Raw genomic sequence first — 71,670 nt, 5'->3', positions numbered from 1 at the left:
AGCAAGCTTGCTCTAGGCTCGCCAGGCTCAGCAGGGCCGCACTTTGAGCGGGTGTAAATCAGCTAATGTACACTGACAGCAAAAATTTATGCTAGCTCATAGGCTGTGCCTGGACCTGCAATGATTATTCTTGCAAGCAGCTTTACTGCTGTTTTCATCATCCCATGAAAGCAGGTGAAGTTAATGCTAAATGCTTAACATGGCAGTTTATCATAATCAAGAGTTGATTTTGGTCACTAGTATTAGCCAGGGTTGTCTGTGCTTCCTCTTACCATTCTAGAAAACTAAATATATTTTATTTTTACATTCAGACAGTCTCAGGAAGGTCTCTGTAATTAGGGCTTTTTTCACTGAGGATATCATAAATCCTTCATGAATGCAAGTGAAATTTTTAATAGTCCCAAACAAGTCTCTCAGACTTGGGTTGCTCAAACACCTCTTGTGAAAATAACCCATGATGTTTGCAGTAGAGAGGCAGCTCAGAGAGACAGGCAGGGCTGGCTAACACCACCACAGCTCTCCCCCAGCCCCCTTTCCAGGTGTACCTAGCTCCAAAAGCTTCTTGACGCAGTCTGTCCTCTGGTACATGCAAGCCACATAGAGCGGGGTCCCGTGCTGCGGGTCTTCTTGGTCAATGTCAACCTCATGGGCCAGAAGGATCTCCATGCACTCCCTGTGACCTGTGGAGAGCAGACCCATCACTGGCGCGCTGCAGAGCAGAATACACTCAGATACACCCAATGAGGCACAACAGCTGGGAATCAGCCAAGCCTATTTATCCCTACTGGTATGGACAAGGGTTTTTTTGAAAAATATCTTAACATTAATAAAAGATGTATTCCCCACTTAGGTATTGTTAGCTTTGCTCACAGCCTGAATGTTACCTCTCTTGACCACTTCATGAATGGGTGAAGCAAGGTTGTTCCTGAGCTGCGGCTTGGCTCCGAATTCGAGCAGCATGTTGACACAGGCCACACTGCCACTGCAGCAGGCATTAAACAGAGGAGTGATCCCATCGATGGTGACTGCGTTGACCTGGAACAGCAAGACACACTCAGGATAATCTGATTTTAAAAGAACATCCTTACAGCATGCCTCATATGCACACCAGAAATGCACCAGGAAAAGATGCTCGCCTTGTTTAATTGCAGAATTGATTTTGTTAACAACTTTCAGAGTCATATGTTGTGGCACAACATATATAACATTCTCCTTTGAGGTCTGCCCTTTTTCCTGGATAGCTAGTACCATAAGGCAGTGACAGTGCCTGCTATGAATGCTCCTTCTAAAGTTGCTCAGAAAATGCAGAACTTGATATATTTTAATGTGGAGAACTTGAGTATCTTCATGATCATGCACCAATGCAAAGCCAGAATATACTCAGTTGAAAATGGCTTTGCTTTTTAAATGAAAACATTTACTTCATGTTAAATACTTTCACCTGAAAATACATTTCCAGCAAAAGAAATTTTCACAGAAACATAATCTTAATCCCAAACAGAAAAGGAGCTTGAAAGAGTCTGTGTTCATACGCATGTGAGTGTATGTGTGTGTGTAAGAGAGAAGGAATTTCCTTCCTCCACCACCAATGTAAAGACCTGGCAAGAGCCACCATCTGTCATTCTCCACTGGGACAGCACAGTCCCTGGCTTGTGTAGTGCACAGCTCCGGAGCTGCTGTTTAACTGCGTAGCAAGCCCTCAGAGGCAACTTATGCACCAAATCTGCATGTCTTTAATTCTGTGGCACATTGGAGAAGAACAATGGATTATGCAAACAAATGGCAATTCATGTGATTTCCAAACCAGGGAGAAGAGGAAAGAGGTGGGAGAGGAAGGGATGGAGAAGTCCTGGGCCACCAGGGAGGTCAGAGGACTTTGCTACCAGTGCTAGCACAGAAGTTGCATCGTAAAGGGGTCAGAGCACCAGGGTAGAAATACCTTAGACCACACAATTAACTAGCAAGATACATTGCCTTTAAAGTGGAGAAAGGCAGTGATGTTTAAGAACCTGTTGGTTTATTCTGGGTAACTTAGCAGTGCACCATCTGCAGTTGATACCTTCCTAGATGCCATTTGTCTTTGTTCATTTGAACTACTGACTTGTTTACAGTGCTGAATGATTTAACTCCTTTTCCCACAAGGTGCCTTTCCCACAATTACAAGCCAGTCTTTGCCATTTTCAGCAGGCTGCAACCATGCAGCAGCCAGTGCGAGGCCATGCTCCCCCACGTGAAGCTGCACTTGCAGATCAGGCAGGTACCCTGGTGGAGGCAGCCCCTGCTCCTTGGTGCCTCCTCTGCTTGCTCATCTTCATGGAAAACCATTGAGGAACAGAGCTGGCTGGAAAATAATCATGATGGGGCCAGGAGGTGGGCAAGTTGTCATGGTATGGAGAGATACCAGGTACCACAGCATGGGGGTGTGGAGGTAGTTCAAAGATGATTCTCTGAGTTATAAAAAGGCAATGCCATTAATATACCAAAATCAAGTAAAACTGAGCTGAAAAGGGGTTTTCTGTCACCTTTCTAAGGAATTGAAATGTAGCATACAGTTTAGGAAGTTAACAAATGCATTTTCTTCTGCAGAGGATACCTTGATTGCCTCTTGTGGTGTTACTCAGTTTCTTGCTATATAATTTGTACTTGATAATCCAGCTGAATTAAATATATTCTTGTATATTTCATCCATTTCTGTATCTCCATCGTTAAGATGTATTCTACCTAAGGTCTGACTGGGGAAAATATTCTTTTATTAGCAGATGAAATGTTTCATTGCTTCAAGCACATCTACTTATGTGAGACTACCAATTATCCCACAGAAAACTAGAGGCAATCCCCATGATTGTTATGAGGGGAAAAAAAAGGGTAAGTTATTTTCTTCAAGGTTATTTTCACCTAGCATCTCTCATTCCTTTTCCGTCAATCATGACTACATTTCACATACAGAGGGGAAAAAACCCAGAATAACAGGGTGACCCAAGCAGCTACCAGGGAAAGCAAATCCATCACCCACAGAAAAAAACCCAAAACTCTCTTATTTTTCCTGTTTCTGCCTGAGATGCTCCTGTCCGTCTGCATCCTGGCCCTGCAGTGCAAGCAGCTATCCGACATCCGTGCTGATGCAGGGAGCATCCGTGCTGGGACTCACCTGAGCACCGTTCTCCAGCAGCACCTTCGCGCAGGCGACGTGGCCACCCAGACAGGCCTCGTGGAGAGCCGACACACGGTCTGTTGTCACCAGGTTCACATCGAAACCCTGCAAGGCAGGGCGGGGGGCATGAGGGGAGAGACCTGCCCAAACCACATGGCTCCCCCGGGACCAGCACAGGTGCAAAGGGTGGTCAGACTGTGGTGGGGGAGAGCCACGTTGCTCGGTGTGTGTCCAGGGAAGGTGCACGGGTTGGATTAATGCTGTTCAGTGCTTTGATGCTCATCCCCAAAGACGGCAGCTGGGGTTAAAGAGGAAGCAAGAACAAGCTATGCCTTCTATTTGTAGTTATTTACAACATACAGTTAATTGCAGAAAAGACATTGCATTTCTTTAACTTACAAGGGTGGCATTACCTTCCCTGTTCCATCCAGCACCAGGAGCTACAGCTGGTGGGATTCACCTCCCTGAACAAGGATGCGTCAGGAATCTGCAGCTCAACTGGAGCCCTCAGCTCCTTCACTGGGGAGAAAGAGGATCCCCTAGGATATGGTTCGTCCCACGCTAAACCAGCTGTTTCTAATGAGTCAGGTGAATTGCGTCCTAAAAATAATTCCACTGACTATATGGAGTGCCCAGTGTGTTTCACTCAGAGGTAGTAAGTACCTGGTAAACCCATAAGACAGATGAGAAAAACCCCATCCACAAATCAGTTCTTTTTATTTGACCAGCCAGAAAATGTTTTACACTGGAATACAGAACTGTGGTTTACAAATTTACAGGTCTTTCCCTAAATAACAGTTCTTACATCTATTCCTGTGCAAACAGAAACCAGACATATTCACAAAGGAGAAGGCAATTGCCATATTTGTTTTGCCCAGGATGCATCTAAATCGTCTAGTAATTAAGATTTTACAACTGGGTGTAAGAACAGGCCTGGAAGCAGCTCCAGTTTCTGCTTGATGTCTTGTATTTCATAATAGTCGGTCTCTACCTGATGTGCTATAGACCAGGCTGCTCACCAGATGTCAGCAATGCACTGTCTGGTACACAGCAGCAGATGCAATGGGCACAAATAAGCACCTGTGAGCAACGGAACTGAAAAAGTCACCAGTCCTGATGCAATAAGCATTAAAAGCAGCGACTGGAATCACTTTAGTCTAGACATTCTATGATAGAAAAACAATCGTTTTTGAGATATGTGAAAGCTGCCACTAAAAATTTCCTGCACATCACTGCCAGGGCAATAGATAAAACCTTGAAAAAATGTTGAGATTATGCCATTTTCTAATTGCATCAATGTTTCATACCTAATGATCAGCATATTCCTTCAAAAGTAATGTCTTCTAGGGACTCCTGATAAGGAGATCTATTCTCAATCATTATTCATATGTGTGTGTGTATATATATATGATTTTTATTTAACAAATTAAATTCAGTCATTGCAAGTAAATGAGTACTGATATCTTGGAAAACACAGCAATCCTTTCCATTATTAAATGGAGGATGATTCATAGATCTTACTATTGCTGTTTGTCAAACATCACTCATGTTAAACCTTGTTTTCAATGTATGTGAAAAATGAAACTCTTCTTTTGGTGTTAGTGAATTCTTGAGGTCTTTTAAAACTCCAGTGCTCCATTGCCCCCTCATGTCCAGGCATCCCTTGGGGAGCAGAAGCCTCACTGGTTTCTTGAAAGCTATGGTCCTACGGCAGAGACCTCCAAGTGTCTCACATACACTCTAAAGTACAGCTCCCCATTTAATTTTAGGCTAGTAGTGTAAGTATATTAGAAGCAATGAGTAATGATTACGCTAGTCCGTGAACAGCTTCATCCCTACATTTATCAAGTTGTGGTGAATAAGCTCCGGTTCAGTCTCTACAGACATTGCTGCCTTGATCCCTTTTCATCAGCAAGGACCCTCATCCTTCACTCTCAAAATTACATGTCTTCAGAAGAGGAAAGAGTGGATTAACTAAATTATGTATAACCACAACACCAGGTGCTTCTCCAGCATATAACCACAACCAGTGTATAGCCAGGGCGTCTAGCGTACAACCACAACACCAGGTGCCCCACTAATAAGATGGTGTAAGGTCAGCATAAATGGAGGTAGAGGGGGTCAGAAAAACAACAAAGCTCTGAATGAATAAGCCTTCTTCTTTATTATCCCTAACCTCTACCACTTCCTTTTCCATAAAAGTCATTTGATATCAGGGAAGGAAAGAGGGATCAGGAAATGGGAGGGGGAATACAGGCTGTAAACAGTAACCTCTTTTAGCTGCAGCCGTGTCACAATAGATGTCTGGAGTGGAGGCTTTCACAGGGGTAGCTCCACTCCTTGAGGGCATTGTCCATTTGAGCTGTGGCCTCACTAGTAAAAATTATGTACCTTGAATAACATAAGTTTGATGGCTAAGTTACAGAGTTTACACTCCATGAGTTAATTTCCCTGCAGTTGTCTTGATTGAGGTGGGGTGAGGGGGGGGGGGGGGCAGTTGCTCATTCATGCCACATGAGGACATTGAGTTTAAGTGAAGGTGGTGAGGAAGATGGTTGGCAAAGCAAGAAGAACCATAACTTGTCCCTTTGCAGCTGCCCACTTTCACATCCAGCATCTTGTCCTTCCTAATGTACTCTTCCCTCCTCTCTGTCTTTCACCTGAACTCTTGGTTTCATTTGGAGCAGAGGGTTTCAGGCTGACGGCTCTCCCTTGAGGAAGACCATGCTGGCTGTTTTATAAAGCAAGATGTATTTTTACAGCTTTCTACCATTATTTTTTTTAAAATAGCTGATATACATATAGTCCCTATTCTCAAGCCCAGTTTGCACGGTTTTTCTTTGAGAAAGAGCCTAAGGATTATTGTTTATGATGCAGCGAGCTACAAGCTGTAACATCTTTGTCCTGGGCTTGCCCCCGGCATCCTGATTAAGCAAACTAATGCGTGCCCAAAGGCATGCATGCAGATATATTATTTACACAATTGTATTGGATATATTATTTACACAACTGTATTCCTTGAGCCCTGCTGCAGTCTTTTATCAGCTCACAAACTCACAGATGCAATTCAATAGAAAACATGCCGCTTCCCAACCTTTTCTGTGCTTGTGGGCTTTTACCTGTGCAATCAAGGTTTTCAAAGACAAGAGGCGTCCTTGGAAGGCAGCTTCGTGAAGAGGGGATCGGTCTGCCCAGCCACCTGAAACAGCAAATGCAAGGGAGTTAATTCAGGTAAAAAGCAACAGCAGATCCTGGAAGGGCAGGGAAAAAAACAGCTGTGTGTAAATGTAGATCAGGACTGGAATCAGAGTGGGGTCAGTGGCAAAACTAGTTGACAAACTGATTTCAGCAGAGCAGCTGAGGGCCCAGCACTCCTGAGGAAGCTGGCTGCTCATTAAGGGTCCTCAACACAAGCTTCTTGGCAGAACTTTTAGAAATAGCTAAAAAAATGCTTCAGCAAAGACCACGAGTTTAGTGCTGCTGGGACTCATGCAGGCCTTCAGAGCCCTGGAGTTCTCCTATTCACAACCACATCAGCCTCCGTCTTTCCTAGCGAGCCTTTGTCACAAATCATATTCTAGCTTCTCCTGCACTTCATTAAGAGACTCGTAGCAGGGAGACACGGGAATGACTTGTCCATCAAATGAATACTGGCGTGTCCTTGGCAGTTTTATTTCCTCAACTGACAATTTCATAAATAATACCCTCCAGCTCAGACTACCACGTAATAGGTTCCATCCTCCTTCTCACTGGAAGGTTTCAGAAAAGACATGGTAAAATAAATTCTGCCTGAGGCTTTACTTTTCTTCCTTAATCATTTTGAGTTGTTGAACTGTTCAGATTTCTTCATGTGGGCTAGCTTGCCCTTTTTCATATCTTAATCTATTATGTGCCCAGAAAAAAATTCCTTAGCCTAGCTACTACCTACAGGCATAGTCAGTCAACCCAGGTTAAATCCCTGCCACTCAAGTAGAGCACAAATTTACTCGTTCTATATTAAAATTTATAACCATACTACAACCCAGTGTGTAGTTAGAATTTCTTCAAAGGCCAGCTGCATCTACAGTGCCAGGACAGAAGCAATCCCAGTATTTGCATTCATGCTCTGCTGTACAGCAATCCCATGAGCATTGTATCTGAAACCCTTGTCCTGTTTAATTTTTTCAGCTACGCCACACACCAGAGAGAATGGAAAAGGTGATTTATCTCAATTTGAGGTGTTACCCGAGGCAGGGAGAAATCAATGAGAGGCACAGATACAACCCTGGGGACTTGAGGCCAAGGACACAGCAGGGGTTTCAGCCTTGGCCAAGGGAGTCTCCTTTTGTTACCCGAGAACCAAGATGCACTTCTGCTCATGGGGTTACAGCTTTAACTATAGTTATTACTTTTGTTTCCATTTATTGAAGGAGCTGTTCCTGGGCTCCTAAGGCAGGAAGCTGGCATGGAAAGACCAGCCAGCACAATACATGACCAGGCTCCTGAGGACCAAGTAGGATGCACCAGGCAAAACAATGGAAACAGGAACCAAGTAGGGACTGAGAAACATTTTCCTGAAAACATCCAAAAAGCCCACATCCCTCATCATGCTGGTGACTGAAATAGGAAAGCTTAGTTCAGAAAGTCAGAAGATATCACAAGTGACAAAACCCAGGGTCCTTATACAGCAGGAAGATTCAGAAGTAACTCAGAAAACAGAGCTACAGTGCCTTATTTAACCTTTTAGGCACATAGTATAGCATGTGCAAGCACATGTCACATGCATCTACAATGCATGTGTATGCACACACATGCCACACCATCCAAACACATGCTGCTGCATACTTGCATGCTAATCACAGCAACCTACCTCCCTGAAACGTGTGGCAAATATATTTCCCATACGGGGCACATCTTCCCTTCACAGTTGTGAGTGACATGTCTGAAAACTGTGTCTTTTTAAATGTCTACAGATAGATTAAGCAGCCCTGCTGCTGCTGCTGCAGTGCCACTTCACTGCAAAGAGAAAAGGCTGTGAAGCTCCGCCTGTGATCCAAAATAGTGCCCCAGCAACAGCATCACATGATCTTAGGTTTTGTAAGATTATCCTTAATAGCTTTTTGCAAATGGCAACTTGCAGATAAAAATATGTCGTGGTCTGCTAAACTTCAAGGCACTTCAGTAAGACCCTGGATGGAGGAAAAACTGCTGTTTACCATGTGTCTGACTACAATTGCATGAAGGCAATTGGAAAAAATTGACAGTAATAATGATTGGAATTATATTATGGAGATTAACAAATAAATTAATAACCCAAACATGCCTGTATATAAAGGCTTTGTAAAATAATGCTTTGCTTCAGTATTTCTCTTGGCCAGATCTTAATCTCTCTGCTTTGGGTGGCCATGTCTCACAATCCATGTTCTGCTCACGTTCATGTGCCTGGTCATGGCAGCAGTATTCATCATGAAGCAAGTGCCCAACAAATGAGTCACGGGAAAATCTGTGATATCACAACGCTGATAAGATTATTCAAGTAGGAAAACAGGTCCTCGTTGGTAGTACATTTAAAACACTGTTTCATTTTAATTAGTGGAATTACCAGGCATGCGAACACATGTCTACTCATTACTATGGCAGTGATGTGAAGGAGTAAAATCACTTGGAAACATCCCCCCCCTGCCCCCCCCCCCCAAAAAAAAAGTGACCTACTAAATAGCATACTAAACACAATTTATTCCTGTGCCATGTATTTTTCCCAAATAATTTTAGCTGTATTCATTTTTATAATCTGATTTAACAAAACAGGGGTTCCTGGCTTGGATTCATAAAGTCATTAGTTATATCCTCCTAGTATCTTCTTTCAGAAAATCAATATGCTAAACCTTTTCTCTAAATATTCTCTGGCAGTAAAGCTAGCTATTTAGCAAAAACATCTGTAACCCCCGTTAAAGAATGCCTTGCTTCTGAGAACAATCTTTTTATTTACTGTAGTGCCTTGAGCAAATGTTGTCCTCATTCTAGCTGGGTAATTTTTGGGAGTCTCATATTTTGCACACCTAAATCATGCCAAGACATACTGATACTGCAAAGACCCCAGAAATGGAAGGCACTTGGTTAAAACATTCACCCATGCATTTAGCAACAGATACCTCATTTCACAGCAACTCAATGATCTAAATCTTCAAGTTACAAAAATGTAGCAAATACACATTTAAATGTTAAAGAGTGTCCATATTTTTACTTTACCTGGGACTATTCCATAGATCTCTTCTGCTATCCTGGCAGCCTCTTTTCTGTTGCCTTTAACAATATAGAAATGGGTCAGCAAAGCCAAGGAAATCTTAATTAGAAGCTTGAAGCAAAACAAAGCAAAAATGGCAAAATAAATGTTAGTGAAAGCATGGAGTATGGAACTGCCCTCCATTTTGATTTGCTCTTTGAATAGTTTCTCAGGTCGGCTAAGTTGCACCGGGCTATTCTTGGTATGATATGTCATCTATTTTAAACCCTCCAGAACCTGCTGTTCCTCAGTTACCAAAAATACATTCTGGTTTTATTTGGTATGGGCTATTTGATACTAAAAAACAATACCAAGGATAAGACAGTTTGAACATCCCCTCCCATAGCAGGGAACAAACAGAAAATGCTTTCCAAAGCCACATGAATTAGAATAAATTTTCAGATGCATGCTCTCCGTACCACCTGAAAGCCTATACATTCACATTGTATTTATTCTTTGATGTAGCAGTTCCATTTACAAGGTCTGCATAGGTTAAGTTGCAGAAATTGTTTGGGGATACTGCAAAAAGAACACTTTTCTGTCTTTCCCATCTTGGTGACAGGCCTTGCTGGTACTCAGACACAGAACAAAGGCAAGCATATCAAAGCAAAGAATTATCATGAAAGAATCTGAAAAAACCCCACATATTTTCAAAGCCAGGGCTAAGAAGTCAAAGTTATTCTAGGAGGGGAAAAAATACATTGAAATTGCGTAATCAGAAACACATGATAACATGCTGGTATTTTCCATCACTCAGGAATAAAGAACAGTGTCCATTAATATCGCTTGCATACAGCATCTTACTGTTTCGAAAGGAAATATTTTTACATTATCCATCTTTGATTCAAAGGTGTAATATTTGAAACTGAAAATGCACACATTCTTTAACTAACCTTTTTTCTTTCTGAAGGCACATGGCTTCCATAGAGAACAGAATATTTATTCTGCATGCAATAAATTGAATCTGTATAGAATATCCCATCTACTTTTCATGTAAACTTTTCTGGATTCCTATTTTCCTACATGCACAGCAGAAGGGAGATTTATTTATTTATTTGAATCCCCTCCTTGCCCAGGTTCTCTTACCCTTCAATTTACACATCTGTCAAAGGAAAGAGCAGAATAACTTTCCTCTCAGATCCCAAGGGGATGGTGGATATGCTGAAGGAAATGTTACAGCAAATTATTTCCCTGGATATTTAAATGTAATCTGTTTTGTTTTGTAGCAATACAGCTGGCTTGGTATCTTGCTGTCTTCAGCACTCTGCCATCCCAGGTGCACTAGAATGCTATATAAAATATGTGCAGGCAGACTGAAAAAACCACCTCAAGCTATTTTTTCATTTTTCAAGTCAACCAATTTTTCTAAAATTCTGAATTAAACCAAGATATTACATTTTTACCAATAACTTAACAACTTACAGAAGCAGTATGTGTACCTTTCCTTCCACAGTAATATAATATACCTGTAGAAACTATAACACCTATGAATCCAAAAGAGGAAAATTGCCTATTTTTAGTCACTTTAATATTGTTTGCCACAGGACAAGACAGCTGAAGACTGGCAAAAGATGTTAACTAAGGAGAGGAAAACAGTTAAGCTTGCTCAACTGGAAAACAAAAAGGAGAAGTTAGCAAAGGTGGACCAAAAAAGGGTTCAGTTAGCCCTAGAAAAAGTATGAGATAATAAAAACACTCCTCCTGAAGCCAGAGGAATAGCAAAAGGTGTAAAGAACAGAATATAGGATGCAGAGAAAAGGAACAAACAGGAAAAAAAAAATAAGATCATGGAAAAGAAAAGGTCAGCCTAAATGATGGAAAAATCTTTCTCTTGTAGGATCTACAAAACTGGCACTCAAAAGGGCATGAGCAAGAAGGAACAGCATGTTTTAAAAGACCAGAAAACAGACTTTTGTTTGCAAAGAAAATCCACTGTAGAAGTCCACAACCCTCAGAAAAATACACAAAACTGGAGATCAGGTGATTTCCCACTGAAATGCTCTTATGCCTGAAGGGAGGTAAAATTCCAGTAATACTGAAGAGCTCTCCAAATGCTGTAAAAAAACGTGAGGAATTTTGACCACTTGGAAGCAGTCCAGGAAAGTGACTCTCCCAGAAAGACAAAATCCATTTGTGTAGTAGCAAAATCACCCTCCTGGCTTCAGAACAAGACAAGTAAAGATTTGTAGTTAAATGATGGAGTCATCTGAGAAAAACTCATATAACCTCTTAATCTGCTCTTAGTGTCCAAGAACACTAGGAAAATTACTGCATTTGACTAAAAAAAAAAAATCATCAGTGGGATGATGGCTGAACAGCACGGTGAGAAGTATTAATACTGGTGAAGGTGGTAGTCAGGTAAGCCATAGCAAGATCTGTTGTGATCACTTGGAAACATCTGATATTTCTGAAACTAAAGAAAGGTGAGCAACGTAACGTCGGCAGGAGAAAAGATACAACACAGCGGAAGAGCAGTGACAATGCAGAAACAGGGATCTCAATTTTCCTCCCTTGCTGTTTTGGGCAGCATAGCTGTGAGTTGAACTAGATGGATTATGCAACTCCATTGACAGACTGGAGTGAACAAGTCAACCCTCCACAGAAAAAGCATGCCTTGCTGAACTTCTGCAAGATGTCCACACTACTCCACGAGTCACTCTAGCTTTCAGCTACAGTAACTACTGAATTGTCAAGTCTAAATATCCAGAAGATATATTACTTCTTCAATAAAATTGTCATGAGATGGTAGATGAGTAGTTTAGCTAGATCCTCCAAAGAACTGGAAAGTTAATGTTTATATAGCCTTAGTTTACAAGCAAGCAAGAAATAACCACAAAAGGCACTCCAGCCTAGCAGTGTATTTCATGACAGTTCACCTTACCTTTAGCCAACAGTGAGAAACATCAGGTGTGACCTGAAGACATTGACAAGCAAATAAAAATTAGATGGATCCTCTTCTCAAAGAAATTAAAAGAGGAGGCATTGGTCTAGTCTTATGCTAGACACTCTCTGAACTACAGCAGTGTAATTCTAATATATATAGTTAAGAGTCTGCATATGAGATATATTCAGTCCAAGTAAGATAACTGGGGGGGGGGAAAGGAGACAGAAACTCTTTATCTCAAAGGGAAGAGATCAGAACAGACATAGAGAGCCTAGCTATTTCTTTTTTATCAGTTTGATCTAATAAATGACGCTACTTCCCATAGAAACCTTGCTTCATTTGCATCCTTAGGTCAGCATACTTGGAACACTCCTGCTTTTAAGAAATGATGTTATGTAGTGACTCACTGATTGCTCTCAAACAAGCAGATGTGCGATTCATCTCACCTATCCACCACCCATTGCACCACGTAAGGTTTGGTATTTGAACTCCTGCTGCTGCCTGGGCATGAAGACTGCAAATACCAGCAGGCAATGAATTTCACCCTGTCTGCTTCCAACGCCTGTGCTAGCAGGGAATGATGACTCCTCTAGATGTGTGCCATCTGCCCCTCCCACCTAAAACCACCTTAAGAAACTAGCATAAACTAGATAACCAGCTTATGCATAAAATTCAATGAATCCTGTACAAGTATCATCTCCAATGACGCCAGTGTTGAAGAAGTCAGAATCTGAAAACAATCCCATCTACCTGTTAAGTTTCCAAGAAAAATGCATTTCAGGACAACAGGAAATTCAGATGCATAGCTACACATGGCCCTTAGTTTTGTTTCCTTAACAAAAAATACCCACCTGTTATCTGACTATGTCAATGCTCAAGTAATTAGGAAAAACTGTGGAAGTCAACATACTACTGAGTGTCATAAAAGATGCACAGCAAATATGATGAGAGAAGTTTAATGACAGCAAATCAAACATTAAAAGTATTTAAATATTTTTTAATTTTAAAAAGTTTGTAAAACCACTTTGAGATTGATTGTTCTTATATCTATATACATAAAGTGTATTTTACCAGAGCATCAAAAAGATAACACTTTTACAATTATTTGTTTATAAGCCTAAGCATATATGAATAAAAGGACTAGCAAAAAGAAATAAAAATCAAAAGGGGTAAAATGTTTATTTTAAAAGATGCGAAAAACTTGACCACAAAAGTCAGTACATTACAGTGCATTTACTTTCTTACAGATCTATCCACATCCACGAAAACACAATCCGAAAGATGACTTACATTCATACTTTACCTGATACTTGTTCTGGTTTAGCATACAATTTTCAGTTATCAACATGCTGTCTATACTTTAATTCACAGTGTCTTCATAAAATGTATTGGAAACACAATTTCTCCTTGCGCCTGCAGGATGGAATTTCATTGCAGATCAATGGTGCCTTCTATGAAAGGTGGGGAAACCTTCTATACAGAAGATTTTTGGGTGTTCCTCCTCCAGACCAGAGGGTCTGCTCTGTACAAGATATTACTCAGTTAGTATCACTCTCTCTTTGGTAACATTTCCCTGGTATTTCACAATGATCAAACATTACCTACAAGCAAAAACATTTTAGGTTGTTTTAAATAGTTATTTTATTCACTTCTAAACAGTCATCTCCATTCTTTTTTTTTTATTATTATTGTGATTATTTTATTTAAACTCTTCCATTTCACCCACCAATGCTTTTTAAAACTACAAATGATTCAGAAACGTCATCCCTTACTCCACTGCACAAGGCCAGTAAGTGAATCAGTCCACAAAGAGTTATGCGTAATACAAGTTGCATTACTTGAGAAACAGCATATTTGTAGTTAAACCAGTTATGGATTAAATTTTTGTGTCAGCTTCTGCAGAATGTTCTTTAATAATCATCTTTCTCATAAGAAGTCCAACAACCAGTGATAGCAAGAGGCAATATAGAGTATATTTCTGTCCTTTCTATGTTCCCAAATATTAATGGAAAATATCCCTTATTTATGGAAAGGTAAATAAACTTTTAGATAAAACTGTAAATCTGTGTTGTAAACAAGGCCATAACAAGGTTTTATTATATTACTCATAAAGTACACAACATTCCACAAAATAAAAAAAGTATTTTGAATAAATTCTCACAATCCTGTTGAAAATGTGATTTGTGTTTGTAGATGTTGCAGGAAACCAAAAATAAATAAATCAGAATCAACAAGATATTATTAAAAATATATATAACATTTCACTGGAATGATAATCAGTATTTTTAAAAAGTTAGAAACCTGAATGTTTTGGGGGAAAAAAAAAGTAGTAATTTTCGAAAGTAAAATATTACCTTAATTCCACCCATTTATCCATAATCTGTATGCCACCATTTTAGCTGACCTCCACTTTTAATGTAGAGCTTGAAAAATTCAAATTGTAATACAATGCATATTATACATTACGTATCAAAGGCTAAAAATTCTAGTTAAAGAAAATATACTTTGTATATGGCATTTATTTCACGTTACCTTTCTGTGTTTCACAAAAATATGTTCAATAAAATTATTAAATGTCAGATGTTAGGGTAACTATGTCACTACACAAACAAGATGATATTGACAGAAGTGGTGTTTTAAATACTGCCCCTTTCAAGGGTTTGGAAACAGTATTTTCATCTTGCACAGTTTTAATATTAATACAGTGTCCAACACTACTCAATAATACTCAAAAGTCGTAAGATTTTTAGTCTTCAGTGATGCTCGAGAAAGAAATTAACCAAGTGCATTAGGCAGCGGGGAGTTTTAGAGGTGGCTGACATAAATGAGATCAATACCCACTCTCACACATTGGTATGTTGTGCTGCCTGTTGTCCCAGGTATACCTTACGACTGTGAACAGATGCAAGGAGCCACTTTTTCCCCTCCTCCCCGTCTCGATGAAAAGCATTGGTTGTTTCCGTCTAAGAAATACCTTCCCAAGATTTCACTTGCAGAACCTGCCTGACAGTGCCTCTGATGTGGTCTAGGTGAAATCACGCACGTTGAACACCATCCCTCCCACAGATGGAGTGAAATGCCATTTTGGTCTTAAGTAAAGGGGAAGGAAAAATAAAAAATAAAAAAATAAATTACAAAAAATAAGGCGGGGTGGGAAGGGACAGAGTGAGCAAGCACAATGGCGCTTGTTAAGCCCTTCATGGATCTCTCTCGCGTACACACATGCATGCATGTGTTACTTCACACTTTGGCATAGTCTGCTGGAGAAGTTTTCAGGCCTGAGCTGTTTCTGAAGGCTGTATTATTCTAAATAATGTAATTTCTTCACCTATGTACTTTTAAAAAATACCATAAGCTTTACATCACTTTTACACACATAAATGAACTGAACAAATTTAGCACCTCTGAAAAATATAAAAAATTCATTATGGAGTTTTGATTTAGCAACAGGATGATCCAATGTGGCTAGGGAAGAACTTTGAAATAATAATGCTGTGCAGGCAAAACACTGTCACTGGGACACAACTGCTAAAACTAAGTCTCTGAAATTTCCATGGCAATGGAATTTATGACTAATTTCAAGTCCATTTTCATCTTAGGAGAGAAAAGTTATGTTTTGTTGGGGTTTTAATTAAATATTTTTAAATAAGTCTTAAAATAAAAAGCACGGTAACTTGCAGGAGTTAGCACGGACTGCTGTAAGCTAATAATTTTTGTGTTTTGCTTTCCCAAATACCACTAAAGTTTACAGTCACTTTCTGTAATATTCAAGTTGTCAAGAAAAATCTTGTACTTTTGTCTCAAAGGCTTTTGACACACAAAGCCCATGTTCTCCTCACAGCTTCAAGTGCAAAAGAGATGCCCATAAATTTGCATGAATCCAAAATAAATTAAAACATCACTCTAAATTGAGGTAGCACATTTAACCAAGTTTCTCTCCAAGAACTTCAGAAAGAAACTGAAGAATTTTAAGAATAATGTCTCTGCCAGCAAGCATTAAAACCTTTAGTGACTGTTGTGTTCTTTCCTCTCCATTTGAGCATTTTTTGAGCTTGGAAGTTCTTTAACTCTTCCTTTTTTCCCCAAAAAATACTGCTTCGTCCATGCACCTTTAGGTCCTGTAGCATCTATTGCAACATCAATAATGGAATCTGGAGTCATCCACCTCAGAAATGCCAAGAAAAGGAAGTTCAGAACAGCAAAAAGAGCAAAAATATACCCAGTCACTGGGCCACAGTGAGACATTAGTCTGCCAAGTCGCTCATCCATTGGTAAAACCACTTCATCAGCAACCCTGTCATACACCTAAATAGAGAGGAGACAGAACATCAGATCTTAAAATGATGTTGCTTCTACCTCAAAAATCAGGCAGTACCTTGTTGTCAGCGTGTTATCAGTATGCAAAATATAAATTATCTTCTTAACTACTAGATGGGACAAATATTAACCCAAAAAGCTTTGCAGTTTAAAGTGTTGATTTATGAGTACCCTTCTAGAAATTTCATTAATTTATTTAAGGAGAGAAAGGAAAATAAATGTTTTTTGGGTTTTGGTTTGGTTTGGTTTTTTTACAGACCTCAAGAACAATTCATTAAATAGTAAGGCTGCATAATTTATATAATATGTAATATTATATATAAAAAGGTTAGGGTTTTTTTAATTAATTGAATGAGTTCTGTATCTCATATTCACATCAGTCATAGGAAAAGAGTCTGAATAGGCAATTACTAGATTTTAAACACAAAGACGGATGAACTCATAGGAGAGCTAACCTTCCAAATCTCTGTATTTGAACAATCAAGCAAATCATAACAGAATAGATTTTTTTAAAGAAAAATTAGTAATTCTTAGTAAAATTCTTAAAATTCAATGAATGTGAAAATCAAATACATGCTACCAGTGACTTAACATACATATTAAGCACAACCACTAAAAAAATAAATTAAAAAAATGTAGTTGAACAGAAACATAAATACCCACTACACACAACTCAAAAAAGGCTTAAAGGATGCGTTCTTCTCTTGAGAACATTACAGACTTCATCATATGGGTAATCTAACTAACAACTGTCTTTTGTACAACATAAGTTCCATGCATACTTCTTCCAATTATACTAACATTTTCCTTCACAGTTGTTTGTTTGTTTTTTTTTAAAAAGAAAGGGCTATGAAGGAAACGGAAATCTAGACTTTCTATAAAAACTTTGCAATTGAACTGTTGCTTGCACTTACGAAATCCTAAAATGAATTGTACTGACAGTACTTGGAAATGATAAAATAAACTGGTTGTACATGATACTTCAAAGACACTTACAAGAGAGCTGTATCTGAGTACACCACAAAGTAATTAAGAGGCATGTGATTCAGCTATTCTGTTGCCTAAAATATAGGGGCTGAAGTTAGAAGTGACATATCTCCACAGGCATTGTAACATTATTACAGTTAACTTTCTCCACTAATGGTAGGGAGGGGTTTTATGCTAAAGCAGTAATTCTAATACTGAAATATGATTTCAAAAGTGTGATAATTTATCTTCGTTAAGTCCATAGCTTACAAATTCAGCTATGTTCAGCCTACCAACATTAAACTACTTCTCAGAATTTTAAACTACTTGTTAGCACATGCAGACAAAACTTTGTCATCAACTCTGTCTTTTCCTTTTCATACATTTTATACAGTGTGTTATCCAGTTATGCCAGAAAAGTTATTTAATGTGAAGACTGGAAAAAATGTACGAGCAGAAGCGTAACTAAAGATCTAGGCTGTTCTTCAGAGCATTTATCGGCAGTTATGGCATAGAAAACAACACAAGAAAAAAACCCAACACCTATCTAGGGATGTATTTGGACAGCAGAGGGGAGAGTATTTTTTGAACTTTTTTAAGCCACATATGTTTGAAAGGAAACACACTGAAATATTACACTGAAAGATTACAGAGGGCATATGTATATTTATATACACATATATGTGTGTATATATATATAGTGCATTTATATGTACATATAGTAATGTTTCAAAGCAGCAGCTGTTTCAGAACTGTACGTTAAGAGAATTTAAAATAAGTGGGTTATACATACTTTCTCAGTTCTCTCTGCTACATTCCTCCATGTATAAAATGTCTTTACTTTATTATGAACAGTTTCTGGAGATGGTATCGTTCCTGATCTGAGCTGGGCAATAGCTTTTTCTAATCCATCACACAAAGATTTCACAGAGGGTTCACATAAAATAATGAGATTTTCTGGAAGCACCTCAGGAATCCCACCAACTCTCGTACTCACCACCTTTGAATGAAACAAAAATAGCACATATGCTCCATAACAATAAAATCAAGCGATGACACTGTTATTACACTATTCAAATGCAGCACTTAAGAAGAATAGGGAAAAAAAATACAATGCATGGTTGCCGTGAAAGCAAAGACCAGTATCGTGCTTTGGGAATTTTACCTGTACGCAAACTAAAGGTCTAGGACCTAGAAAAGACCTAGCATACCAGATTACTTTTACTGATGTTCAGAATGACTCTTTGGCAGCTTGATAAAACAGAAGACTTGGTCTAATGAGTGGTTTCTGAGACATCTTTCCTCCTAAAGGTGTTTGTCACAGTACAGAACTAAATCTGTGTAACCACATTTTGGACTTTCTCTTCTCCATATTCCCTCATGAATACTGTTACCTCCACCTAGCAAGGGCAGTTTTACCACATCCACCTTCAGTTTATGCCTTCTAGGTTACTGAACATTAACAAGAATTTCTTTAGAAATTCAGTCATTTAAATCTGAATTATTATTTTTAAAAGGAAATCAGAAACAACTAAGACTTACGTTATGCAATCATCTCTAAACAGCAGGCAACAAAAAGGAAACAGTAGAACTTCCTCACCTCTAGAGAGGAAAACAGACGACAGGGGAAAAACTACCACAATTAGGTAGCAGCTACTGTCAAAGGATACTGGAATAAAAAATAAAAGTAAAAAACCAAGTCCCTCAAATTTTCTATATTTCTTGTATATTAGATAATCACCAATCTGTCTTTTAAAAAAATGTTTCTTTATATTTTAATGTGAGAATCTAAGTGCTTTATGGCTTTCTGCGTTGTCAATCTGAGTTGTAAATTAGCCAGAAAGGGCTTTTACTGTTATCTCTCTCTCCAACTCTGACCTTGAATCCCTACATGGTAATACAAATACATCCTCAGTTAACATGAAAACAAACGCCAGTTCCTGGTGCAGGAATAAAGTTCTCCTATAGTGGTTTAGTCTGGTAATTAAATATGTCTGACTGACCAATCACCCATGCTCATGAGCCTTTTTCCCAAAGTAGTGCCAAAGTAAACCTTCGTGAACATCAACTACTCGGAAACTCTGTATATGAGTACATACAAACCAGCATTTTGGAGAGGCAGTCTGGTTACCTCAGAGAACTGAGAGTTAGCAGATCTATATGTTATTCCCAATTTTGCAAAAGTTGCTTTTGGGACCTTAAGCAGTTTCGGTTAACCCTTCTGTCTCAGCTTCCAGGTGATCTGTAAGTGGGGACAATATTTGCTCACCTTTGTAAAGACAGAGCCTCATTTGAAATCTAATACTACAAACACATATTATTTAATCATGAAATTTGTTTAAAATGGATACATGCATTCTAGATAATAGATTTATTTTTCATTTTTACCTGTAAACCACAGCTTGCTGCTTCCACAATTGCCATACAAAAGGCCTCAGTGAGTGAAGTGTTAAGAAAAATGTGCCCCTGGACTAGAACATTTCTAACATCTTGGTGTTCCAAGGCTCCTAGGAGACGTACCCTACATAGAAGAAGAAAAAGAAGAAAAAACCCAAAGATTGATAAACAGTAGATTTGGACTGTAATAATGCTGCATAGTGTTACACATATTCTGAAAAATATACCAATAGTTCACACTTATATAGTGAGAGAAGGAAAAGAGACACCTTTGTTCTGTTTTCTCTAAATTTTTCCAGCAATGAAGTTGTAGAAGACTTCTACTTATTTTCACACTAAAACAAGCTTCTGAAAATAAAGCTGCCTTCAAAACATTGCACCTGAGCTTTCCAGTTCTATAGAAGAACATGGCTCCACGCAGTTAATAATTACGATTTGTCATCCTTTCTTTGTTTAGATATATTACTTGAATTTTCATTGTAAGATCTGATCAATCTCAGTCTGAGGTGGGGAAAAAAGTGTTTAGGATACAATGATCAGGACCTATAATTCTGAAGTGATACTGGGAAACAGAGAAGGGCAAAATAAGAATGCTACTAACCAATTTTAACTAACTAATTTTATCAGAGGAACCACGGATTGAAGTACAGAACAGGTAACAAGAAACAGAAAAGGAAATGGAAAATCAAGAACTTTGTCCTTGCCACATAAAACTGCCTTTGAACAACAAGAAAACCCCAAAGAAATAGACAAACGCATATCCCTCACAGAAACATTTTGGGAACACAGTAGCACCAGAGAACACATTCATAGTACCACAAGAACACATACTAGATAAGACTACCCTGAAGAGTTCCATATTGCAATAATAAAATACATTACTAGCAGTCATTCACACAAACAGCACTGACACAAGGTATCTGTCTAACACCTTATGCCATGCAGTAATATGCAACCCAAGCATCACAAGTTCTGAGAGGAATATGATAAATTTATATGTAAGCAGCTGTTCTGTGTCAGGAGTGAAGGTTCATACAGGGTCTATTTCTATGAATTAAGCTGCAGGATTACAGTCCAACTCTGTAAATCTTCAGTTAGTGTCTGGTCCATCTGCCTTGCCTTCAATAGCTATCATTGCTTCCAGGCTGAAGTTTTTTGGGGGTTTTGGGGGGTGAGGGGGGCAGGCAGAAAGAGTGTTGCTGTTAGATTACCCGGCCCTAAAGTACATTGAAAGCTCACAGACATGCATAGAACAAACCTGTCATGTAGCTGGTATCTTTCCCGGACTTCTTCCAGTACGATTCGTTTTGGTCCTTCTCCTCCAACCAAGAAATGTAACTCTGGATATTTCTGACAGAGCTCAGGAATTATGCCACTAAGCAAATCTATACCTAAGAGTAGAAAATTTAGGGCAAGCCATTACTGGATTTTATTTTAGGACTTATCATGATGTAGCCTACTGCTATAACCCTATTCAAGCGAAGGAAAAAAACGGTCTCTTGAAGACTGTTACACTGCTGAACACAAAATTCTGGGAAAAAATACAGCTTGTGATCTATTAGGAAACAAATATGGGGGGAAAAATAACTTAAATTGCTGTTGCTTAATTTAAAAAAAAGAAATAATTAAAACATTTTGAACAGAACATGCGGATTAGGGCCTAAATCATATCCCCAGTACAAGTCAAACCTTACATTTCACAATTTTCAATATTACAAAAGAAACACACCTCTGAACCCAACATGTGCAAACTTGAAACATACATTTTTTCTTGAATGCACAGCCACAGAAGTTCTGAACCATCACCTTACAACTCCCATTTAAAACCCCGTCCATACCACAGATACAGTGTACGTGGCACCTAACCAAGACCTTTCTTACCATACGTAATTAAAAAAACCCCCAACCAAAATAAATTTACATTTTATCCCCCATTACCTTTTCTGTAAACAAGTCTGCTGACAACAACAATTGTAATTATACCATCATCCCTCCTTGACGGGTCTGGAGTGAAGTCAGTGGGATCGACTGCGTTGGGGATGACAGAGACTATCCGAGGGTCCAAAGCCGCTCGCAGCACCGTGTTTTCCTTACTCGTGTAGGAGACGCAGATGATGTGGTTCGTATCACAGAGGGACACGGTCAGAAGTTTGTTGGTAAGCACCGAGCTGACATCCGCAAACCCGAAGAGGGAGTGGTCTGTGAACACGGTCCGCAGCCCCATGGTCTTGGCGTGGAAGAGGGCGTCGTGGGCCATGGCAGAGAAGGAGCTGTGGGCATGGACGATGGTGACCCTCTCCCGCACAAAGATGTACCTGAGCAAGGGCAGGCTGTGGAAGAGCGTCGTCGCCGTGGACTGGTTGTACATCACCTTCAGGGGCAAGTAGTAGACTTTCAGCCCGTTGGTGAGGTAGCGGATGCCCTTCCGGTGGCCGTAGGCGTGGGTGACCACCAGGACCTTGTGGCCCCGCTCGATGAGGCACTGCGACAGCTGATACACGTGGCTCTCCACGCCCCCCATGTTGGGGTAGAAGAAGTCCGACACCATGCAGACGCTGTGCGCCCCCCCCGCCGGGCCCCCGGCCGCCATCCCGGGCCCGCTCCTGCCGGGGGAACCACAAGGCGCCATCACTCGCCGGCGGCCGCCCGCCAGGACCCCCGGCCCCCTCACTGTCGGCGTCCCCGCCGCCGCCGGGCCCAGCCATCCCTCCGGCGCAGGCCGCACCGCGGCCCCCGCCAGCGCCAGCAACACGCACCGGCGGGTGGCCGCCGCGGGCCCTTTAAGAGAGCGATCACCCCGGCAACCGGCGGCCGCCTCGGGGGGGGGGGGGGGAGGTGAAGGAAGCAAGGGGGGGGGGGCGCGTGCGTCCGCGCGCGCGCACGTACGTACCTGCCGGCCGCCGACGCTCCCTGTGCGCTTCCCGGCGCGCGCCCATTTCCGGGCACGGGCCGCTCGGTCACCACGGCAACCGCACGGCCGTTCCCCTCCCGCCGCAGCCCAGCGCTCCCGCCTCCAGCGCGTCGCGGCCCTGTAGCCAATCGCCGCCCGGCTCTGCGTCACGCGGGAAAAGAAACTGCCAATCGGAGAGCGGCCTGGGGACGTCGAGCGAGCGGCGGGGAGAAGGAGCGAGGCGGAAGCGGGGAGGGCCTGCGCGCGGCGGGAGGGTGGGGGAGGGGCGGCCTCGGTCCTCGGCCTCGGTCCTCGGCCTCGGTCCTCGGCCTCGGTCTGGCTCCATCCCCATTCCCATCCTCATTCTCAGACGCGGCCCCGGCCCGCCTGCCGGTGCTGCCGGGCCCCAGTGGGACACCTGCCTCGGCCGGTTGCTGTCAAAACGAAAAAGCTTGTGCACAAAAAAGAGCCCAAAGCGATGAAAAAAAAAAAAGTCAGCTGCGCGCTGTACAGTGACATAACTGCCTTAAAACTCCAAAGGCTTTTCGCTGCCTCCAGTGGAGCAGCTCTTCCGGTGTGCTGCTTGGCTGGAACTCCCAAAATGTTCTCAAGTCTTTTGCCACAAGTGCTTGCACTCTCTGAATGAAAATAAAATCTCCACGATTTTTACAGACAGTCCAGGAACTTGAACTCTGAGACACATGGCTGGGCTGTGTGAGTTGTGCTCTGGCAGCCGGACCTGGCATCGCTTGGCTGCGTGTCTCTGGTCTTCTTGAGGAGCTTTGCAGCCTGCTGATGGCAGCTCCAGCCCTGGCCGCACTGTTGCTGTCTACCGAGAAGGGTGTTACCTTTCCTATAAGTTCCCAAAATTGTTTTTGGCAGCTGCTTCTCCTTGCCAAGCTTTCTGATACAAATTTTGTCAGATTTGATTCTGTCATCATTCCATTGTAAACATATGTGCATCATGAGTGACAGTACAAGCTGACCTAGGCTGGAGCACCGGCTGGATTCCTGGTTAGGTTGAAGCTTGGACAGACATGGTTTGGAGGCACTCATCCCCAGAAGGACCAAGGAGGAAATCAGGGACTTTATTCTGGAGACTGAAAGACATGAAAGGTGGCACTGTGCTAAGAAAAGCGTTGCTTGTTGTTTGAATTTTTCTAATGTGTTCAGAAAGGCAAGACCATATTGGCAAATCTGACTTCATCATTGGGTGGTGAGAACTGAATTTCAGGGTGAAAAGCTGAGTATGAGGCCAGAAAGGGAGAGGCTTCTCACCTGCGGCGGCAGGTATCCTGCTGTGAAAGAAGACACCAGGAGCCAGGAGAGCCATTGGCATTGTGGTTCTCAGAAGAAACTGCAACCTGGGTGCAAAGCAGTTGCCTTAAATTACATCTAGGAAAAAACCCAAAGTAGTGACAGGAGAGGGAGGAAAGCACGTGGGGGTTCTCAGCTGCAGCACCCCATGATAGGCTCCCTGCTAAATGACAGTGGTGACCTGCCTTGGTGTCAGGCTGCCCTGCAGAATCAAGTTCTAGATACTCCAATTTTAGCCGTCAGAAAAAAGAAATGCTTACAATTTTAACTGTTCGGATATTATTTTTTTTTAGACTAGTTCTTCTTGTGGGCTGTCTAGAGAAGCTGTAATTCTTGGTATGCGAGCTTAAAAAATCCAAAAAGAAATTGTAACTGGTAAGCAACATAGCAGCCCCTATCTTCAGTGAAAGAAGTGGGGTTTGATGTGTTCTATGAGCTGATGCTCAGCAACCACTGTGCAAATCCGGAATACTGGCACTAACCTACAAAACCTTCCACAGGACAGATCCACTTAATCTCAGAAACTTCTTTCTATGTCAAAGCAGTTGTGACTTTTCGTCCCTCTATATTTATCTGAACTTTGCAGAGGACTTGGCACTTTCCCAGCAGCTGGCCTATGCTCTGAAGCTGGCCTATGCACTTCTGAAGGAAGTGAGGAAAAGTATTGCAGCCAAGCCTTCCCCCCTTTGGCCCAGCATGTTAGCTTTGGTGGTCTGACATGTGTGACATGTGTCTTCTTCATTAAACATGTATATTTGTGCTTTATGTCATACCTGCCAGTGGTCCGACTCAATCCCACTATATCAGCAGCCTCCTCCCATTGTCATGTTCAAATGTTCCTGAAAAATTTGTCTGCCCAGGAGCCTAGAAAAAACCTTAATGGAAAGGAAATGAATCTGCCTCAAAGTTGGCAGAGGTGCTGCTAAATTTTCTGCCCACGGCTGCTTCACAGTGATGGATTACCACACAATTTTTGCTGGCTGTGTGGTTGTGTTGTTTATTCATAAAATTGTCACTGATCCTGGGCAGACCCAGAGTCTGTCATGCCCTGATCTGAGGTGACACCATGGTGAAGGGAGCAACAGCTAAAGAGAGAATCAAATTTTTTTCCTTTCCCAGTGCCCGAACTCAATGCGTTCACTCCCTCATTTAAAGCACGTACAAGGTCAGAGTGAGACTGTGGGATATGTAAAGTAGAGAGTAAAGATGTTAAACCAGTGACAGCAGAGTAATTACTGCTTCTAAGCCCGGTCCTTGAATGCTCCCTGAAGCACCCTCATAAATTGAGTTAATGGAGAGAGAAGATGGAGGACACTTAAAGAGACTCCTGTGGCGTTGTTCTGGTAGCAGATGCTGTCCTGCCTCAAGGAGACCACTTTGGTGTTCTTGAAAATGCAGAAAAACTTTCTGCTGGGTACTCTGCTCTATCATTTACCTCTCAGCTTCCTCTCAAGCTGAATTTGCCACTTGTCCCCAGCCTGGTGGACAATATTACTTCTATTGCATGCCTGCCTTGAACAAAAACTGCGACTACTTGGTGAAGTAGCTTTGCTGTGTGTAATAAGCTGGTGTATTAAATTAATGCATTTATTTACGCTTAATATACTTAAAACATGCACATGTATTGTTTCAAAACGTTAGTAATTGACAAAAACAGGTGATCAGTTGTCCACAAAGTAGTTCACAACAGAGCTGAGAAGCAGTGCTGCTCTAGAGCCTGAAGCCACCATGAAGTAGTTATAGTGCTCCTGGAAAAGAAATCTTTTGACATGGAATTGAGGTGTGACAGGGCACAACCAGCTCACAGTGAAGGAAATTTTCTTTCCATGGATTCAGGAAAGCCGAAAGTGTTGGAAACCCCAAATGGAGAACATTAGTGAAAAACAGCACTGCCAGATGGGGAATGGTGGCCTATAGATGCAAGCATAGAGCAAGATTGATTAGTGAAACCAAGTAGGAGAGAGCCAGAGACAGTCCAATACCCTCTTTGAAAAAACAGTGTTATCATTTTCTGATCCTCCTGGAATTAAAAGTGCTCCAAAATGAGGAGGAAAGCAATATTTGGATTCTTTGTTCTCAATAAAAGGACAAACTGTCCTTCCATTCAGTTTACTTTCATATGGTAAGGCTGGAGAGCCTATCACTGCTCCTGACTTCTGCAAAGAGGGAGTGAGGGCCCAGCTGTCTACCTCAGCAGTTGGTTTTGGTGCTAGGAATCAACAACAGGATCTAACAGGTTTCTATAGTACGTTAAAAGGGTTGGTTTTGCTTGGTTTCTACTACATACAGCCAATTCCGTATCTGGCTGCAATACCACCCACAAAGCAGCCAAGAAAAGTCATGGGTTTCTCATTCAAGTACATGGGTTTTCTTGCAGTCTTTCTCCTGTATTCATGAAATCCCACAAAAGCTGGATGAAATGACATCTTAATGTACTTTTAAAATACAGGTTGCAAGTTGAAAAGTTATTAAACTGCAGTGTAGTCCATGAACTTTAAAAAGGGCTTATTTAAGCCAGATTTCTCTCTTAGATGTCAGAAAATAAGTTGGTTTTCTACTTTACAGGCACATCTCACTTCCAAGCAGGTTGAAATTCATCTGTGGCAGACAAACTTGCTAACAGAATTGCAAAGTTGATCGGCAAGGCTGTCTGCATTAGGTCTAACATCTCTGTGTAACCTGTGCCTCTCACGCACATCCCAAGGTCTTGATCATTCAGTCACCCAGTGTACCACAGTGCTCTCCCATCCCACAGCCCAGAGTTTCTCTTCCCTCTCAAATCAGGATGGTGAAGGTGGGGAATAGCGTGAGGGCTTGGAAGCAGTCAGGGGGTATTTATTGAACATATATAAAATACGTGTTCCTCTTCTGGGTTAAGTAAAGATGGCCCATCAACCTAAGTCAAGACTGGTGGTTAATGTCTTTTGGCAGGATAGATGACGTGTCATGATTCCGACTCCATTGTTGTCCCTCCATACTATTAGCACACTGTTTCACCCCCTGTTATCTCTTCCCACCACTGTGAAACAGAATTCGCCCTTGCACTGGCAGCAGGCAATCCCAGATCCTGCCTGATAGATAGACAGATAGAAAAGGTAATTTTATTTATATTCATTAATACCATTACAATTTGCTAAGATCTTACAGCAGTCTGTGATTGACTTACAAATATATGTACAATGTCCACTGAAGTAAAGAGTGCCTGATTAGATAAACAATGAGCAACCTTCTCTTGCCGGGAGCTAGAGAGTCCAAGTCCTGCTAATAGATCATAATTGCCTTGATGCCACTTTCCATGTGCACCCAAAAGAAATCCGGTAAATTTAATAATAGTAGCATTCATCAGTTCCTGAACTTGATCTTTCAGACGCTGGTATTTCTTTAAATATCTCTATAGCAGCATCTGTCAAAGATGTTGATTTACTTTCATACCCAGCTGTGATGTCAGGCTTCTAGTGGTCTGGGCTTGCACACAGTTCACATCTCTGTCCTTACCAGTACAAGACAGCTGCCCACGGTGCATTGAGAGTTGCTGCAAATAATCCTCTTTTACATCACCTAGGTGTAAGTCATTCACCACTTCCATGCAGGGACCATTTTGGCACCTGAGCACCTGGTCTCAGAGTCCTTCCCAGTCCCTAGCAGGAGCGGTCATCACAAACAAAGCCTGGGTACTGCTTGTCTTCAGCCTTCTCAGCCGAGTCAGGGCTTCCTGAATGGGGCAGAAAAAAATCCTGGTCACGCTACAAAGTGATGGCTGTGCTCTCCCTGCCATTTGCAATCCATCAGAAGGACTGGTTACCTTTGTACTGACAGACCTAAGGGATGTCTGTCCTGGAGCCAGTGTACAACCAGCATCAACCCTCTAACCAGTCATCTGACTAATTTGATGGAAATGCAGTTCTGCCTGTATCTGATCTGGATACAAACCAGATCTGGTATCAGTTATTACGAAGCCACAGCCTGTTAACCAGACTAGACTTTGTTTTACTTTTATTCCTCATCTGTACTAGAAAGCTGAGATAGTCTGTTTAGTTGCAGATCTAAATTTCTGTTTCTGCAGCCTTGCAGCCACATCAAAGCACCTTAACATTCGTGCATCAGCTGTGTTAGAAGGTCTGTCTTAGAGGTCGTCTGTTTGTACCTTTAAGACTGTACCTGACAAACTCTTTTAAAAAATCCTGGGAACTTATATTGTAGTTAACACAAACTGAAGTGCCAGAACTCTCAGTTGGGTTTCAGTATTAAAATGCTAACAAAATGGGCTTAACTGAAAGTTAAAGAAGTGTAAGTACTTCTTGTTGGAAGAAAAAACAAAGGTGCAGCAGCAACAGCAGATGGAGCTATTGGAAACTTTAAAATGCCTTTGTCCTGGCGGGGATGCAAAGTATTCTCAGTGCAAAGCTGGAGAACCAGCACCTGGTATGTGTTATTTCCTACTACTAATGCTCCTGCCACGCTGAACGTTGCTCCAGAATATATGCTCCAGGACATTATCAGCACTGTCCTCTGTGCTCATGATACCCGTTAGTGTAGTACCTGCCTGCTTTCTGTAGTTTGAATAAAAAGAACACTGAGTTTCTTCTAAAAACTAAACATGAACGATCCAATATTTTGATAGTTTATACCCAGATTTAAACTCTAAAGCAAGAGTAATTCATTGTAATTATACTTTAAAATCCATGAAATGAAGCAAGGATTTCTTTACATTGATAGTGTTATTTAAGTTGATAACCTTGAGTACCTAAAGATAAAAAGAAGTTAAGGTCCGTGGAGGAAGCAGTAATTTTTTTTTTTGACTGTTAGAATTGGGAAAACTCAGAGGAGCTTCCAGGCCTGCAAACCCTTCTTAAGGTTTGGAATGGAAGCCACAGATTTCGAGCTTTGGACAGGTCGGAAACAAGCGCTCTGAGTTGAATTTAATTAATGTGGAGCAGAGCAAGTTGGTAAGGTGATTGGCTTCCAGGGGACAAGTGGAGAGGCATAGGTATTATTAGCTGTGTAAACTTTAGGAGTGAGCTGTGGGTAGTTTTAAAGTGTGATGCACAGGGAAACAGTAGATACAAAGAGACTGGATGACTTTGAAGGGATTTACATGATATGCCTTCTTAACTGAGCTACAGGAAACTACTGCGTTTTCTTGTGGAGACAATATTGATAAGTGGTGCACAGTTCTTGTAGCATATGTTGAGCTTTTCCTTGTGTTTCATCACTTGTGTAAGTTATTTTATTCTGAGTGAAGCTAAATAACCACTATGCAGCCATATCTGAGTGTTCGAACACAATTCTGAACAGTTAGCCCATTCACAGGGAGCAAGAAATGCTCTCCCAAGAAAGAAAGAAGTGCAAAGGAGGCATGTGAGTGTGCTTAGACAGCAGGATCTGGGGTCAAGGGAAAGTTTTAGATAAAAGCTTTGCCAATGAGTCACCTAACAGAAACCCATGGGTTGGTCTGGGTGTCTCACGTCACCGTTTCACTTGTACCTGTGATACTAAGCCTTATGTTAGAGACACAGCACCAATTAAAAATACCACTTAGCAAAACAAGTGGGGCAGAAGACTAGGGGGAATGCTTCCTGTTTTATCTTCTTTTCTAGATGCTTGACTTGTAATATTTTTTATATAACTACAGTTATATTTTTAAATATATAGCATATAGTAACACAAACTAGAAATTAAATCGTTAAATCATTGATTATTCAGCTATAAACATTTTAGAGGTAGCTTTTGATGTTTAAAAAATGAAGCAGTTCATGCTAAGTCATGGATCCTCAATGCTGTCAACCTGAGAGGACTTTTCACGTTCAGTACTATTGTGAAGTATGACAAAAGTGGAAACAAAGAAGGGTGTTAATGGCATAGAAGTCAAAATACAGGCCATGACAGCATCCTTTTATGCACTCATTTTGCTTTATTGGCTAAAGAAGCAGTTTCCTTTTAACTTAATTTAAAACAGACATTCTTCCCCCCAAGTGAAAAGTTTTTATTGAAGTTTTTGAGTAACTGCTGATGTAGGAGTCTGACAGAAATGAAATGAATGGTAGTACATAATTTATAACCACTGACTTGTTTGTTTTTTTAATGTAATCTGTAATAAATGAGAACATAGATTCACTTTTCCTGGTAGCCACCCTGTAGTTCCAGAGAGACTAGTTCACTCCATGAGTCAAGAATTAGAAGGTGACAACCTCTTGGATATTTTAAAGTTGAAATGCATTTATCAGTCATTTAGACAATACAAAGGAAACTGGCAGCTGAAGGAGCTTCCACAGATTTTGGTTTGGGTTTTCAAGGTTTCCCTTTTCTTTTTTTACACTGCTGTAAAGCAAAATAACTCTCGATTTAAATAGCATAGTTCCTGGTTTGCAGTGGCATAAGAAAAGAAAAAACACCTCAAGTAGATTCCCATTTTTCTGGAATTTTTTTGGCTGGAAAACAGGAAGGGATCTAAAGAGTCCTTTGGACATCAGCTGGAGTTGATGCCCAAAGGATACATATAGATTTATGTGTTTGCAGTGTACATGAGTATGACAGGATTTATATATGGTCTGTCAACCTTCCTATGAATAATGCTTGCTATAAGCAACGTCACAGTACGTGACATACGATGGCTTTCCAAGTAAATGATAGCAATACTTCCAAGATTTGCTTGAATTTCTTCAGTGTCACTGGCAGTTTCTAAGATCACACATAACTCTGTCTTTCTAGAAGTCACGTACATTTTTTTGCAAGTAGATAAAGTTTTCCTGATTCTTTCAAATGCAGTGTGCTTATTTTGCTATTGTTCTTATTCAGACTTTTCCATTGCCCCCTCTCTGCAAAAAGCACATGCAAGTGAAAGAGAAGTCATGAAAACTGATGGTTTTAGAATCTTCATGTGAATTTATTCAGAATTAACAATTATTATTTAAGTATTCTCATTCTTGTTATACACAGGAATATGTAGAGGCCATAATACAAATATTCCATAAAAGTCCTCCCTCACTATATAAAAATTAAGACACAATGTGACAGGAAGTTTTAGCATTATTATTCTGGCTATGAGATCTGTAAATCACGTCCATATGCTTAAAAAGCAAGTCACGCTGAACACAGTAATAAAAGGCATTTCAGACTTCAAAGAGAATGTTCCTCCTCTGCTCAATAACCTTCCCTCTGAGAAGGTCATTTAGTCATAGGTTAAGAGTTAATGACATCAGTCAAAAAACAGATCTGCTGTGAATTTTACATGCCTCATTTAAGTCTTCTGAATTGTTATATTAAATCTCTGTTATTAAATTCTGAATCGATATGAAAGATAACATGAAACATTTCTATTGTAAAGTTTGTTGAATATTTTTGAATGGATCGAAGAGCCCAGAATTTCTCAAACAAAATAACATTATGAGTTTTTATAAATCCTCATCAAATTCTAATTATCTGCTCGTGTTTCCATCTCCACCCAGAACCTCCTTTTAGTCCTGGCTTTCCATGTGAAGGGTTCGTGGCTGTGCTACGTTGCTAGCAACATCCAGATCTTCTTGGGAGTGTGGCAATGAAGACCATCACACAGCCCTGGCAGTCACAGCGTTGTGCTTAAACTTGAGCTTTTCCACACGGTATAGCAGTGAATGTTACAAATATGCAGTATATGCTCTAGCTTTGGTAATTTCCTAATCATGCAGGAGGGTGGGATGGAAAAGAGCCGTACCCTGCAATGCAGAGACTGGCACGGGGCCTTGGGAGCAGATGATCTGCTGGGATGGGAAGTTGTTGTAAAAGAAAGCAGCTGTAAGATGCCTATGCTGCAGAGTGCTGCACAAGTGCAGTCCAAGCAGTAGGTGGGTCAAGGCTTCAGAAGGTGGTAGTGCCATTCCCTATCCTTTCTTTGACAGGAGTCAACAGAAGAGGAAGAATGGCCAATGCTCATACTCAAACAATTAGTTTGTGGGGCTAGGGAAAGATATGTTCCTGCGCAGATCAGTGTGAATCTGGTCAATTCAGAGCTCTTGGGTGTCTGTGCTTTCCTGCCCAGGACAGTCTCATACATTAGGCGAAGTGGAAGGGGTTGCATCCATCACGTGGAGTTACAGGGAAAGGTAGAGGACTGCATCGCTATCCTGGTGTGTGTGGTGTCCTGCAGCATGGGACACCGGCGAGAGGCATCTCCTTCCCCTGCCAGCCCTGACACAGTGAGTCTGCTCACCTCCACCTTGTTTTGTGACCTGGTGGACCAGAGGCAACTGGGTGACAGATTCATGGATTAATGGAGAGAAAAGGAGTTGTGTGAGGTCCTGTGCTGCACCAGGAGAGAAGGAACTGAGGGTGAGGTAGTGTGCACGTACTCACATGCGTGCACACACACCCAAGTCTGCTATCCTGCAAAGGTTTCAATGTGAGTTTTAATGTTGTGTACCAGAGTTGACAATCATATTTGAAGCTCAAAAAAGTATATTCATAGGGCTTCTGGGAATTAGGGCTAAGAATGTCTAAGAAGCATGAAGGTTATAAACTAGATAAATACTTAATCATGCTGGCTGCTTAAATCACTCTTGTTAGTGAGTGCCACCACAAGCAGTTTCCTTTTCTACCTTCACAGTAAGCCTAAGACCTGTTCTGAATGTGCTAGCTTTCTGGTACCTTGCTGCTGCAAAACAGAAATCCCTCACAGGTAAAAGAACATGTAGGGTATTAAATGTGAAAATAACACTGAATTTTTTGTTGACCTTCAGGTGTGGTTTTGATGATCACACATTCTCTAGCTTGAGTGTGTTTCTATCAAAAATATTTACCTAAGCATTTAACAAAGTGATCTGCGAGAGTTAAGCAAAAAATTTTGAGGTTGAGGGTTAAGTTCACCCAGAGGCTTAGGCTGGAAGAAGCCGATGGACACAGCAAGATCTCACTACTTCCCATTGGGTTGGATCTTCAGTCCTGAGTTAGACCTCCAGACACAGGTCAGTTTTTCAGTGGTTGAGGAAGGTGTGGAAACCTCAGAGCAGGGTTCACAGTGGTGGTGCTCAGCGATGGTACCTTTCTAGCCTGGGTAACCTGATGGCTATTGCACTCTCTTGGGAGTTTGGTGGCTCATGTTCAAATCCCCCTCTGCCTCAGTGAGAAAAGCATTTGAACATGGTTTTCAGCCCCTCAGTGACTGCTTTGTCTAAGAGTTCTCTGGAGCTGAAGCAGACTTATTTGTCTCTCGGGTTGGAGCAGTTCTGTTTTGTAAAAAATAGTTAATATATTCAGTGGGCAGGACAGAAAACTGAGGAAGTCTCTACAGATCAACATCGACAAGACTCAGACATAACTAATACAGGGTTCCAGCTGCTAAGCTTCAATTTAAGAAAAGCTAGGAAATGCAAAAGCCTGAACTCTTTTTACAGAATTTAACTGTTTAAATACTATTGTATAGCTTCACACAGAGGTGTATTTTGTACTCCATATGCCTCTGGTGCCACCAGTTAAGTGTCTGGTTTGCCTTTGCGGCTCCCTGGCTTTCTGAGGAATGTGCTGATGGTGTAGCCTATCAGTAAGACAACCACGAGGTCAGGGTGTCCCCAGCTGAGCTAGGTGAGAAGAAGTGATGGGGCAGTACATTCCTGTTATGAACCCTTGTATAGCTCAGGGACTTCACCCACCATGTACATATGTCTGAATGTAAAGCCTCTCAGAGCAGTGAGGGATATGTAGGAGTGTGCTTCTGCTGCCAGGCTGGTTCACCTGGTTTGCACTGGGGTCACGTACCCCTTCTTGTCCATGCAGAGTGCATGCTACTTGCATGTGGCCTTTTGCTCTAGAGGAAAACCTTCAGCACAAAGCCCAGTGCAGACCAGTAGGTTACCCTGCTGCAGAGGCTCCACCCAGTACACTCACAGGTCAGACTGTGTTGCTTGGTCAGAGGATGCCAGGCCAGTTCCCAACACAGATAACAAAACCAGCCTGCTGGTATGTTTGCACAGATGGCTTAGGAAGTGCTCAGAGCAGTCACCCAGGGTCAAATCCTAAATACCTTACTCGGACGAAAGACATGTTAAATTGTTTGGTTCTTTGTCCAACAATTCAATCAATCATACAGTATTTGCTTCTAATTTTATTTTAGAGCAATCTATTTTTTCCCTATATAAATATAAAAAATCTCAGATGCACATCAAAAAGCCATTTTCTATTCCCTGTGTTGTGTCAAGCTTTCCGTCTTTGTAGCAGTTGTTTCATTTTCTCTGTTCCCTTCATTCACAGTGCAGCGTAGAACTGGAGGATTCAGCAGAGGGGAAAAAATGATTCAGTCATCAAGACTATCACTTCCAGTTTAGGATTATTGCTCATAATATTTTCTCTGGGCTGGCTCAGCCCGGACTTCAGGGGCTCAGAAAATAATGCTGTTCCTGTACTTGATTGGTCTAAAACTGTTACTCAGGCCTCACACTTGAAAGGAATTTCAGTGCAAAGGAGATATTTTCGCAGTATGGTAAGCTGAAAGGAAAACCATCTTTCAGTGAATTGTACCTTTCCAAAAAATCACTGAAGAGTTAGTACACGGGTGGCTGTTATCCCCTTAGGGAGGTTAACATGCTACACCAGGAACAAATAAACAAATCACACATGGCTGTCAGGCAGATGTGGGAAAAATGACTCTTCTTTACTGAAACTATTGGATCGAGTGACCTTGTCTCGACCTGGGTTTGGGCAGAAGCCAGTCCCAGTGGGACAGACATAAGAAGGCTGTACTTGAGATGGCTTTGGGGTTTTGCTTATTTTTGTTTTGTTGGGCAGAGTTTTAAAATAACAGAGAAAAATGAAAACCACTCGAATAACTGATGTATTTATTTTCTTATATACACTTAAATATGGCACATCTGACAGTAGTTGTACAATAAACTCAAAATGATAATCAAAGCTGGACAGTAGATCAAATAACTCAGTGCTGAACGTATTAGAAGCCAAATCCTGCACACTGAATTTCTGAAGAAAGTCTCACCCAGGAGCTGCATTAGCTAAGGATTGGGAGGCTAAGATTATCTAGTCTCAATTTCTGAAAGACTGACTGGTGACTGTAACTCTATTACCAATATACCAGCTTCATCTTCCACAACGTGACACTGAACTGGCACTTTCCACTCTTTCTCCCACACAGCCAGCAATTCAGTGGTTGTTGTTACATCTTAGAGATCAATTACCAACGTCCCAGAGGATTCACCTGCAGTTAGTGATTACTCTAATAAATAAATGCAGACTGGATTCATTCTTTACTATTAAGGTGGAAGATGTTCATGTTTACTATTGTTTGAAAGTCAGTGACAGCTACTTTTGCAAAGCAGTGGATTTTCAGAGAACAGGGGAAGCTCAGTCAAGGAGTTTCTTTGCTTTGGGACCCATGAGAACCTCTTTTCTCCTTTGGACAACGACAGTGCCTGGAACACATTGGTTTTGCAGTTGGGCATGTTCTGGGTTGGGATGGACATTTGTCCTCACAGCTGTTAGATAAAGGAGGAAAAAGCAAAAAGAGAGAAGCATTGTAATTTAATTCTTCACTGTCACATTCTTTCTTTTTTTTTTTTATTACTGAACACTGCAATGCTCTCTGGACAACATTTGGGAAAGTGTTGACACCCTACAACACAGTGACACAAGACTTTGCTGCCTGACAGTTCTTGTCTACAGAAACATGTCTTGCTGTGGTCCATTTGTCCACAGTCACAACCTAAGTAATGCTTTCATTTCTTGAGAGCAGTGAGGTCCAGAGCGTCAGCACTGGCTAATGCTGCCCTCAACTTCTGCAAAGTACCTTAGCTCACCTGATGCTTCAGCTTTGGTCCTCTAGGAATCCTGGGTATAAAAGTCTGGCTTCAAAGTCCTATGTCCAGATCATAGAAATTTCTAGAAGCCAAACTCATTTAAACAAATGATTGCATTGATCACCTCCCGCCTGTCTGAAACACATAAATGACCAAGTCTCTCATGCTCACTTTAATCTCTGGCGATTCTTTTTAGCTATTTTTATACTTGTTGTCAACGATTTTATGCTTGTCCTTATTTTCAAAACTGAGCCTAAAGGTGCAAAGGTTACTTCTTCCACAGCTGCTTCTCCATGAAGGAACCTACAGAGTCTATGAGAATGGACCCTGTGGGTGACCATTCAGTGAAGTGCAGCTCTGCTGAGGTACCCAGGGAAATTGGATGCTGACTGGCCATGGATAAACTTTCAGACCAAGCTACTGCATGCTCCTGGGTCTTTATGTGAACTAAAGCTTTCTGAGAAATTTGAAAAATAAACTAATGCATGAAAACAGGTAATTTAAGATGGCATTTTCTAAGTTTTGGCAAAGGAACCTCAAAACTAGTTACACAAAAGGATTAGGGAAATGCATGAAGTATAACAGCCCCAGAACAATTTTCCTGCTTCTCAGTGGAATCAGAGCTGATTGAGTGGGTTTGTATGTGTACAAAATTGCATTAGCTGTAGAAAATCACTTGCTCTGAGGACAAACTGAATAAGGAATGTGGTGTATGGTGTGTGTGCCAGCTGAGGGGGCCTTTGTCCCTGCATGTCCATGAGACTGCATTCAGCTGTCACACAGAACACAGGATGGGTTCTGCCTACCTACAAATGCAAAACTCAGTATCTCACTGTATCCCGTGTCACACAGTAATTTCAGTTGTGGCACATTTTTAACCATCACTCCCTTAAGACTGGGGGGGTGGGGGGAGGGGGGATAGGAATAATATTGGTAGTTGAATAGCATCCTTGTCCAGATTTCTTTTAAATATGTTAATTAAATAAACCTTAGACTCCTTCTGTGAGGTAAATATTGTAAATATCTCTGTTATTATTATCTCCTTAACTGCAGCAAGGTGTTTTATCCTGGGTGGACCTCCTAGCTAATTCAGCACTTGCACCTCCCACATCTATGCAAGCTAATTCAGATCTTGTAGCTTAGACACTGAATGACAAGGAGCACTTACCTGCAGGTTTCAGCATGAAATATCTTGTGTTTTAGAGCACAGCTCTCCTGGCTCTCCCTACACAAATAGCAGCTGCAGTTCTCTTTACTTTGAAAAAAATCTGTGGGACACTTCTGTCTACAGATGCATTCACAATTTTCTTCATCAAATTCCATATGTTGTCCACACATAGCCAGCTCAGCTAGAGGAGGGAGTCCTGCAATAGCACACACATCTTTTAGCAGTAAGCTTTAAATCTCTAAATCCTGCTTTTGAAGAGACTAACTCTTTCTTTGCAATCACTAGGACTCACACATGTACTCCCTGATAGATTCTAGTCTTCAGAATTTCTGTGGTAAATTACAATGCAGAAAAGGACTTGGGAGGATTAGGTTGATTATTTCACTTACTGTAATTCTGCTTTTTCTTGTGGGTTGAACCCTGTAGAAAAATACTTTATTTTGGGGCTGTGTATTAAAAGATCCTGGCATTACCTTTTGGAATACAAGATTCTTTACTGGAGAGCAGTTTTTTTTTAAAAAAAAAACCAAAACAAAAAACAAAACAAACAAACAAACAAAAAAAACCAACTCAAAAAGGATTTCATTGATACCCATGACAAAAACGCACATTCATGCAAACTGTGACACTCGTCACTCAATGTACTTCATTATCCATATGCTGCAGAAGGTTTGCAAGAGTAATGCTGTGTCTAGTAAGGTGCGAGCTGGTGTAGTGCTTCCGTAAGGAGTATATGCACACTTGTCAGTTAAAGACAGAAGAAAATACTTTGTTTCAGAAACAAAACCCCAGCCAAGTGGATGCACTGTCTAATACTTCATCTATCTTCCCTCAAAATACACATCTGGAGTACAATATGAAGCTAATCCTAGCAAAAAAGGAACACATTTTGTGAAAGCTTTATTAAAATGCTAGCAGCACATCTCCGGTTAAAGGTCATGGCATGTGATGTGTCATTGGGAAGGTAATTTCCTGTAGGTTTACAATTAGGTCTTGGATTTAACCTATGGAATGTGGAATGTAACCTGCATCTGTGACCTCTGCAGCCTAAGCTCTGATCTCAGTGGCCAGAAAAGGCTTACACATTACTTGAAAGAAACCTTCATTATTATTTACTCAGTGCTGGAAAATCAATATCCAGGCAGAATAAAACCTAAGTCCTATTGGAAGGGAGGAGGAATCTGCCCCAAATTCTTGGAAGACAAACCCCTTCCTTGGGGTGATAAAGGTTGGCATGCGTGAAGTGGTGTAGAGTGTTTTGGTCTCACTTTATTTCAACCTCAAAGATAGATTTTAAGTTATTTTGTCCCAGTCACTGCCAAACACGATGTACTTCAGAGAATGATATTTTATCTGAGGAGATATTGAGTCTATGTCAACGAAAGCTATAATTCAACAAGCCACAGATTTTAGTGCTCCAGGCTGACCTTACACAACTCTAAGTTAAGAGGACACGGACTGTTCACAGTCCTTTGGACTTACCCTGAAATATAGAGTACTAATCCTTTAATGAGTGAAAAATCTAACTTGAGCTTACCTTCCTAACCAGAGTGAGAACAGATCCTACAGAAACCACTATGCAACTGATCTCTTGCTTATTAACATTAGGAGATTGTAAGCAACAGACCAGTTTATGAGGTTATTTAGTTTTATTTTAGCTTGCTAGTCTAGGAATTGCTTGCCAGCTTGCTTTTATTGTTGCCTTGGATGGTTTATTCTTTTGCTTGCTGCATGTAGGTTAAACCACAAAGGCAAGGTTCACTTCATTCTGTGTCCATCTTCTCTAGTGCTATGATAATTTTATTTTGACCGGTACAATTTCCTGAGAAAAACAATTTAAAAAAAAACTTTATACAGGAGGTGGAGAAATTTTAACTTCTCTTGATGTGTACTTCTAGGAAGTGTCTTTAGATTTACACAGTTACCCCCTAGAATAGTTCCTGCAAATTTCTTTGACAGATTAAAGTTTTCCAGAAAAAGCAGAGGGATAATGGAAGTAGTGAACACTTCTACAAATTTTACCCTCTTCCGTTTCCTTCCACAGACCTGAAAGGGTATACATGTGTGCCTCTGGGTATGTATGACATATCGGTTTGAAAAGCTTCCTAAACTTAAGACTATAATAAAAAGTAGTCAAATACTTTGAAAAGTCATATAATCTTTTGCACTGACTACAACTAACAGGCAGGACTGATTTTCCCTATCTTACTCCTGATAAAGGCTGTTCTTAAGAATGACCCACAATAAAGATTTAGCATCTTCCCTATGCAATAAATTCCAGGGTGTACTTTTTCTACAGTTAAAAGGTTTTCCATAATGCCTATCATACAATTTAAGGCCCATGTAAAATAAAAATGTACCCAAGGTACCTACTTTACTCACTCTTTTTAGTACTTTCCTATTACCTATTCAGGTTGTAAATATAAAGGGAGTAAAATGTCCAAGCGAAAAACGTGAGACGGGGATAAGCACATATGAGTGTTTATTTTCAGGTGAGTTTCTACACCATAAGCCAAGTCTGTCTAGGGATGTGGAGTCAAAAATGTAACTCTTTCAATGAAAAATTGGGACAAACCCAAAATGGAACATAAGCAGCCTGGAGATAGTAATCAAAAATGTCCGTTTGTATTTTCATCTTTACCTTCTCGTCTGTTGGGGTGCTGTACATCTACAACACATTCACATTTGTCACTATCCCAGATCCATCCATTATGACAAAGTTTGTTGGTAAAGGGGCAGCTAGAAGGAAAAAAAAAACAACAACCACACAAAGAAAAGATAAGAATTAAAAAAAAAAATAAATTAGAAGCATCAGTGTAATCATTTGGCAAAATGAGCCTGCTAGTATGCTGAGTCTGCCACTTGTACTATGTGAAGGTATGGCATCAGTGTGCATTACAGCTGCAAAAGAAAACCTTGGGACTGGATGGTTTTGCTGGTAAGGGTCCAGCTGTCCAACTAGAAGGAACAGGTACAGCACCTATTTCAGATACACCCTTGAGGAAACAGCTACAATTTTGCAGCTCCACTTTTACATAAAACAGCTCTACCCCACCCAGGTTAGTCTTTGTTTTACAGTATTCATGCCATGCAACTATTCAATTTCTCCATGATGCCAGAAAGTGCAGCTCCACTTCAAATTTGTCCATACTTGAGGATGTACAGTGGACCGTTTACAAGGTCAGAGAGGCCAGTTTGACTTTTAGGCACTTTGCTCTCGAGGGGAACTCATAAACTGGAAGAAGGCTTAGGTTCTTCTGTATTTTTGTTGGAAGAGGATTCATAGCGGCCAGCAGGCTTTGTGAGGGCCGGAGTGACTTTGCTGAAATGCCACCTCTCCCCCAGCCCAGCTGTCTAACTGAAAGGCAGTTATGGGGGCAACCCTACATGCAGGGCTAGACAGAGACATCTGAGCTGACTTTCAATGACGTGTTCAAGCTATCTGTGTTTCTAAAGTCTTTGTTAAATTAACATAGCCTGTTCTCACCAGGACTACAAGTATTTTTTACCGTATTTTGGAGTTAGATGTGAGATCACTTTTCTCCAGCCAATGAGCCTGAGAGTTGAAAACAAGGGTTGGACCAGAAAGTGAAAAGCCACAATTCACGTTGATTCAGATCCAACGTGCCATGAGGTATGGCAGAGGGCTTTAGCTTGAGCACAGCACTCTGTGTGCCCTGGCTAAATATTGCGTGATCAGAGTTGCTCGTGTTAGGTTGAAAAAGTCTATGCACATATACTCAAACAGCTCCAGTAGAACATATTGCTAATATGTACACTCTGAGTCCCTGCTCAAGCACCTGAATGTCTTAATGACTCCAGATGCTGCTAAACTAGCTTGCTGTTTGTTGGATTCTGATGTCCATTCACTTGAAATTCACCAGGTTTAGCTGAAGCTTTCTAAGCCCAAGTGATAATCATATTATTTGGAAAAACTGTTAGGATACCAGAAAGTGAATGGATACTATAATGGCCAGATCAGGACAAAATAGTTTTCATACTTTGGACCACACAACATGTGTAGGAGTTTCTAAAGGAGGGAACTTACCCATCTTCTTCTGGGTACTGGACAGATCTTCGTATGATGGTGTACTGATGGCGCGGAGTATTTGATAGACACTTACAGGCTGTGTGATTGGCAATTTTGATTGGCACGGGCTCAGGAACACTTGTCAAGGGAACTGAGATCTCAAAGAGCTAGGTGGGTGAAATAACATTTATTTTTCAGTTTCCATTATACAGTTAATATTTGGACTTTTAAATCTTATTCTTTGCCACCATTTTTCCCACCCTTGCTCCTTTCTAGATACGGTTACTATAGGTATAAATGAGCAGGTATGCCCACTAAGGTAGGAACTTGCCAAAACAGTGGTCCCAGTGCTGTATTACCAGCTATTAAACACCCAAGACCATTCAAAATCATCTGCAAACACACTCAAAAGACTTTTCTGGATGCTAGGGCCAAATGGAAAAGATATAGGCGATGGGAACTCTGTTCTCAGTTACATCTCAACCACTTAGGGAGACAGCTACTTAACTGTCCTAGGGTGTAATCACAGCATGCATCTTTAGGAGTCTAACTTAACCTCCACCCCCTCTTCCAAGAGGGAAGAAATGGGAATAAATAGAAGAGAGTTAATTTATTTTGCTTCAGCTGGGTTCCAGCAGGGAACCATCCTGAAAGTGTTTCTTTGTGGATGATAGCAGGAGCCTAAGGAGCCAAGCAGCCTACCTTCAGTGCATCAGAATTGTTTAGGGCAATCCGAGTAGCCTTGTGGAAGCCCTGGTTCCTTGGCAGCTACCTGTGGGAGCTGTTGAAGTGACCCACACCCTCTCTGCCCCCCCCCTCCCCCCCCCAGCCAGCTTCCTTCCCATGGAAGCCAAAACATAGGGACATCTCTGTGTGCCAGCATGTCTTGGCTCAATGCTGCATCCACATGCAGGGACTGAGTATTCCTAAGCCAAACTGCTTAGATATTTAAAGTTAGGTGTCACACTGTCTAACTTTAAGTGGCATGAATATCCTTCAGTGGATATTCATTACCAAAGAAAAACCAAAAATCCCACATGCTTTCACCAATATGGGAGCAACCCCATTCATTTTAGAGGAGTAAATCTGGACTGATGGTGATGTGTCCAGTAGTGGAACTTATCTGAGGGCTTTTGAGGGAATTGTTATTTTGAAGGATGCTAAAGGAATGTTACACGCTGCAAAACTGCAGGTTTTCAGCAAACTTATGAACTGCTCCTCCAAAACCACATAAATAAATAAATACTTTTTACCCTGACCTAGCTCCCTGAGCATATCAGATGTCTTTTATGTGTGGCCAACCGCTCATAACAGCTTTCTTCCAGTGTGGAATAAAAGCAATTAATGAACATTGACACAACAAAAATGGGCCCTGATTTGTTTTACTCCAGCTCTATTCCAGTACAACCAGACATAGTGGAATTACATTCCAACAAACCTGAAACAGATACAGAAGTGAATTTGACCTGCTTCCCATGAGGACTTCAATTTTATTTTTAAAACAGCCGCCCTTGATCTTTGTTCTGATTTTTAAAAAAGCCTATTTCATAAGTAGAATTTAATGTAGTCAAAAGGTGTTATCACTGTGAGTAGGGATGCACAAGGTGAAGATTCATTAGAAAGGAGCAGTTTCCTATCCTCCTTCTGTAGGTATAAACACAGATGGTTCCATCTGTAAGGCTGATTGAAAGTACTAACCTTGGAGCTCTGCTCACCCACCCACTGGAGCAAGATGGCTCTGTACGTAGACCCTAGAGGGAGTCTACAGAAAGAAGCTCTCTGGCTACTCTCTGTGTCCTCGCTTTTTGGCGTTGGTCATTAACACAGATATTTGTCACCTGTTGCACCTAAGCAGTATCTGACTACGGGTTTAAACTTTTTTTTCAAAGTAGCTTGTGATTTGGGACATTTAGATCCTGAGGCATTCAGATTGAGAGCGTCTGGTGTCTCCTGCTGAAAATGTCTCCGCTTTAGGCTCACGAAACTGCCCATCCAAAATTATTAGCCAGCCCTTTTGGCATTGACGACAATTTTGAAAATGCAGTGCTTGGACTCCTGGCCTCACACGGCACAATTTCTCAGAGTTTCTCTTAATCCTTTGGTGCAGGGGATACCCATAAGCCAATATTCTCAAGAAGCCCCAGGTCCAAGTAACAATATATTAAAGAAGAATTAAACTCCTTAATATAATGGGAGCCTACGGTCACTTTCTCAGGGCCTGATTTTCCATCTTTACACATACATATCCATTTTTTATTATGCAAATGAATGTAAAATGCTATTATTGCACATGTCTGCATTCAGTCCACATGGATAAAAATTAAATCTTCAGTTTGTTATGATAGTGCAGACAGATCTTTCATAACAGGATTTCAGAAACCATACGTTCTTCTTCCCCTCACTTCTTGGAGAGCCAGGGTAAAACCAAAACAGATGAATAGTCTCATTTACCGTTTTTGACACGTAAGTTGTACTTGTATTCATGCAGCTCAGACTCTCCTCATTGCAGCAGCCTCCACATCTGAACACATTCACACAGGGAGGCTTGAAAAATTTGTTGGTTGTTGTGCCCAGCTCTTTGGCAACTTCCACACAGGTTTCCCTTGGCACGCATTGAGTCTTTTGCCATTCCTCATCTATGACTGGAGAAAACACCATTTGTATGAGCAATCACGGCAAAGCTAAACCTTTGATTAGTGAAGCAGAAGCATTATATAAATAAAAATGAAGTGCTGGCAGGCCATTTGCACTTACTTGGATCGATTTGCACTTACTTGGATTGATCTAAGCACCAGAGAGAGTCTGAATGCAAGATTATCCCAGTAACTTACACCAGCTGCACTGGCACAGAGGTCAGTGTATTTATCCGCCTTTAGCTTCCAACATGGATGACCAAAATCTCCATTAATTCCAGTGGGTTAAACAGAGCTGCATCTATTTTCCCTAGCTGAGAGTCAGCTCTACAGTGTCTATCTGACAAAACTGGCCCGCACCCTGTCCTCGTACTCTCCAGGGCCGACCTCCTTACTGCCATTTTATCCTCTCTTTGTGTATACCCCACCACAGACTTAGCAGACCCTGGGCCTGACTGAAAAGCACATTAATGATTAACAGATTCTGGTCAGAGAGCATTAATACTCCTACTGGATGTCAGCCAGTAAGCACCGTTCCCAAAATGTCTAATGGAATCCAAGACAAACATTCTCACACCTCAGTACCATCAGGGGGTTCAAGTCTGAATAACAAGAATATGAATTCAAGCGTGATTTATCTATTCAAAACACAGTGGCATCTTTCAAATACTGAATTGTTATAGCCTAGTAATTTATTTTAGACTGATCTGTCAAATTCCGACTGTGGGAAGGAATAATATGTTAAGTGACTGAACCAGAGGGAGAGAGCAGTGACATTTACGTAATATTATCTAAAGTCTTGTTAAGAGGTGGCCCTGCTCTTTTTGTCTTTTGCTTACCTGATTCAAGTTATGGAATTACTTGAGAGTCATGAATGCTTATGCTTTAAGTCCTTCTCAGAATTATGGAAAACATTTTTCCTGTCTGTCCCTCCTCCACCAGGCTTCTAAAAGTTCAAAAGCAACTTCTGTACTCTTAAGAAAATTGCTTTCTCTTCCAATGCAGTCCACTTCTCTACTATTGTGCAAGCAGTGCGTACATTTACAGGGAAGTTCTGGGAAAAGAAAATCTTGAATACTTTTAATCTACATGCGATACTTTGTCTACAGATGAGCATTTATTTCTCTCTTTCCTACATGACTTTCCTTTTATTATTGTTAATTTTTTTTCAACTGAATGTGTATATTTAAATCAGTTTGTTCATTCCTGCAAAGTCCTTTCCCAGGGTTGATTAACTCCACTTTCCAGTCATGGAAAAATACAAGACATAAGAGCTTGGTGTCCAAATTCTGATTTTATAGCATAAATTAAGAGAAGAATCACTAAAATCAATAGAATTTTCCAGAGTTATGTTTGTCTATCAAAACAGCAATCTAATCCTAGGCCTTAAAATAGAAAATAAAGTGTTTGCCAAACTCACTAAGGTATGTACATGTAATCACCTCAGATGTCACTTCAATGAGTGTAAGCAGCGATGACCTTTCCAACTGCACACATCCTCACTTTATTAACCACTTTTTAGCAGAAGGGCCATTATAGGAAGGGGTGATCAAAGAAGTAGGTGTCACATTTTGTTCAGAAGCACTGTGGTCACGCTGATTTTTTCTGTGAGCAAGCACAGAGCAGCTCCTGAGAAATTTGGCTCTGATACAGACTCCAGCTTGAAAGCACTGCAGTGCTAGGTGAGCTGAGCTGCTCAGGAGAGACCGTGGTTACACGGGGTGACACAAGCTTTCAGAGAACTCATCATTGAAGTTCAAGAAAGGAGGAATAAAGTCCTGAATTCACCCTGCTGGAGTTTGGGGTGCTGTGGAAGATGGTCTAGCAGTGAAAAAACAAGAAGCTTTGACCCAGCCTTCTCATCAAAACACTTTATTAAAACAAAACAGATGCCCTTGGCAAAGAGGTCAATGCTTAATGACTGGGAAGGGTGTGGGAAAGAAATACATGTTTATGGGCTTGGGTTTTTTTAAAAGGAGCTTTAGTACCTTGAACATATTAAGATATTAGAACAAAAGTAGTTTCTGTCTTGGGATAATTCCACTGTGGATTGAAGAACGGAGAAGATGACCCAATAGGGTTTTTTTAACTTAAATTTCCATGGCTTGACTTTGAATGAGAAAACGGACATCTCTGTGCCTAATATTAGACTTTTAAATGGAAAACAGAAAACACTTAACAGATGTTCCAAGCAGAAAATTACACCTATATGACTATATAGTCATCTGACTTTATTACCTGAACAGTTACATTATCCTGCCATTTTAAAAAGCCCATTGCAATATGCACAGGGTAAGTAACACTTGATAACATCATCTGTTGTATTGCTGTTTTCACAAAAGGAACATTTTATTTTTTCAGAAATGCTGGTGCTTACTAAATGATCAATAGTGAGTAGAGAATTACGGTATTTGACACTGGGTACTACTTCTAATAACTCTATGGATCGTTAATAGTGCTATGTAGACTTGTAAAGGTATGTAAACGAAATGTTTATCATCAATTAAAGCCCTCCAAGTATTCTTCCAGTATGTATTTGATTTAGCTTCTCTCTGTACAAAATTTCTATGAGAAGTTTGAAACCATGCCTTTGATGTGACAACCCTTTTCAGACTGGTACTCGTATCTGCATTCCTGTGCTGTGGCTCAGAGAAGCAAATTAAGGCCTTTGCTCAGCCATAATTCAGCTGAGTAATAGTGTGCAAATGTGGCTGTGGTTATTGTAAAAGTGGTATTGGAACAGGGTCAGCAATATCTGATTTCCCAAAAGGAGAGTGATATGATCACATCACTTCAGGGTAAAGACTGAACAAAAAAAAGTATAGCTCAGGCTGTCCTTCGTTAGGCTGCAGTGTGGCTTTGCTGTAGGATATCTGTGTGCTAGACCAAAGCATAGTAACTGATCTTTTATTTTACATCTATGAACATACAGTGCCTCTTGGGTGTCTGACCTACAAGGAACAATATTCATTTTTGCTACAGATAGGGCAATAGATTGTGATTCCCTGCATTCAGTTGTCAGTTGGTTGTTTGAAGATATTCTTCTCTCTGGAGAAACTCCCTCAGATGGATTGAAATTAAGGCAATACCTTTTTCCTCTGCAGTTCCCACCCGGACACTGCTGCTGGTGCAGCCAGTGCCTTATGTCAGAGCACACCTAATAAAAAAAGGATTTCTATGCCTGCAGTAAAGCTCATTCGTTTCTACCTGAAAGCAAATTCTGAGATTTAGCACAATGTTGCTGGCTGGCCCCTCGGCCAGTCATTCCAGCCTGTTCTTTGCACACTGACTTCCCCTCTTTTCTGTGGACTGACAAATCCATACATAACACATCTTCCCTTCGGAGAGTGTACAGGGAGCAATAAGCCTGATTTAGCCACAAAACAAGGAGGCATACTCAGGCTGTTGTCTGACATTTTTTCATACAAAGTAATTCTCCATGAATGCCATGTTGTTTCCAGTGCAAGTGTATTTTAGGAAACCCCTGGTACTTAATGCTTTATTGCACAAGAATTAGTGGTCCTGAAGCCAAGATCAGACTCAGCCACTAGCTGCACCTACCTTTCAGTGTATCGATATCATAGAAAGCAGCAGCAAATCTGGTGGAGCGATGTGATGCAGAGCGGGAGTCTAAATTGGCCAGACTCTTGAGTTTTAGCCTGCATTTCCACAGCTTCCAGTCCTCAGAGTGAGTGATGCGAAGCAGCTCTTCCAGGCTGGATGCTCTCCTGATCTGCTGTTCTGACCGTTCCAATGCTGACAGAGATGTCCTCTGGAAAGGAAGAGGGCAGTCAGAAAGGCAGTACCTACCTTTACAGCCTGCCCCCAGTGCAGCACATGGAGCGCTGGCACAAAAAGGCAGCGCATCACTGAGGACAGCTGAGAGTCCCTGGGAAAACAGCAGCATACAGAGATGTACTGGGCTTTGATAGTGTGCAGCACCAGATTGAGCTGCAGGATTTGCGCCCATATAAATTGGGAAGGGGCGGTACCGACTTCCTCACCCTTTCCGTCACAGGCCCCAGAGCTATTTGACAAATGCAGACTTTACTGTACCCCTGGTCCCCAGGGAACCTGGCAGACACTGATCTGAGTTGGCCAGCCATGCCAGCATGAATCCCCAACCTGAATGAGTTCAGCTGGTGAGCACAACACGCGTGCCTTTGCAGCAAGCCACCTTGGGTGCCAAAACTCTGGTGCCAGCCATGAGACATCACCGCAGGGGCAGGTGATACAGCTGGAAGCTGCCCTAAGTACAAGGGCCCATCCACAGGGTGGGCAAGCACAACATTCAGCGTGCTGCAAAGGCAGGATGCACCTGCCATTTCCCATCCTGACTACCCTCTGGGTCACGACCAAGTCAGCTAAAGCGGCCTCAAGTCAGCCTCAGCACTGTGGCTGTGCAGCAGCATTAGCACAGTCACTGTATTTTCCACCTGTATGATGTACGTGACCATTCTCTGCTCCCATGGGAGAACGCTCCCTACAAAGAACTACCCTATCAGTTTAATGTTGCTATTCATTGAAAAAATACCCGTTTAACAGAAACTTAATATTGCATAGCACCCCATAACAATACTGGTTTCTTTGGCTGCTGCTTTCCAACATCTGTGTTTGTGCCTTTATCAAGGCACTGAGTATTTATTTCCACTGACTCACCAGTTCTGCTGAAAATTGTTGCCTCCAACCCAAGTAAAAGGTTATCTTTGTAAATGGCTGTGTTGCACTGGGCTGGTGCTCTCAGCTGTACTCTGGTCATGCAGCTGACTGTACTTTTTGATTTGCAAATAAAGGGCTGCAGTGCCAGCTGTCATAAATAAAACACCAGTTCTTAAAAGCAAAGCTGAAGTATAGGAAGCTGGCAGTGAGGTGTGTAGCAGCCTGGAGTCAACCAGTAGCAAGCGAGTGCTCTGTATAGGACTAGGGAAGGGGTAGGGGAAAGGGTCACCTATAAGAGGAACATTTTTAGATGAGATCTGAAACCCAGGCACTGAGTGCATCTGTTATTTATTATTAAAACATCTGTGGCATTTATTTTGCAATGATACAGATGTTAGCCTGTACATACGGGCCAAGTTAGTTTTTTCGGTAATTACCTTCCACTGACCTAAAATTCCCTATGTAGTTAGCTCAGAATAAGTTATTTGCTCTTCTTTTATGCCCATACAGAACATTATATTGTGCACTAGAAATCTGCCATGTTTTGTTATAGGAATAGCTGTTTTTCATAGATGAATGACTTCTCATATATTTCATATGTAGTAAAAACTGGAAAACCCATCTCAATACCTATGGACAGACAGCTCGGATGGAATGTGAATTCTTAGCACCAGTAACTGAATTTCAAGTTAGTTTTACAAACAAGCTGCCCAGAATTTTGCTGATCTAGGAAAGCTGAAATTCAGCTTGAGGTCAATGTGTCAAGAGTTATTTGTTCTAAGAACCGCAGCTTATATTCACTCCTATTCACAAACTGTCTCCTTGACCTTGCAAAATTTGAGAGTGTAAGACCAGCACTCTCACGATAATGGGACCAAAGATATTAAAACTGAACTCTGTTAACTATTAACAAGACTTTTTTTCTCTCTTTGTGTTAAAAAGATGTTCTAGCTGAATCAGCATCCAAAACTTCTAGACCAGACTGAATTTACAGAGAACCTGCAAAATGAGATGATGGTATTCTGTAAATTACAAGACATGTCACTGTACTTCTTGTAAGAGTCAGTAGTTTGAGACTATCTTTTCTATTTCTTTTACTGAAATATCAAGAGGCTTTATTAATTGTTATTATATGAGCAAAATAACCTAAGATGAAAGGCACAGAAAAAGTATACATGCCTCCTCAGGGTAAGCAAAGATCTCTGGGTTTATCTAAAGCAAGAACTTGTACTGTTTTAAGGATTTTTGTATTTTTAAAGCTATACAAATTCCTTAATGTGGACTGAATACACTGAAATTAACCTTATGCCTTCGGAAGTATTACTGTATAGAAAGGAGGAGAAGTTATATTAGTAGAAGTCATTTTTATACCAAAAAGTGCATCTCCAATAGGATTTGAATTCTGGAAATTAAAAAAATGTACTTCTGATATTGACAAGTAGTAGTGTTATTGACAAAGCCTGCCTATGTGTGCAGGGCTTTCCTAATTTTACTGGTCTTCATATATTAGAAATTCAAGAATGGTTAAAGGAATGGAAGGAACAGTGCTCATTACAGAATTCCCTCAGCAGTCATCAGAAATGTGTCCTAATTTACTGAACCATGATCATCCAAAACTCACACAGAGTCCTTGGAACAGAGTTATCATATCTCTGTCAGCTCCAGCCCCGCTCAGCATTGCCTGGGCTATTCAACCCTGAAATTAATCTTTTGCTTCTATTCATTTCATGTTTCCTAACACCTATCCAAGCTCTGCAGTTTGACCTGATCACCAGTTGCCTACCATCACAATGCCAGAATAATTGTCTTCCTTCTTGTATTTGACTTCTTCTTGGAGGCAACGGTTTTAAAGTTGGTTTTCTAACTTCTTCAGAGGAATCCTGATGCAGTACAGAATTTCTTGATGCCCTTTCCAGTGACAACAACAGCATGAGACAAATCAGAGTCTCTTCCTTTGAACACTGCTCACACTAGGTAAGATAGTGAGCTGAAAGCACTGCTAGCTTTTAACAGAGGGCTGAATCCCAAATAGTTGTAGGTTTTTACAGTGTGGACACAATGGTGAGCGGAAAACACTGGTAGCTTTTAATGGAGGGCTGAATCCCAAATAGCTGTGGGTTTTTACAACGTGGACATCTATTTTGTTTGTGAGCTAGTCACTCTCAGCTTCCTCTATAGCCAGGGCAGAGAAATATAGATGCTTTCAGAGCATGATTCATTTGAAAGCCTTTCTACTGGCTGCCCAGCAAACCTGGGCTCACAAGATCACAAGAGGTATCAGTGTGGTAGATCTTTGGTCAAACAAAGCTCACCACAGCTATCTGGGGTATAAAACATCTGAAGAGAAGCACCTAATTTTGTTTCATTCTACCTAAGCACCAAAACAGGAACGATGAATACCACCTTATGTGTTTGGTTTGAGTCCTTTGAGACTACTACAATGCTCTCAAACTAAAATGTTCTTCTAAACACTTGCTACAGCATGGACAGACTGTTCAGCATCCAGAAGGACATCCCTCATCCTTATACACTTTGACCATAGAGGTAGCTATCCGCAACTTAAAAGCATTCAAAACTAAGAGCTTAAAAAATGAAAAGAGCGTGGAAGGTCCATCAGCCCCCCCAGGTGGGCACAGCTCTACAGCCTTGGACACCACAGACTGAACTACTTCAGTCAGGCACCCTCCTTGCTATGACATAGCAGCACTGAATAACGTGTCATCACAGAATCTTTCCAAACCATTAATTTCTAGTTATCCTGTTTTGGAAAGGATGGTATCAAATGAAAACACAGAACCTCATACATTCTCAGATAATACCATAGATGATGTGCCCATAGGGCTGCTGGCACCTCACAGATGTGGAGACTTCTTTCATATATTGCAGTTTAAGTTCAAGCCCTGTTTATATATAGACAAACAGACTGACTGAAAAGTCCCACTTAGAAGAGTGCAGCTTTGCACAGAAAAATTAATGTTTCACAATGTGAAATTGGAGGAAGGTGTTAGGTTTAACAGTGTCCCAAACCTACCTCTCATGTGATGATAAAGGACTTCATCCCTTCTTATAGTGATATGGAGTGGACAGCAGTTAAAATCAGTGTTTGAACAAGAGTGGAGCTCCCTGCCCAGCCACAGAGCAGGGGGAAGCGCGCAGAGAGGTCAGACCTCCACTGACATTTCTGGGAGACCAGCTCCTCACAAAAAGCTAGAGAAACAGAGCTTCCACCTGTCTCCTTCTCCTGACTGTAGCCAGCTGCACATGCTATTTCCCACTTTTCAGATACCCCCCTATTTTAGGCTTTCTCTGATAACTACAGGCCTGCCTTCCAAGTTCCCCTCCCATTCTCCTCTCTGCTGTCATCATCTTGTACTGCTTGGATACCACTGTGCTTTTAATCTTTATTTTTAACTCCTTTCCCCATATTTTGCCATGTGGGAGTCTAATGAAACTTACCTCAGGCTAAGCTGTTCAGCCTCCTGGTGCAGAAGAACGTACATTTTTCTCCCCTCCATAGCCTCATTCTACTTCCCTTACATTGACCCAAATTTTAGTAGTCAGCTGGGGTGAGCTGTCACCACTATGGGAGCTGTTCTAATGGCTGTAACCTAGGTGTGGAGCAGGACTTCACTGCACTTCGCATGGTTCACATAGGTAGCAAAATGCTGATCTCTGGCTCCAGAAAGCTTAAAGTACACATTAAGGCTTGAGAGAGAAAGTAGAGAAGGAGCCGTTGGCAAAGGGCCAGAGTAATGTCCTTTACGTGCTTCCAAAATGAACAGATTACCTGTGGAGCCGTATCACTGGAAAACTCCAAATGTCCTAAACTTTCAGTACCTGTAAATGTACACTCTGTAGACAACCAAATACTTGAGGCTATTGCCTACAAGAAATGTTTGTGTAGAGCTCATCAGTAGCAGATATCAAAGTAGTAGGTTTAAGTACTTCATTCTTATCTCTTCAGCTTACTGCTGCTTTTAATACCATTTTGCTAAGTATCTTATCTAAGAATGAATCCAATATCCAGAGATAAAAATTAGATTCATATTTAAATGAATTTGTATTTTTTTTGTAACATTGACATTTCATATCTTCCAAAACTATTCTTCAACTCAAAGAGGAGTATCTGTTTTCCTCTATTTGGGCTATGAGCAACATCATCGACATCAGGAAATGATAATGTGGGTTAGCATTGTGATTTTTGGATAATTAGAACTTCTGTCCTTCCAAAAGAAACCATAATGGGCTATCTATCTTCTTCCTAGGAATCTGAAATGCCAGAAAACCCCTAAAAGTAGTTAGCATTGGAAAGGAACAAGAGAAAAAGCGGTGGTACGTTCAGTGGCCTTTCCCACCTTGGACCCTGGCTTAAAGCAGACACTGAGTTCATTACCCTGTTTACTGACGCCACTTAAATATTTGGCTTATGCATCATGTCATACAGATGCACAATCGCACACCCAGTCTGCACTGTTCAAACTGGGCCTTGTCTTAAGAGTCAGTACTGACAGTCTCCTGCCCAGTGCTGCAGCTCAGCAGTTTGCACCTTTTGTCCATGCTTGACAAGCTTCTAGATTTCTTGCCTAAGAAAAAGTACCCTACCCTTTTCAAACGGATGTCTGAGTCAGCCAGAAGAACCCATGTTTGCAGAACTCCTTTTTTTTGTATGTGCCGCTCTTTCCAGCCTGACACAGATGGTCTTTTCATTAACAATGTGTTTCAGGATCTCCTGGAGGTATTTTGAACAACGGAGGAAAGGTGTGTAGAATATGATGGTAAAAGAAAGGCTCACTAAAGTCCTAAATCTATTTGAGGACCTATAGCACAAACACATGCCTAGGACCCAAAATTAATTCTTTCCAAGGCCATCAGCAACTATCAGTACTTTTATCTAAGAAAACAGATGCATGGTGAATAATGGGTTTTGTGCCTGAGGAGGCAAAAATAAAGCTTGATCAAAATCCATATTTTGCTCTGAGGAAAGTCCTGATTGCATTTCACTGTACTGAAGCACAGCCACAGACCCAGGACATACATCCTGAAAGATTACACAGGTGTCCCCTTTCCTTAAGCCCCACCCTCACAGTCTTTATCCACAGTGGCACTTAAACCTCTGCTTAAAGCTAAACACATGTAAGGGCTCTTCTGAAAAGGAATGTTTTTCTGAGTTAGGGTCACAGATACTATTGTGGCAAGTGCTGCATAAACACCAATGGAAATCTTCAACATTATCACTGTGTCTGGGGCCAGGACAAATGATTAAGGAACCTCTCAATAACCTCGCACTCTTTTGTGATCCATCCTCTCGACACTGAAGCAACAAAAAGAAGGTAACAGCTTTATCTTGCCAGGGAAAGCAGATTGTAGCTGCATAACACAGAGTGATGACTTTTAATGCCACATATCACAAACATGGCCAAACACGTTTAAGCTAAGTTCAGGTTAAATCTTTCAAAATTAACTGGGGTGGGGTGGGGGGTGGGGGGGTGTAAGTAGTTTCATTGCAAAGTGAGGGCACTCTGGCAGCATGCGAGGACATTTTGAACCTTTGTGTGAGTGTTCTGTGCTTAATGCAGCAGTAGCAGCTGCATTAGGTTCCAGAGAAGTCATGTAGAAGATGAAAGCTTGATGCAACCAGAAGTTGAATCCCCCCCATTTTTGTGCTGCTGGAAGGCTATTCTCAGAACTAGACTCAAACCAGTTTAAATACTAGGTAGTTGATTCATTGCCACATGAAAATACCAGGGAAGTTTGTTGCTATACATGCTACACCTGACAATGACGCCCTTTTCTTCTGTGATGCATTTTCCAAGGTGTTTTTACAACAGTGTATGAGCTGGTCATGGTTATGCGCTTATCTTGCAGAGGTAGATTGCTTACAGCTCCCGGCCACCCCACAATCATTAAAAATAAGGAAAATCTGATCCTATGGGTTATTTGCCTGAAAATATGAAATAGTTATCTGAGACTCCTGTTATAGTTAACAGAGAAAAATAGGTCCATAGGGTGCATGTTCATCTAATTCTGAAGTCTGTTGGATAAACTGTGACTCCAGACTGCCTCTTTCTCTCCATTGATGCTGAAGGAGGAGTTGGCAGGTCACTAACTCCTGAATCCCACTCAACTGAGAGCAGTCAAATGAGATGAAATCCCTTCTCCTTATCCAAAGCACAAGCAATTTATGAGGGACAGCAGTCAGTTTTTCTCAGGTACACAAATACAAACAACCAGGAATTGCAACTGCACCCCATGGTCTGAAGGACCCTGGACTGGCTGAAGGCCAGCATGGCAGCTGTCTGGTCAGAAGAAAGTGCTTCATTCCCTGCCTCAGAGCCATAGGGACTAGTTGCTCAGCCTGTGGCTCACAGTACACAGACTGTGAGCAGGTGTGGCCAGGGAACTATAAAGAAGTTTCTGTAGAAAAGTCTTGTTTTCTCTTGGCAGGAAAACAGGGCAGCTCCTGCCATTGCAAAACCAATGAAGATCTACATGGTGTCTGAAGGTCTCTTGTTTGACCATTTTCCTGATGAGAGTGCAAGCTTGTGTGGAGTTTCGACAGTAAGAGGAACCCCTTTTGAGGATTTTCATCATTATTAGTACTATTTTTAGCATTATTGTGGCTGTTAGGAGTACGGAGTCAAGTAGAAACACAAAACAGAGGCAATCCCTAATGTGGTGTCTACAGCCAAAGTAAAAGATGAGAGAAAACAGAGGAAGGCATTCATCCAAAAGGAGTATAGTAACAGAAAATATTGCTCAGAGTGATGGGCCATGAATTTGAGATAGCAGGGACTTAGCCATTGCCAAATTTTATCATAACAAATATTGTATATAATACAGAATCTTGTATCCTTGGGGTGTTGCATAATGGGTAATAAAACAGTGAGAGAATCTTCTGCAGCTTGAAAATGACAGGCTTGAGGGAGTGACTTACTGCCTTATCAACAAGGAACTGCATCGCCCTATAAACATCTAGCATGAGGTGTCTAACTCTACCTCATCTGACACATACTAGTTTGCATTAATTTTATCATCACCATTGTATTTCATTTCTGAGCAGAGAAAGAACATCTACATTTCAACTGTTCCAATAAAATCAGAAGTTTGATTCCCTGTCAGCTATGAACTTCTGATATACAAAGTCTCATCCCTGACTGTATCCCCTCTGGAAGCATGATTATCTATGCATTATTAGTGCACAAATAAGCTATTTTTAATTATAGTGAACATGACCACAGAGAGACAAAACAATGAGATATTTTGAATTCCTAATAATATTATTCTATGAAACAGATGGGCTTGTCATGGGATTTTTGAGTGACCATGACAGTCTTTGCCGTCATTATTAGAAGCATAGGTGGTTTCAGGTGCATGCAGCACTTCATTCCACCTTCAAATGGTGACTGTTTAAACAAATACTCAATTCTGTTCTAATACTTAGTAAAAAATTTAGGCTTTCCCAGTGCACTGCCTTATCCAGACTAAACAATATATACTAAAATAAGATGGATCATCAGTTACACCATTAATAACCTGGAGGGAAATGCTGCTTATGGTGGGGGCAAGTTTAGGCCCTGTGAGGCAGATTTCCAGCTGTCACTTTTTTAAGAGGATGCTTTCTCCAATGAGAATTGTATTGAAAGTGTACAGCTATATTGTGCAAGTATCTAGCAAAAATATGCAACTGGACTGAATTTCTTCTTTAAGAGGTTGGAAATGGCCTCTATAGTCTTTCCTTAAATATAAAATTAACAAGGATGGTGTTACAGTTGAGAAATCCTACAGTTGCGGTTGGTGTATGATAGTCAAAGAAGCTGGGGGTTTGGGGCTTGGAGGCAAAGTACCAGGGCAGCACTTTTTGCTTTTCAAAGCGTCCTCAGAAAACTGATACCTTGATTTGCCTGCTAATATTTTCAGCTGTGCCCACTACTTCAGCATTTTCTGCAGCTGCATCGAAGGGAGGTTCCATGTAGCTCGCACCAGCAAAAATATGCATGTCAGACGTGCATCACCTGGCTGTAATGCCCAGACAGCTACTCCCGCTGTGCCTGCCGAGAAGGAGTGCTACTCTGAGTGGAAAGCCTGAAGGTCACCTCTCTACCCTCACAAGTGCCTGCTTTCCCAGAAGAAGCTGAAGGACTGAAGAGCAGGCATTGGAAAAAAAACCCTTTTGCTTCCCTCGCCCACAGCTTAAGCAAAACCTCTCCCCTGTCTGCCCCCAAGGTTAAAGAGTGTTGGCCTTGGCCATGCATCCTCTCAGGAAAGGGCGACTGTGATCACACCGCTTCATCCTGAAGGCCTGTGTGTCATGGCTGCTGAAGGAGAAACTGCATAGAGGCCTGTCCTGTAAGAAAAGCAGTGGAGAATTGCCAGAGCACAGAAAGGAGGACTGACAGATACGTTACTTGGGGGTTTGGGAGGAACATAAAACAATAAAACTTATAGTTTGACTGGGTGTGGTATGAGGGGACAAGAGGCTGACAGGGGGACATTTACCTGAGGCTGCCACAATTCTCACTGATACAGATGTGATGTTTGAAGGCCTCTTTTGCTAAAACCTTGTCAGTACATCATCTGGCCAAGACCCAAAACTGGAGGAGAAACAACTTCTAGGCTGCTCCACCTTTGATGTTCAGTGTGGTAAAAATCTCCCACCAGACCCCCCATCCTGGAAGTCTCTCTCCTTGGGCTCCAGCCTTACTTCCAGTGAAGACAGGAGACTTAATTACAGTTTCCTAAACTTTGTGGTCAAGGTGGTGATAAAACAATTTCTACTTTAGCTGAAGAGGACATGTTTTCACAAGCAAATAAATTAGCTACCCTATGACTTCAAAAGAACAGCTGCTTTATATTTTGAATGGCCTTTTGAACTAGAATAGATCTTCGGTTGTGCCACAGCAAACAAATAGGACCTCTTGCACTTTAGTAGCGTGCTTACATTATCAAAATACTCAGAGATGAGACATTGTGGTTGCTCTATTCTTGGTTTGAATGAACCAAAATATTCAAAGAACTAAAACTATCAGAATTGTGCATGATTTTGTGAAAGCATAAATCTCAGAATAGTTCATATTCTTTTTCATATCCAAAGCAGTCAGAGACTGACAATATTTTATCAAAATACCTCTCACAACTATATACTTTTAGCCAGCTAGGTCTTTACAGCAAAATAAGGGAGGCTTTCTTCTAGCCAGCAAACATTTTGAGAATCAGCTGTAACTCCCATCAAACTAATATTTCTTCCTCCAGCCAGGTCTTTTGGCTCTTGTGGGAAACATCCTCACAGCAGCTGAAGCGTGATTCTGAAGGTGACAACATTCACTGTGCATCATTCTGTCGGCAGTAATGAAAAAGCCGGATGGGCAAGTGGAAGAGTAGGTCTGCTATAGTATGGAATTTCTTCCTGTTCAAGACTAGTCATCTACACGGAGAGTTTACCTTTAGGTCCATCCTACAGTGGATCAAACAAAGCCTATTTGCTTGGTCTGTGAAAGGACACAAATGGATTGTCATAAATGTCCAGGGTGGCAACTCACTGATATATCCCAAATCTACTGACAGCGTTGGGAGTCTTACAGGACATCTTCCGACTCTCTGCTTGCATGCTGGTTTGTATCATCTTGCATTGCTGCAATCTGGTCAGGCAGCTGTGATGCGCAGCTAGGAACGTTACATAGCACTTACTCCATCACAGACAATGTTAGTGCTAGTCTAATATTGTGACAGGGTACACATGTCAAAAATAGCATATTATATGTGTTTACAAAGAGCGTGTCCAGACTGTAGTCACTTTCTTTTGATATTTGTCCATTCTTTGGAAGTCACTGAGGTTTAGACAGTGGTTTTGGAAGGGTTCAGTAATAGAGACCTGAATGAAATCAGATGACTATGCTTGCTTTTAACACTGAAAATATTTTTAAATATGATGAAGGTTCCTTCAGTTAGTGCTTTCATTGGTTTCTGGGTTGCCCCAAGACACTTTAATAAATGTTTTGGAACTGTGACTACCCAATTGGATGGCCAGGTTTCAAAATGTCACTTCACAAAGCAAAGCCATTGCCAGTACTGAATGAACTTATGTTACCCTGATCACATGCACACATTTTCCTGGAACTGTATTTTTTCTTTAGTAATATTTCCCTAACAGTTCAGGAAAGTATCCTAACATGGTTTCTGAGTCACATTGCTAGTTAAAGCGAAAAGTTTTGCCTGTTTGTATGGCACATGCTCTACATGCAATGTGACATAAAATACAGTAACATGATGCAAATTTTTTTGCAATTCAACCCGACTCGTATAGAATTCCTTCCCCAACTGCACACAAAAAGCGACCATGCTGCAGTTGGTGACAATGAATTCTTAAAAATAACCCAGCATGCTTCCCACCTGCAAGCATGGCTCAGACAAAGCCGTCCTTATATCCTGATAATAAGGAGAGCAGCCACCCCTTTCCAAACCCATGTGGCGCTCACGCTGGATTGCCAAACCCCATGTGTTCAGCTGTATGTCCCTTGTACTTGGCGTGACTTTGCTGAAGCAGGAAGAACCCTAGATGGCGTTCTACTACTAGCTGAGTGGTCGCACACTTTAAGTCACATTGGGGGGCGGGGGGGGGGGTAATATGAAAAAATATGCAAATATAAATATCCTTCAGGAAGCTGAATTTTTCTTAATGTGAGCAGACTAAAATACCCTGCTCAATTGTTCTGCTATTCATTGATACAGAAGCCCATATATAGCTCTTTCACAAGGATATAAAAAAAAAGAGCAAATTCTGCTTGGCCTTCCCATCAGCAAATGAGGTCTCTGCAGCTGTAGTGGGGGCACACAGCATTTTGTCTCCATTCTTCAAATCCCAACAAGAATTATGAAGATTTGCAAAACATCCTGGGAGTTAGGGAGCAGGTGGAGAAGTAGATAAGGGACTGGCACATAGTGGGAGGAAAAAGGAATTCTTAAGGAATAAGGGTTTCTGTAGGAAAGGTATCATATTAGATTTACTTCCCTGCAGCAAAATATCTCAGGACATCTCCCCCACCTCCCCCAGAAAAGCTGAGCAATACAGTCATTTTGGAACTACATCTCAAAGCTCAGCCCAAGAACATCAATGGCCAGTTTTGTAACTGGATTACTTGCTCTGAGAGAAAGGTCTAAAAGCAACATAGATCCTATTCATTTACTATAAAATAACTATAAAAGCTACTGTAGAAAATTTTTAAAGGGAATAAGAATACATGAGTAATCACCTACAACAACTATATCTTATTTATTTTTCCCAAATACCAATATGGTGTCCACAGGAGATAAGACATAAGTAAACCTTACTCAGATCTAGTCTGGAGTAGGGACAGTATTGATCAGAACAATATTTGCAGACACAACGGCAGAGGTCTCACAGGCCACAGTTTGCACCAGCTCTTTTTTCCATTTTCCAGCAGACTGTTTGCTTCCTGTGGGAGCCTGCATCAGTACTACCACATCAGTGGTTAGAAAGAATGCAAATGCCTGTGAGGGAGAAAGCACAAGTAGGCTGCAGAAAATAGAGACAAGCAACACTCACTGAGCTGGAGCTGATTGCTTGTTTTGGTTTCCTTGAGACCACAAATTAACAGAAAGTTGGTTCACTGCCCTCTGAACCTGCCTTCCTGCCTCCCCTTGTTTTCACAGTTTTAGATTTGAGCCACAACTGATGTCAAAGTTTATGTATTGCTGTCTTCATTTCAAACAGCTGACTATTAGAATTAATTTCTCAAACACTGCATCTGATTAAACAGCCTGATGTACTTTTGAGAGCCCTGCTCTATCCTTGGACATTACAGTCCTAGCTGAGATCGACTGGACTGGATCAGCAGCTGTGAGGGATTTTTTTGCTCTTTCTCATGAGCAAGAACTGCTCTTGATAAAGTAGCAGCGTGTTATAAGTTCCCTTTCCAAATTGATAAGAGCCAAGGACAGATGCATGGCAACAATACAGAATTGTTCTTTTATCCTTTGCTGTACCTTGTCAAGGCAGTAGCAGATAAGTCAGAACAAATTGGCTTTCCTCACAACCTCCCTGATATCTTCCCACTCCTGAAAGAAAAGCACAATCATTTCTGCAGGAATGCAGCAAGTACATTTTCACACTTTTTGGCTCATCGTGCCTATCAGAGATGGTAATCACAGAGAATTAACAGCAGCAGTGAAAAAGCTGGGGTAATAAAATACTTGTGAAAATGACAACTTCATAATCTTCATTTAAAAAAGTTTGCTAACTTTGAAAGGAAGCTGGATGCAAGGATGAAAAGCCTAGCTTAAACAGAAAAATTGTTTTCAACAACCTTTAGAGTTGCTTTTTTTTCTAGCTGCTGAGGAGTTTTCTGTACTTTCAGGAGTTACCTTTCAGGAAGATATCACAGGAGATAGAAAATTTATTAGAATCTCTCTTTCCTAGAAATGGTGCACACATTTGCAAGCAGTTATTAAGGAGCTTTGTAGGTCTGTCTGAAAAACAGTGTCAGTGGTAATTACAGAGACAAAAGCTTATATCCAGCTCTGCTGCTCAGATTTCTTTGCAGAGCTCTGTTTTTGTTGCACAGACAGACCGCAGCTGGCTCTAGGAAGGGAGAGATGCAAAGAGCTTCCTGATTCCTTTCACTCATGGTGTGATGGCTTTCCAGTATTTCGATGCCTTCCCAAGGGCAAGGCATTCTCCACTTAGGTGGTCCAGGGCCTGAGGATCATGGGGAAGTGTTTTTTCACTCTCACCAGTGGGCAAGGGCTATGTACCAGCTGTGTTTGGAAAGTGGCATCCACCTCTGTCCAGCTCACAGTGGCAATACAAGATTGTTGAATCTAGGAAGAGGTGTTAGAGCAAAAATGACCACGCCAGGCTGTATCGATGTTTAGTATAGAAGTTTTTACTTCTTTACGACCGTTTTCAGGTTTAGCTGTGGAAAAGGAGCGCATGTAACAGACAGCAGCCATGTTTACCTCCTGCGCTAAACACATCAAACCCCTCAGTCTTCTGATCAGAAAGCAAATTTCTAGTTCAGTGACACCTCTCAGCCTATCAGCTGTGGATTTCTCTCTAATGAACCAAAGAAGGGTGCACCATGGGGAGAAGGTCTCTGCAAACAGAAAAGACTGTGATTCTGTTATAATTTGGGTATTACCAGTTGCCCCTTACTCTTGCCCTCCCCCTAGCACTTTATTAGTAACGTAAGGGGCAGAATAGGGCAGGGAGCAATGAGACTCAGATTCTTAGAGATCAAGACCTCGCAGCCTCATTAGAGAGGCCGTTGTAGTGTTGGAAGGCAAAAACAGCTCTGACAGATCATTGGCTTTTCTTGGCAAAAAATTCACCTTACCTCTGATGAATATAGGACATAGCTCTTTGCATCTAATTTTAAAATTCTGGAAAAAAGTAGTCTGTATCTGTCGTTGTTCTAGAAAAGGAAAAATGTGTGGGAGAGAGACAGGAAAACAGACAGCAAAGTTTGCGGTTCCCTAGCTGAGGGGTTCCAAAACGTAAGAGATTGTCAGGACAAAAATTCAACACGGAATTTTTAAAGCACTTCCTGATGGGGGGTAGGGGTGGGGGGGAATGCTCAAAGTTCAGAAGACCCATGTGGGAATCCAATTGTTCAATGAGAACTTCATCTGTCAGGCTGGCATCCTGAACCAAGCAACTGGCGTGCGAGGCAGAGGCTTCCTGCCAGCCTTGACGTGATTTCAGCTAAGGAGCCCTGCCTGACACCTGCGCGGCTGCGCTCTCCCAGCTGAGGCTGCCCACTGCTCCCCATCATGAGACTGTTTTCCAGTTGTTTATAACACTGCCAGATGTTAGATGTTGAGGCTGAAACTTTCCATGCCAGATGTCTGCCTCAAAATTATTTGAATAATTTTTTTTGCTTTCTCTGTCAAAATGATTTGACCGCAGTTGAAGATGAAGCTCCTTCTTTATCCGTGCAAAAACATTTTCTGGCAATCTCATCTCTGCAAACGTCTGGCATTTCCCCTCTGTGGAACACAAATGTGAAGTTTTGACACCTGAGGAACCTTTATTGGCCCAGATGTGTCTACTGCTGTCTCTGCAAAAGTCCATGCAAACGTAAAAACCTCTGAAAGCAACAGCAGAGACCTGCCAGGGTTTAGCAGCTAGACGCTCAGCACATGGGGCCTGTGCTGACCCCACTGCATTTGGGAGTGGAGCAGGACATAGGTGCAAGGCACTGCAGGTCCAGCCCATGGGGCTGGGAGATCTCAGGCCACAGGAGTCGGGCAACCAAGGAAGGGAAGCTGCCAGATTTGCCTGTGGAGGGGGGAAGGAGATGAACACTGGTGGAAGAGGACAAGACCTGGCCAAGGAGGCTGAGAGCATCTGGGGAGACCAGAACTAGAAACTGGGGTCAGGAAAAAAAAATAAAAAAGCTGGGAAGTTGTGACCACAGAGACAAAGCAAGAAGCTAGGGATGGAGGAGAGAAGCAGGGACCGTGGTCAGACATGACTGGAGAGAAAAGGGTCCAGTAGGGCTGTCTCTGAGGAAGTTGGACAGACCTCCTGAGGGTCTGAAAGAGAAGCAGGACATCCCCACCCAGGAGGAAGCAAGTAGAAAGGAGAGCACAAACAGGAGCCCAGTGGGGAAACCGAGACCCTGAGTCCTGGAGGTGAGGGAACATGGATCAAAAGCTGGGGTTGGAACAGGTCAGGAGTGGTGAGAGGAAGGAGCTGGGCGTGATGGGCGGGGGACAACCAGCCTTGGTGTGCACATATCGGGAAAAGGGACTCCTGTGCCCAGAAGAGGATGGGGTTTCTGAAGACTTGGGAAAAGCCAAGCACAACGGGGATACTTCTGTATCACGGCAGCTTGTACATAAGCTTTTTAAAATTCATGGCATTAATTAGGATACTTGCCAAAGGGGTATAAGAAAGTATTTAAATCCTTAGCCCCCCGAAACTGTTGCATAATACCATTCTGACACCACCTGATGTTTTAAACCATCAACAGGATTAAAACTTCAGGTGTCCTGGGCAGAGCTCAGCTGCCTGAACTCATCTAACGGGGGGGGGGGGGGCAGGCTGCTGGTTGTTCGCACTTCCTGGGTCTCGTTAGCTGCGTATTACCTGCACCCTGACCTTGTGGTTTTTATCCAGGCAATACTGCCATTGATCTTACAGAACCTTAAAAATATAAGATAAGGTAGGTGAATGCAATACATCTCTCCTGTGTTCTGCAAGTGCAATTTGAGGTGCAAATGGTAAGAACAGGCATAACCCTGTGTACCATTAATGCTGTAACATGAAGGACTTTTTGTGGGGTATATTCACATACGTACGCACACAAAAGCCCACAGGTCATACATGCTTTAGCATGACCAGACATCTAACATACCATGTAAACTATTAAAAGAACACTAATCAACAGCTTAGCCAAAAATCTCTACACAGAAAGAGCCAGAACAAGTGGAAAACCAGTCCTTTCCTTGTGACAATCAGTAACCAATGCATGTGAAACACAGCCCTTTTTAGTGTGATCTACACAATACCTTTAGGATAATCTTGGAAGCTAACAGTGATTTGTCATTATGTACAGTACGCTGTGGCTAAGCTGGGGTAGCCAAATTTCAATGAAAAGAATTACAGCTCTGGATGTTGGACAGACAATCCTATCACAGTCAATAAACTAAAACCCAGTCTAAATTAGCAAGAAGAGCTCTTGTATTTTTTCTAGGCAAAGTGGATATGGTTTCAGCATTTAATTAAAGGACTAACTAGCAGTGTGCTACTATGCTGAATAAACTTGTTTCCCACATGCGGACAGAATTATCACCACTGCCAATACTATCAACAGTAAGTATTCTATATTAGAAAGCGCTTTCTGGTTTAAATAAACTGATTCCTGCATGTAAGAAACCAGTCCTTTATCATGCAGTGCATAAAGGTAATGTATACAAGGCTGATTACTCTGGTCAAAGAACTGATTACTGAGGTTGTAAATTAAAAGCTTGTGAATGGGGAGGAGGCAAAGGAAGGGGTTAGTCATCAGTCATCCTGAGGCACACATTGCTCACCACTGCTAACTTCTTGTGCTGGCAACAGCAGCCTGCAATTAAGCACATAACCTAGCATTTCTTTTCCAAAACACAGGTCAGTATGCAGTGCAGTTCACAGGCTAGTGTGTAGTCATCTCTTGCAAGCAGGAGGTTTTCTGAAGTGAAAACGAAAGTATTAGCTTATTTTGCTCTGTTAGTGAAAAACAATAATTTGTTCTGGACCACACACTGAATTAATCATTTTTGGACACAATGCACATGTAGAAAGTTGTTGCAGTTGTTGTTCTGATTTTTCTAAATGATTGTCCTGGATGGTCTCACATTGTCTCAGAAAGTCAGATCTGAAAAATCCTACTCGCAAGGTGAGGCTTCAGCTTAAATTTTGTTGCATGTATTATATTCAGAAGAAAGGCTAATTCCCAGGCAGCATGCTCTATTATTACTAGTTGCTGCTTATTTTAAAGTCCTGGATAATATCTCCTAAAAAAACAAAAGAAAAATATTTTTCTGATTTCTGGCAAACAAGCAAACAACTGATGAAAGCACGTTTTTAGAGGAAAATTTTCAATACCAGAATACTAATCCCTGCAATTATAAATACCTAAAATAAAAAAGTATATTTAACGAGTATTCTAAATGTTCTAACTTGCATTTTTGTTTAGATTTTGCTTTTATTTTGCATGAATGACACTAAAAGTTTAACTTAAGAACAAAGTAAACAAGTACTTAATAACTAAAGACATAAAATATTAAATAGCAAATATGGGTTTAACTTTATAGATTTTTTTTCCTCTATGGCTGCTAAACAACTGTGCAACTACACCATCACAAAAAGGAAAAAAAAAAGTACCAAAACATCAAAAAGACCACAACCTTGCACATTAAATATATGTAATTCTGTCAATTTTGATTATTAAGAATGACTGTAAATAAAGATCACCTACCTTCACAGATCCATTCTCATAGTCAGATCCTTGCAGCAGATGTAGAAAAGAAACTATGAAAATATTCACAGTTGCCCACGGTTTGTACATTCTGATGTTTAAAATCCACAGGTTACTACGCAGTTGTTATCATACAACCAGAAACGTCCGTTTTGAAATGCATTTCTCTATCACCAGAAAAGAAAAGCTTCCAGAATTTCTCTTATAAACTCACAAAAGATCCCAACATCGGAGAGTAAATATCTGGCTCTTTACTGCTCAAAACAATTGTAAGTTCATCTAGAGAATGTAATTTCTTAGAACAGATTTTAGATACGCTTGAAAGAAAATCATGATAAGGGTTTAAATAGATATATATCTGTATGTATACACATACACGCTCACAAGTGATCGGGTATGGATTCCAGTTAATGAAGTTAATATATCTTCCATCAAGACACAGCGAAGCATTCAAAATCCATCTGTGGTCCAGAAAATGTAAGAAATCTGCTCTATTCTGTGCTCCGTGTTACAGCAGGCTTTTAAGATGGTAGCGTAATGGCCAATGTTTTGAGCTCGAGAGCTGTAATCCAACTCTGTATTAAAACTTTTTTCACAGCCTTCATGGAAGCTTGCAGAAGCATGTGTCTTAAATCTGATACAGACTTTGGCAGTAACGCAGTCAAATTTTGGCTCTAATCCCATTTTGTCCCTACCAATAGCATAGCAGTTTTTAAACTAACTGATGCAATCTGGATTCCCATTATTTTAAAGAAGATTACCTGAAACATGAAACTTCAGCACACTTTCTTACACACCACACATATTTTAAATTACTTCTAAAAAAAGGGAGGGAAAGGAAAGGAAAATAGACAGACTGACTTTCTTTAATGTGTTCTATCATATGGCATCAGATTTTCTGAATAATTTTAAAAAGGAAAGTCAAAAACTATCTTTGACAGCAAGGTTTTGATTTTCTTTTAATGAAAGCTTATAAATCTACAGATATAAAAGGAAAAAAATTATTTTTATTGCAGTGAGACACAATCACTGTTTCTGCCCCAATATGTGCAGGCTTTTTCTCTGTACATTTCTATATTTAAAATCCAAAATGGAAATCAAACATTTAAAATTATAACATAGACAAAGGCTCTGATAATTATGAATGTTAAATCTATATCGCTGTACTCGTGTTACATACTGTGTTCAGGAGAGTAGTTCCACTCTCACATGGCTTAGGGTTTGCAGAATCAGACTCTATGGTTGTTAATATAAAACAGTCATATGGCTAATATTTCAGAGCACTGGTTTCCTACCTCTGACATCCAAGCAGTAGCTCTCTTAAATACAAGTCATACTCCTGTAACTGTCATTAGCTTGCATAATTTCTTCCTTAGGTATTCACCACAAACAGACATTGGAGAGAAAATTATTTGAATCCAGCTGTTGTCAGTTAACTGAGTCATTATGTTTTAAAAACATATATGTAACTGTATTGTTTTTTAGCTTTGTCTTTTGCCACTTGTTTTGGGAAAGCAATCTATTTCTCATTTTTTGGCTTATAACCCCACCCAGCCCACACTGGTTCATACAAGGACAGCAGGACTGTCATGTCTTTGAATTGGGTGTGAAAAAGCTCCTCTCCCTGTGTGCCTGCTTCTGCCCCTCGTACCTTCCCTGCACGCAGACTGCCAGCAATGTTCACACAGTTTCAGAGGCCCCACGCTACAAGGAACAGTCGGTGTCTGCACTTTAATTTACCATTAAAATACTTTAACTATTTCATTTATCATTTTAAATTAATGTGTTATCTAATGCTTATGTATGGTCACCTTGACCTCATGTAATGTCTCCGTTTTCCCTCTGATACTAATATCCATGTCTTTGCAGGAGCTGAAAGCCTATTAAAATAGATGAATATGCCTTAGCTTTGGATGCACTGCTTCTGCATAAGGGTTCAAACAAAAAATAACCACTTTACTCTCAGGGCTGCACGTTAATAACTTTCCCTTGACCTGTAGTTAACTGGAGGGAGTGCCTGGCCACAAACATCTCTCATTTACGACATCATTATTTGAAACACAGAGCCAGATCCACAGAGCAGGCAAGGAGCAATGCGTGCCCTAAAGCTTGGTGAGTGGGATACTTACGCAGCCTGTCCCCAGCACAGTTCAGGGATGAGCTGCTCTGTTCCCCCTGGCAGGGCTGGTGCACAATTTCACCAGCCAGACTCCTGGAGCAAGCCTTCCCTCTGGCTGTCAGCCAGGCTGCTGCTGTCCTTCTCAGAGGCATCATCTCTCCTCAGCGTAAACTGGCAGAAGCAAAAGAAAGCCCAGGAGCAGCATGGAGGGTTTTAATTACCAGCTATGGAATTTCTCCCGTTAACCCAGTGAGTGTTTAACTGCTTACACAAAGCAAAACAGCTTCAGCGGGGAGAGTGAAAAGCACCTGTGGTGGTATGTTCTGCAAGTCAGCAAGGAAGGCACATTTCAGAGGACAAGAGCATAGCTCAGGTCTCTGCTCTGAATCAAGAAGGAAAGCAATTCAAACCCAAGGGGTCTCACATCCTTAGGCTCACGGTGAGGGTGGTGATTGCCTTTCTGCCCTTGCAAGACCCACAAGCTGTAGTTAAGGGACTCTTAGCAATGTAGCACTAGAAAAGGAAGGCTGTTTGTTTTGGAAATGTTGGACGGAAACACCACCGTAATAGTTTGTGTTGTTTTGGGTCATCGCTGCTACTTACCAAATTCAACTCTGAATTACAAATACATTTGGAAAGACCAAACTTGCATCTTTCTCAAAGCAAACCATTTATCAGAAAGGTTCACCCACCTCTGGCTTCAGAGGGCTTTTTGGCAGGAAGGCTGAACTGACCCTCAGGCACTGAATCAAAGTTGTTTACAAGAGCAGGTTAGTTGCTGCAGGCAGAAGAAAAAAATACTAGCCTCTCCCTTAGGACTCAGACACAAAGACTAGCAAAGAAGGAAAAAAAAACCTTTTTGTTAACTGCAGAGAGCTTTAAATCTAGCTCAAAGTTGTTAGTGAAAGCAAAGGCAAAGCAAGAGATAGGACAGCAGAGCAACGCTGATGATGGATTTTTGGGAAACAGCATTTTCACCATCTGCACCACCACCCCCGTCCCTTTCCTTATTGTTCTTGTCTCTCACCTCCAGTTCAGGATATGAATCAGTGCTCCCTCCAGCATCATCTCAGCCTTGCTCCTCACACACCTTTCTTACAATTTTTCCACCTTACTGCAGCACTGAGAACAATTTAAATACTTTTGCATTGGAGCTCATAACTCAGAGGTATGTTGAGATTATATTGCAGGCTGCCTGCAACAGCAGCGGACAGAGTTGCTGCCTGACCAGACACCTGCTAGGACTATGCCCTGTTTGCATTTAGTATATGAACACAAGTTAATAATATTCACATTCTAGTTTCTTGTTTTATCTCAGTTTGCTATTGTAGAACCACCTGCTCAGTTCTGTGCATGGCTCAGATTTGTATTTCTTTTCAAATCTAGCACTGTATAAAAACATGCTCAAATAAAATTTACGTGTCTATTTACATGACTCTACTTTTTTAGGTGAATAAGCAGCTCCACTGACATCAACAAGGCTAAATATTGTGTAATGAACCAAGAATTCAAACATTTATGTCATGTTTGGGTGAGCAGCTAATAGATTAATACTGCAGCAACGAATCAGCTCTTTGCAAGAAGATCTTAAAAATTTAGTTTAGTTAAGTCTATTTCAAATGTTGATCAACACGGATGTCTCAAATGGATGAACACTATGGATGAAAAGAAGTTTAAATCTATTTATCTGCAAACAGTATGTATAAGTTATTCAATAATATTTGAAGCATATGACACACTATTCCTGAGTAACAGTCTTGCATACATTGCACAGAAACCCTGGTTCACTGACTCCCATACTCCGTTTTTGTGACGGAAGGGAACATATAAAAGACCCAGAATTTGGCAGATATTCCTAAGAACAGATTAATCATACTTTATTGGTGCTTTCCACTGATTTTTAAGATAGAATGAGACCAAGTGCAGCTTATCTACAAGAACTGCTTACCATGGTGCACTGCAGGTTCTATACTTGGGCTTCACAGCACATTTTAAAGAGAAAAAAGGCCAGTACAGACAACTGGAACTCAAAACATAGCACCATGTTTATCTTACGCATTTCTTGCATGCATACACACCCAAGGAACAGAACACTTTCTTGAAAGTGCTGAACAATTCATATTCTTCAAGCTGAAATTCTTTCAGGTGAGATGGTAAATTCCTTCAGCTATTTGAAGATAACTTAACACCCACAGATAGGTAAACCTTATTAATTTGGAGAAATGTACAAAACACAAAAGGAAGATATTTCAGGCCTTTTGACACAAGAGTAAGCCATAAATCAATAGGACTACTCAGATCATGACAGGCTTATAAGGATATGCCCTTAATAAACTCCAGTTAAATTGATCAGTCTAAGATTGCATAGTTAAACTTGGAGATCAGTTAAAGGCAGTTCATTGCCTTTAATTCAAATAAAGTATTATTTCACCAGTTACCTCACATTTGAGAACTCCATATAATTTCAAGTTTCAGCATGGCACAATGTTCAGGGAAATAACATAATTCCTAATGAAAGTTATTAAGTATTTGTAAGATGATTCTATGAGCAGATCTGCACATTCCTTCTAGGAAGTCCACACACAGAGGAACTTTTTTTTTTTTTAATGAAAATTACATAGAAAAGAAAAATTGGGTCAATTATCTCAAATATTGCAAAGAAGAATAACTTAGACTTAGTAAGACACTCATGACACAGCAACTGTATGGCAATTTGAGGTCACTCAGTACACGTTATTAAATTAAGTCTCAAGTTATTATTACTGTTTGAAATAAAGCATAATGGCAACTGACATCAGAAATTTCTATCAAATAGCAGACTGCTTGAAACTTCACACAAAATGTTGAGCTGGATTGATAAAATTTAGAAAAATGTGCAAACCTCAATGTGCAGAGTTTCAGATTCAGAGCGTGGCAAGACTCTGCTGAAGCCGAGCTAGTGGAGTGGTGGGGTGGTGGCCATGCCAACCAGCCACCTCCAGAGCCAGCCTTCATGTCAGCCAGGCTGGTACCTTGTATCTTAACATTACGCTTTACCTACCCTTAAATTAGACAGCCTAATTGTCTACTTGCTGCAGGAAACCTAGAGCTCAGCACAGGCTGTAAAACCTGCCTGAGAAGCAGACCAGCCCGACAGGGTGCTGTGCTCTACTGTGCTCCAGGCTGTGGTGGCTAAACTGCTATCCATACATCAATCTAGCTAGCTTAAAGTTCACTAGGGAATGTCTACACAAGCTACAAACACACCCTTGGTGGAAGGGCAGGCATATTCTTAGCTTTAGCAAATATGAACCAGAGTATCTCCCAGTTCAGTCCTCAGCCGCACCACACTGTGGCCCAGCTCAGCGGAGGGATGCTGTCAGGAACGGCATGCAGCGGGAGGAGCACTGCTAGCAAAAGGCAGATAAAAATCACAAACAAACATTTTTGGTTGAACTTTTGAAAGATGAACACACCTCTGAATTGCTTTGTCTTTGAAAGGCTCTGCCCCAGCCCAATGAAGAGCACAGCTGCCTTCTTACCCTGCTCCCATTCACATTGTAATACCTAATGCCTGGAAAGATGGAAAACCACTGTGGCGATGGCTGCTGTGCTGAGCAACAGCTTTAGCTAGCCTGAATATGAAGAAATAGGTGTTTCTTTGGTTTCAGTGCTTCCTTTGTGTCTGTCTGTGTAACTCCAGCTTCTAAGGAGCCTAACCTAGAGGGCCCCTGATCCAGAAAGCAAGACCTTTCTCTCGATTCCTGTAATTCATATTTATCTACAATAATGGGAGCTCTGTGTCTGCTTGTCTTCACATCCATCTATGTTTACATAACCGTTAATGAGGGCACAACTGGAACAATAATCAAGTTTCAATTACAGAGGCATGTAATAGCATTCACAAGCCTTGATTTCACTTGTGACACTTTTAAGTCCTCGCTTCTTTCTACAGGGACATGAGGTAAGGTGAACAGAAAGATAAAAGAGGTCTCACAGTTAAGGAGAAGAAAGAGAGAAAAAAGTGGGGATGGAGGGGAGAGGAGAAAAAGAGAGAGGAGGAGGGAGAGGGGGAGCTCTGCCCAGGGAGCAGATGCATCCTTCACGCCTACCATTGCAGCAAGAGCCATGCCTCCAGGCTGACT

General features: G+C 41.2%; 3 protein-coding genes across 5 annotated transcripts in view; all 3 read right to left on the bottom strand.

Moving 5' to 3' along the window:
- ASB11 (ankyrin repeat and SOCS box containing 11) overlaps positions 1 to 9,572 on the bottom strand; it is a 13,492-nt gene extending 3,920 nt beyond the window's left edge. The window contains exons 1-5 of one of the 2 annotated variants that reach the window (XM_037377622.1): positions 9,380 to 9,572; positions 6,271 to 6,350; positions 3,149 to 3,256; positions 885 to 1,035; positions 546 to 680 (exon numbers count right to left, since the gene is read on the bottom strand). In XM_037377622.1, the coding sequence (XP_037233519.1) occupies positions 546 to 680; positions 885 to 1,035; positions 3,149 to 3,256; positions 6,271 to 6,350; positions 9,380 to 9,557 (652 nt within the window). In that variant the 5' untranslated portion in view covers positions 9,558 to 9,572. The remainder of the gene's footprint in view (positions 1 to 545; positions 681 to 884; positions 1,036 to 3,148; positions 3,257 to 6,270; positions 6,351 to 9,379) is intronic. The other variant, XM_037377623.1, reaches the window with a different exon arrangement.
- A 3,879-nt stretch (positions 9,573 to 13,451) lies between these two features.
- Positions 13,452 to 23,036, bottom strand: PIGA (phosphatidylinositol glycan anchor biosynthesis class A). 2 transcript variants are annotated; one of them, XM_037377632.1, is made up of 6 exons: positions 22,868 to 23,036; positions 21,916 to 22,348; positions 21,236 to 21,368; positions 19,969 to 20,101; positions 18,374 to 18,580; positions 13,452 to 16,602 (listed from the first exon to the last, which is right to left on the bottom strand). In XM_037377632.1, the coding sequence occupies exons 2-6, from the start codon at positions 22,343 to 22,345 to the stop codon at positions 16,303 to 16,305; spliced, it is 1,203 nt and encodes a 400-aa protein (XP_037233529.1). In that variant the 5' UTR covers positions 22,346 to 22,348; positions 22,868 to 23,036; the 3' UTR covers positions 13,452 to 16,302. The 2 variants fall into 2 exon arrangements, with proteins under 2 accessions (XP_037233529.1, XP_037233530.1); XM_037377633.1 differs by lacking the exon at positions 21,916 to 22,348 and having other exon boundaries at positions 22,868 to 22,978.
- Positions 23,037 to 34,969: 11,933 nt separating this feature from the next.
- Positions 34,970 to 66,052, bottom strand: VEGFD (vascular endothelial growth factor D). Its single transcript, XM_037378096.1, has 7 exons — positions 65,428 to 66,052; positions 47,351 to 47,561; positions 43,608 to 43,798; positions 41,175 to 41,323; positions 39,768 to 39,865; positions 37,127 to 37,322; positions 34,970 to 35,637 (listed from the first exon to the last, which is right to left on the bottom strand). The coding sequence occupies exons 1-7, from the start codon at positions 65,515 to 65,517 to the stop codon at positions 35,511 to 35,513; spliced, it is 1,062 nt and encodes a 353-aa protein (XP_037233993.1). The 5' UTR covers positions 65,518 to 66,052; the 3' UTR covers positions 34,970 to 35,510.
- Between the last annotated feature and the right edge of the window lie 5,618 nt (positions 66,053 to 71,670).

The sequence above is a fragment of the Falco rusticolus genome, chromosome 2 (genome assembly GCF_015220075.1).
Source record: "Falco rusticolus isolate bFalRus1 chromosome 2, bFalRus1.pri, whole genome shotgun sequence".
NCBI classification, from domain to species: Eukaryota; Metazoa; Chordata; class Aves; order Falconiformes; family Falconidae; genus Falco; species Falco rusticolus.
This window is presented reverse-complemented; position numbering and strand designations above follow the sequence as displayed.

Coding starts and splice junctions, on each gene's coding strand:
- PIGA (XM_037377632.1), bottom strand. CDS start 22,345: ATGTACAACCAGTCCACGGCGACGACGCTCTTCCACAGCCTGCCCTTG. Junction 21,369..21,915: donor CAGACTTGTTTACAGAAAAG/GTAATGGGGGAT, acceptor TTCTACTCTTAG/GTATAGATTTGCTTAGTGGC. Junction 16,603..18,373: donor TAGCAGAGAGAACTGAGAAA/GTATGTATAACC, acceptor CTCTCTATTTAG/GTGTATGACAGGGTTGCTGA.
- VEGFD (XM_037378096.1), bottom strand. CDS start 65,517: ATGTACAAACCGTGGGCAACTGTGAATATTTTCATAGTTTCTTTTCTA. Junction 41,324..43,607: donor CAACTTACGTGTCAAAAACG/GTAAATGAGACT, acceptor TCACCCACCTAG/CTCTTTGAGATCTCAGTTCC. Junction 35,638..37,126: donor TTTCATGCTGAAACCTGCAG/GTAAGTGCTCCT, acceptor TTTATCTAACAG/CTGTGAGGACAAATGTCCAT.